Consider the following 72,089-nt stretch of genomic DNA (forward strand, 5'->3'; position numbering starts at 1 on the left):
AATAATTACATGAAATGTTTTTTCAAAGGCTTTATTAGGAACATTTTTCATTCAGAGTTATATTTTTTGGAACTTTCAGAACATCTCTGGCGATTTTTGAATGAAAAATTGTGTTTTCCCATACAAATTTCCATACAAACTTAAAACTCGTTGCGCCAATTCAGGACTGGATAGATCGCTTCCAAAATTTTTATTGCTTTTTCTGGCAGCAAAAACAACCAAAATAAGTTATGGGAGGTGTACAAATTTAAGAATTTGAAATTCCCATACAAAGCTTGCAGCGGTCTACTGTACAGTGATTGATAAACTGTCAGCAATCATAAAAACTTTTTTGAATACAAGACTACATGCCCTAACCTCACTTCAGCTTAAGAAACTTATTTGCAGGTGCAAATACCTATAGTCATTAAGTTTTGAAATGGAGATACATGCTCTAGGCTGGATTTTCAAAAGCACAAAATGCGACTATCATAGTACTGAAAGTACTGGAGTTACATTTTCAACGCTTGCGCTCATTCGCTCTTTATGCCTCTTTAAGACAAAAAAGTATTGAAATTTAACATATTTATTCAAATTAGAAACATTTTTAAAAGTTACCTAATATAGAGGCAAAAGTTGCTTTATATTGGGTTACGTTATATCGAGGTTGCTTTAAAAAGAGGTTACTTTATATCGAGGTATTACTGTACTTTGGGTATGCTAACTGATGTTAATAAATAAAAATGGAATCGGAAATGAAGGGAATAGTTCTCCCATGTGATCATAATCATTTTTCTTGGTCTATTTCTATTCCCATCATTTCATCTTAGGGTAGTTGGAATCAAGTTTGGACATCACATGGGAGAACTATTCCCTTCATTTCCGATAGACATCGACACTCAACCAGTATAATATTCATACGCCAGGTTGGTCTCCTGTAGTAGAATGTTAATACATGGGCCCCGGAGAGGCGCAAGATGTGGGTTCAAGTCTCACCGGGAGACAAGGCGAATTTTTTTCGCATGTTTTTCAATATCGATTTTCTCTTATCTAGTCCCTGAAATTTCATCTAAGTTGGATTCATTTCTCTACAAAAAAAGTTTCGCTGACTGAATGTTTGAGTCAAGACCCATCTCTGGGTCGCAGTTTAAAAAAAAATATATATTTTTTTTTCATAAAAAAAACACGCAATTGAGATTGAAAGTGAGAGTCAATTTTTGCAAAAACCTATCCGTCTATAAAATTTTAAATCTTCAACATATTAAGGACCGCGAAGAAATGTATGCCAAGAAACATCAAAGTTCGGCATTCTTTATCTCGAAAAGCCCTGGACCAAATTCTACCAAATTTATCAACTTTGAGTTACGGCAAATTTGGTCAAATTATGATTAGCAATCAAATACAGAACATTTGAGTTATGCTTCAAAGTGTAGCTCAATGTTGACGGGCGAAAAAAAAAACTACATATCTCGTATTTGGTTTGCAATGTGTTAAGATGTTCTAGCTAAAAAATGGAGTTCGAGTAGGCATTGACTCGCGTGGACGTCAAATATTTTTGCTCCGTGAAGAATTCGTTTTAACAGAGGAAGAAAAAAAAGTTAAAATAATGGAGAACCAGTATCAAATCCAATTTAAAATAACCGCAATGGTGTACAAAATTGTGAAGTGTGTTGTAGCAGGAACAAATGCAGGATTTGAGAAGAAACAAATCAACTTCAGAAACTTCCGTTGCAGTAGGTTTGGCCATCAAAACAGCATCAGCCTGGCTTCGGCCAACATTAGATGTACGGTTCCGAATCGGCGAAGAATGTGTCCTGTCGACGATAACTTATTTGATAATATCCAACCTTTTTTTTAAGATTTTAGTCTTTTGCCTTACATGATGGCCGTAGTATTAATTGCAATGCCATGCAAATGTAACAGATTACGTTGAAAAGAAAAATGAAGGACGTAAGTGTTTCATTTTCCAGGATGCTGATATGTTTTGGATATGTCGGTAGAAGAAAAAGAAGTAGAAAATACTTAAGTTGTTCTTACTAAAAAGGACATCACTTTTCATCGATAAGGTCAACAGATCAAGTAACAAACAGAAACTCCGATGTTTAGACTCTCCTTAAAATTTTTAAAAACTGTAGCTGAATTCTTAACCTGGGATTAGTTTTCGAGGTTTTGACATCAGTTTTGGGTCAAGATCGTTGATAACCTTACACAATCATCAAAATTTAATTATAAATTAAAAACTTTGAATGTAAATTCGACTACCTCGTTTGCTTTTCCTGAACCCTCATAGGGAGTTTAACAATCCAATTTTGTTTGTCATTTTCATCACCTTTGTCAATTTGTTTATTTTGTCATTTTTGTCGTTTTAGTCGTTTCCGTTATTTTTGTGTATTTTGTTGTTGTTCCTTTTAAAATAAAATTATTATTTTTCAAATGTTTGTATTTAATCATTTACAGAATTACAAGCATGAAAAAACAGTTCTAATCCGTTTTCTTAGGATTCATCAATTTACTCAAGTTATCAAATAACGATACACGCCAATGCCTACTACCTAGTTAGCAAAATAACTGTACTCCCCTGTTGGTGTTGTTTAGATATTATCGCACGATGACACATGTCAAACAACAGAATGATCTCATTCTCGCGCAAATTTGTAGAAAATTAGGGTGGCTCATTTACCAAGTGAAAGCCCACACCAAACACGCACACCTACCCAAATTAGATTTTCCTTTTGCGTGAGATGACAAGACAAGTGTCCCCCTCTTGTAAGAGAGTGAGAGCGCGGACTTTTCCACATCAACACTGAGCGAACGGTGGGTTGTTGGTCGGAAAACACGGAAAAACGGTCTCTCGTTGCTCTCGTCCTGTGGGGTGGTTTGCGTTTGTGTGGGTTAACTCTCTCCCGTTGGGCTCTCACATTGGGCTGGAAATTGGTCCGATCCTTCTGGCGAACGTCGACGTCGTCGTCGGTGGAATATGTCAATACTAGTCATTTCCACTGCTGGTGGATAACGCCATTGTAACTTTGCTGCGCCGTAATCCCGTGTGTGCTGCTGCTGCTGAGTATGCAGAAGAAAAAGAAAGATATTTTCGGATAATTTGATTTGAAGTGCAATTACTTTTGTGGCTGAAGAAAGTGATTTTTCCTGGGGTTTTTCGGGAAGCGTTATTGATCGGTGGCTCCAGAAAGTGGTTTTCTGTGCTGGGTTTCGAGTGTGGGCACCTTGAAGATTGGATGCGATTTCGTCTCGCCTCTCGTCGACATTCGGAAATTTCTCCTTTCGCTTATACACGTAGGAATATTGATTTTTCAAACAAGGTGGAGAATTCAGGCGATTGAATACGGCAGCGGATTCCGGAAAAGTCGGGATTTAAAGTCGGAATAGAGAATCGAGGCGATGATGGAAGGGTTTTCCTGTGGAAAGTGTTGTCATCATCGACAGTGTGGCAAAGTTCGAAAGTGATGAAAAGTGATGGTTTGATAAGTGCATTTTTCTCTCCACTCTACTGAATGTTCCCCGGGGTGGATTTTCGTCGAATCGGTACTGGGGCGGTGATACGAGCACGAAACATCGAGCTTCAGAAGCGAATTGTGTGATATTACTAGAGTTACTGGGGTTTCAAAACACTTTTCCTACTGCTGCAGAAGCGGAAAATCTTGGTTGTACAGGGATTCCGAATTTGTGGGTTTAAACATCAACAAACAACGTCCATTAGCATATCCTTGTTGAAGAAAAAATGAGCCGCGAAGTGCAGAAAGAAAACAACACACCTTCATCCAATGAGGCCCACCAATATGTGGGACCTTATCGTCTGGAACGAACGCTGGGGAAAGGTCAAACTGGTAAGAGGACCATGTGCCAGAAGAATTCCTCCTACTCGCCCTTCGAATCGGATCCATCCATCAAGTGCAATTCTCCGTTTTTCCCTTTTTCCAGGTCTCGTCAAGTTGGGAGTTCATTGTGTCACCGCTAAAAAGGTGGCAATTAAAATTATCAATCGGGAAAAGCTCAGTGAATCAGTGCTTATGAAAGTAAATATCGTGATACCTTCTCGATTTTTTTTTTCAGTTGTTCCCCCAAACACATTCTAATTAATTTACTTATTATCCTTTCTGCTTCTTTATTCACGCTCTCCGTCTTTGCATTCTTCATAAATTCCAATCTCTTTCTTCTCTTGAATTAACATCAACAACTACATCAACAATTCCACCACCTTCAACACAACAACAACAACAATTTACCTTCGAATAACACACCACCAACTTCAACAACAACTTATCGCTGGCCAGGTGGAAAGAGAAATAGCTATAATGAAACTAATTGACCACCCACACGTCCTTGGCCTGACGGATGTTTATGAAAATCGGAAATATTTGTAAGTTTTTTTTTTCATCAACTGTTCCAATCGTGTGTTCCCCAAAAACTTTGCTTCCTGTATCACTTTGTTGTCAAAAGACCAAAAACCAAAAAAAAAAACAAACAAGCATGATGAGGCGAGTGCTTTTAGTTACATAGATCCTAGTTGGCCTTTGATGCCTGTATAGCGACGATGAATGTCGCCGTCAGCATAACAATAACATTGACGATAATTGATTTTGCAAGGCAACTGCTGCATGCACTATCAAAATCATGGCACACTAGTCAGCCAAACCAGAGCCCGATGTCGATGGATAATCTGCCATCGCACAAAAGCGAAAACACGGAAAACACCGACAAATTAAACCATTGGAAAGTCAATCGATAATGCAGCAAAGGCAGGAAAAAAAGTAGCAGCAGCAGTGTGCCCTCTGTCAGTGTAACCTTCCACCGAAACCGTTTTCCCGCTTTCCCTTCCCTCGAAAAACCGCTTATAAAGTGAATATGTAGCGCTTGCTTTACAGCCGGGGATGTTGTGTGTGCTTCGGTGGGGAAAATTTGGTGACCCCGTGATGAAAACCGTGAGCATTTCAAGGAACAAAGGGCCACCAAAAAACCCCCCGAAACTATTGCCCGAGCTTTGTGTTGTGCTTGTGAGAACCGTCATCATGCTTATCCTCTAAACGTGAAAAATCAAAAACAAAAAGTTGGGCTGCCCGCTTGAAGACAAACAAACAACAACAAATGAAACGAAACTCCACGTACCAATAATAACACAACAACTTTCCTCTGTTCATCGCACGCAGATACTTGGTGCTGGAGCACGTTTCCGGTGGGGAGCTGTTCGATTATCTGGTGAAAAAGGGCCGCCTAACGCCCAAGGAGGCACGCAAGTTTTTCCGGCAAATCATCTCGGCGCTGGATTTCTGTCATTCGCATTCAATATGGTAAGTTTCGCTTGCGGCTGCCGAGTGCGCCATCTCGTGTGGCCTTGTACCCTTTCCCTGTTTTTTTTCCTTTCCAAGTCCTAGTTGTTTTATTTTTCGGGAACGACGAAGAAACGACGACGAATGATGACACGCACCGTACCTACCAGATGTCGAGATAAGCGGGCCAGCCAGTCACTAACGGGACTGGACAAGCTTTCGTAAGCTTTCGGCCAAGGAGGAGTATAAAACACTCCATTATTTTCCGAGCTGCAAGTTTTGCAGATGACTTTGAAATATCAAGATAGGGTTTGAAAAAGTAGCAATCTTACTATACTTAAGCTTTGATTAGCACCCGTCAGTTATTTGGTTGAAGGTTATTAACTTTACACGTACATACCTGCCTTCCAAGCAGACTTACCTCTGTAGGACTAAGAAAAACTATAAAACTTCTCAAGGCAACGTGCCGTGTTTTACTCATCTATGCAATGGAGTAACATCCTCATCACAATTCAGGGGAGCTGATTTCCACACCTATAAAAGAGGTTGCGAAAATTCAATGCCTAGGTTTAGCAAAACTCCGTGCCGAAAATGGACTGAAAAGTGTAAGTACACTGTGTACTGTGCCAAAGATGATATGATTGAATAAGCACTACTGGTATAAAGACTCGAGCTCCCGTGCAAAATGACGCTCCGCTACATTCATGCGAAACAAGAAAAACATTTTAAGGAACTTTCATCCTATCGGATAATGCATCCCAGAAACAAGAAAATTAAAAAAAAACGAAGTGCCGTAGGGATGTGAGAATCGAACTCACAACACAACACCATGTTTAAATCGTCTTGCAAAGGCGACATCTTCACCAGTGTGTTACCTGAGCATGATGGAGGACGCAGGATAATTGTAATTGAATGGGAATTGAAAACGACAAACTGTGTGTTTGATTTTCTACTGTTTGCCTTACATACACACGCACAGCTGCTAAAAGCCGGCAGCTTAGCCGCTGGATTGAAATAAGAAAATGCTTTGCCTTTCTTCCAGAAAGGTATAGCTATCGGTCGATTTGGGATTTATGGGTCTTAGACATACCTTTATAGGTACCTATCGAATCAGCTCGACGAGTAATTCTCAGTCTATGAAATTCAAAGACATTTTTATAAAAATTGACAGATTTTAAAAATGACAAATAAGCTTGTGAAAATGTACAAAATAGACTAAATACAATACAAATAAAATACAACAATTTTCTCAAAAATGACAAAATCGAAAAAACTGACAAATTTGACGAAATTTACTAAATTGACAATATAAAAAATTGAAAACAATGGATAAATTGACAAAAATGATAAAATTTGACTAAATCGACAACATTGCCAAATGAATATGCTTATGCTTATGCTTAAGCTTATGATACATAGTATGTATTACATACACAGCCAGATCTTTTCAGCATCTTGCTGAGTAGTAAAAGTACATTTATTACTCATCTTTACTCGGCCGGGCCCACTGTACAGTATTGGACGCAAAGACAACTGGAACACAAGGAGGAAGAAATGTAGACAACCATACCATACGTTTCCATAGTTATAATGAAATGTTTACTTTGGAAGCACATGTGCTTAATGTATTGGGCTCCTAGACAGTGGTTCTTAAGAATTTCGTTGTTCTGTGGATGAAAATGATTTTTTTTTGCACAGAAATCCAAAACGTTATGGTCTAAAAAAAATTGAAAAAGAAAAGAAAAATTTTGAAAATTGCTCTAATTAACATGACATCATACCTGGTCTTTGACCTTGGATATAGCGCCTTTGCTCGCTCTTGAAAAGAAACATTAAAAGAACGAAAAAAATAGTGCCCTCACGAACCCATCTGAAAATTACTTTTTCAAAAGATTTCGTGGTGTAACCTTCGAAGTTTTAGCGCCGATATAGAGCTTGGCTTAGTTTTATTGACTACTCATATCCACTCGCAAACTCGAGATGGTTCATTAACAGGTTTTTTTGATTAAAATAGATTCTAGAAAACTTCGCATTTTTTCATATGATTTCAAACTATTCATTTCGAATTCCATGATCGCTGGCGTGGCTAAGCAGAACAAGTTCCACGTCGCCAATGGTTGCTACTCCGTGATTAATCAAGGCCATCAATTTTGCACAAAGTCCAAAAGAATGGTGCTTGGGATTAGCAGCCATTCTCATTGTACAAAACTGATGCTCTCCCTTTTTTATATGATTTATATGATTAATAACGGCGCCGGCCACGTCCTAGTAGTGTATGGGGAAAAGGGAGGATTGTTAGTAAGATACTCTTTAAGTTTAATTAGCAACCTCTCGCTCCTGCATACTCACAAAAATTATATAATAAGAACCAGAGATAAGCTAGTATCACCAACTATGGAAACCGTCTATACGTCTGCGAATCCATATTCAAGTATCCAAGGAAGGAGTTGTGTTAGTTTGTTAAAGGTAGAGATCAGGATCCATTTTTAAATGGTGCGATCATGATTTTCCTACACCTCCTATGCTCCTAGACATTTCCTAAGGAAACTCCTATAACTAGAGGCATAAGATAAAATGTCAAGTAAAAATGGATCGAGTAAAATTTTGAAGCCAAATCAATTATCCCTGGTGATCCCTGGTGAAGCAAAGAGTTGGAAAAGTGCTTATATGGTTGAAGACGGAATGCAACTTAAAATAAAAATGAACTATATTATAATATTTGAAACAAATGTTTATAAATTGTTTTTCTATGATTATTGCCTTTTTGAAAACTCTTTGAATTACTTTGCCTCACATTTTAAAAATCTTTAGAGCTTTAATATTTAAAGATCACAAAGTGATTTTTTGACGAAACAATACTTTTAAATACATTTTAGATTTTTTTCTTTTTCCGAGCTTCATTTAAATAGTATTAAATAGCAAAGTTGGAATTTTCCAAAGGCCTTGATTATTTTTTTTTGCTTTTTAATTAAATGATTCCAGTGTTTAACTTCACAAAGCATTAAATCTCTAAGTGGTTTTTCTTGAAATCCGTTTACAAAGCAACAGATGTATCCTTTGGGATTTAGACATCAAAATCAGTCCTTACTGTGGCTTTTATATTTTACCGATAATATTATGGCATTAGCCCTTCATGTTTATTCAGAAAGAAAGGAACGATAAACCTTAAATCTAATCTGGAAGAAAATATTCAAACTTAATAGGGATGTAACATTAGACTGAGTCGATTTGGGGTCATTTTCGAATTTCTCAAACCCTGGGGTCTCAAAAGCTTCGTTTTGGTCCAAAACTCATCCATGATTTTTTGCAGAATTTTTCAGTAATGTTTACGTGAGTAAATTTGGACTTTTAGGTTTGTATGGGAAAATTGAATATTTTGTACTGAAAAATTAACATCATTTTTGTTTCTTCTGTGCAACCGAACCAGCTGGTGGTTTTTGTGCCAATTTATAAAATTCCTAATGGAAATTTTCCGCTGAACAACTTTGTCCAAGACCGTAAATTCGTATCTTATTAGACAAAAGACACCACTGTTATGTGCCTTGCGAGGTATTGCATGACTACTTTTCATGCAATACTTCGCGGGGCACAAGCAGTGGTGTCAATTAAACTTATTGTTTATCAATGCCAAAAGACATACCCCTGTTGAACAGCTCATAACTTTTTTGTCTAATAAGATACGAATTTACGGTCTTGGACAAAGTTGTTCAGCGGAAAATTTCCATTAGGAATTTTATAAATTGGCACAAAAACCACCAGCTGGTTCGGTTGCACAGAAGAAACAAAAATGATGTTGATTTTTCAGTACAAAATATTCAATTTTCCCATACAAACCTAAAAGTCCAAATTTACTCATGTAAACATTACTTAAAAATTCTGCAAAAAATCATGGATGAGTTTTGGACCAAAACGAAGCTTTTGAGACCCCAGGGTTTGAGAAATTCGAAAATGACCCCAAATCGACTCAGTCTAATGTAACATTGAAATTGTTTTACAAGGATATGGGTACAAGTTATTTGATTTAAAAGCCGTTTTTTCGTTTTTTTAATCGTTATGGATTGAACCTTTGATGTTTGAATTGATTTTCAACACCAATGAATTTAAAATAACTTTTTTTTTTATATGTTCAGAATAATCCATTCATGTCAAATTTCTGAAAAAGTACATTTACATAAATCTAGGAGTTTTGTACAGAAACGCCAAAAAGATATTTTTCGAAAACACGTGAAACAAATTAAATAAAACGAAAACAATAAGAAACACTTATCTGAATTTAATTCTGGGGTTCTCCTTCGACGATCCTTCTGGATTCAAATACGTTGATCGATTCGCTGGGCATATCACCAGTCCCTTCGACTAACTGCACTGAATCACTTATTTGTAGAATAAGACCTAACAAATCGGCATAATAACGATACATTAACTTTATTTTTATGAATTTTCCTCTCTTTTCAAATTACCCGAAGAAAAATTAACAGCTTGAAAAATGACACGTCATATTCCTGTCGTTGACTACTTTGATCTCCCCTAAGTTGTTCACGTTTATTCAGTCTGTAAAGTCTTAATCGGCTAAGGGACCATTTAAATATTATGTAACGCATTGAGGGACAGATGAGGGTATAACAAATTGTTACGTTTTGCGGATTTTGGATAGCAAATGTAAAACGAATGTGTTACGCAGGGGGGAGGGGGTTCGAAAATAATCGAAAATTGCGTTACCTATTATTTGGGCCCTTCAAGGACGGTGTATGTTTTTACAAAAGAAACACAGGTTTTCTTGCAAAAAAACTATTCATAAAACATTTATAGGTAGCAAAAACAGAGACGGATGTCTTTAATTTCAAACGCATAAAATGTTTAAAATTTTTAAACCTTTCCTTGAAAATAACTTGATACTGTTTTGTGACGCACTTACATGTTTGAATTTTGCTCTCTCATTACATTTTATTTTCTCATTTCATTCAAATGTATTGTTTACTGAAAATAGTGCTATTGATTTTCTTCTCTAATCAAATTTCAAAGTTGGTAGAATATTTCCCGCACGTATCCGAGTCAGGAAAATCTGGGCTATATTATCTAAAAACTTGGAAAAATAAGGCACTTGAATCCAAAATTTTCAGGATTGTGGCATAACTCAAAGGTTATCAAAAAAAAAAAAAAAAATAGAAAGAAAAACACTCTAATATGTATTGAATAATTCTACTGAATCAAAGCAATCGAAAAATTCCCTTCAATTCAACCACGATATACCGTGGTAAGTAATCTTTCGGTTGTTTTGATAAAAAAAAAACACTTAAAACATTGCGTTTTTATCGAAACATATCAGCAGATTTCTAATCGCATCGCTTCTTTAATATTTATTTTGATAAGACATGCTGGTTCAAAAATAATAGTTTACGGCTGCATTTCCTTCTTTTAACGACGAAAATGTTATATCGCCAGTTAAAGCTCATTTGGTTAGCTTCGGACCTTTGAAAAAGAATTTCTCAGTGGCTATTTGATCAGGTCTCATTGGTTAGAACCATTTAAGAATACCTACTGAAATCGGAATTAAAACAAAGGCGACCAACTCAATGAAGGCAAGGAATGTTAGGGTACAATGGCAAAATTATTGGCGAAATATAGAGAAAGAAAGCCTCCGAAAGCATCAGCGCTGCCCTTTCAAAGATTTAACGAAGTTTACACTCTGTTTTAGTTAAATCTAACATCATGCCTTTAACGCCACTTTTTCAACAAATTTTTCCACATGTAAATATTACATTAAAATCAAGCTTTTCAACCATGTAAAACAAACAAAAACCATGTTATTCGTCGTTTAATTTTGGGCTCGAACTCATGAACATCGGCTTAGGAGTCAACTACTGTGCCAACTGAGGTATATCACAAGCCGCACAAAATGGAAATACTGTTTTCGCAGTATTTCTGGAAAAATGAATTGGATGAATGTGAAAATTTTATCAAGGGAATTTGATGGAACGATTTATTGAATTTTTAAGCCAATGCCTTTCTTCTTCTCTGTGACGACCGTAGAACACACGTAAGAATTTCCTGGAGAATCAAGCCGTTCTATATACAATTGATAGATGATCGATAAAAAATATTTATTTTAGCGTGAAATTTGTCAAATTTTTCGCAATATTCATGACTTTATTTATTTTTGTCGTTAATGATGAAATCCTGACTTTGCAGTTTGAGCTATACACGTATCGACGATTATCTGGTCAGTCATAAATTTATCAGAAAGAGATCTAAGATTGTAAAGTATTTGAATAATTTAATTTTCTTTTTCTCATCACCATGACCGAAACATGTAGGCATCCTGGAAAACAGAAGACTTGCGTCCGCTGCTTCTCCCATTTTTTCCGGGTTCCAGTCATCTTAAAATTGGTTGCATTTAATTTCACTCAATTTTAACCGCCTAATATCAACCGCAAATTGATTGTTTCGGTTACCTTAGAACGTAATGAGTAGGCTCTGCCAAGAACTAAAAAAAAGCAAAGACCTGCGACTAGTCGAAAGAAAATGTTGCTCGACTTCCAGTTTTTTTTTTCGTTCTTCTACCAGGAGAAATCTACATGAGCAATATTCGAACTGAAATTTTAACGGCAAAACATTCATCGATTGAGGCACAATCATAAAATCATTAATAACCCTCCAACCGAAACTTCACTTATTTGATTTCAAACATGAAAATCACGACGACCAAAAATAGAATTCATTTTTCTATCACTGGCGATTGATTCCCCTCTCGCACGATTCGCCAAGCACAACAAAACACCAAATTTAGAAATGAAAAGCATCTATTTCATTTCACAGCAAGTAATTAGGATGCATTTCAATCACTTGTATTGAAATATGTATCTATCTAAACAGAAATCTCAAAACTCTCAAAGTTCACCAAAATTCATATTCAAAGAAATATAAACGAGAAAACACGAAGTTGAAGAAAAAAACACGTTCGTTCTCAAGCACGGCTTGCTGCGACTTCTTAAATAATTTGAATAATTTAGTCTGAAGAAATAAGCTTTATGAAGAGTCGCACTTATTTCATTCCTTTCGCGTCTCTAACCAGGATATCGATATTAAATTATACAGCAGTACACACTCATGAAATTTCGATTCTCACTAAAAGGCAAAAAACTGTTACTGTTCAACAAAAGTTAAACAAAATACGGCGCTAATAATTAGATTTTTGACCCCCTCCTCCCCCTCCGTGGACAAGCGTGGACATTTGGCAAACCCTACCCCCTCCCCGGATGTCTACGTGGACAGATTTGAAATAGTTTTTTTTAACATCTATAATTTGACAGTTAGAAAACACCACTTTTTGCCGTTTTTTTATTGAAAAGAAAAATGAAAATTTTAAATTTCTAAAGTATCATATTTATCATTTGCTTTCAAGTAGCTACTAATTGGTTAAACTTAAACTGAAAGCTTTGGCATTTTAAGATTTTTATTTAAACATTAATATTTATTTACCTTTAGAAAATATTTTGAAATGTATTTCAGTATGTCCACGTGGACATGACCCAAACCCCTACCCCCCTCTCCGTAGACTAGCGTGGACATTTCCATACCCCCCCCCCCCCCCTAAGTTGTCCACGTGGTATGTGAATGGCCCCATGGCTCATTAATGGAGATGATTTTGTACGTTAATCCTAAGTTCTACATAATATTGATAAGGTTTTACTAAATTTTTTAGCATCTTTATCACGGACATCATTTTTAAGGTTTCATTATTTTGGTTTATAGCCGTCTTTTTTTATTTATTTAAAAAGTGGCTTATGCCGGCAGAACCGAAACTTGTAATCTTCGACTGATATCTATTATGCTTGAAGAATAAGATATGTAATGCAATATCTTTATAAAACGTTCTTTTCCATAATTTTTTGAGTAATCTATGAGCTCTGAAGATTTGAAAGGAATTTTCCTTTTTTCCACGTCGATCCGGGGGTATTTTTGAGGAAGCTTCTTACCATACAATCCTACATGTCCTGCATCAAGTAATTGCTTAGAAGAGTTATTGCTTAGAAGAGTTATTGCTTTCTATACTTTTTAATTAGAATAGTGTTATGACAGATATCTATTGTTAGCGATTTGAGCAAACAAAAACACGTTTTGTACGGAATTTTTGAAATTTTTAAATTAGAATTATTCGTAATGGATTAACAGAATAATTATGTTTATCAAAATTGAATAACAGGTTTGTTCACTCCACAGATTGTTCATTTATACAATCTCCAAGCGTTGACATTGTTACTTGATTTTGTAAATTTCCTCGAGAAACACATAGGATAAATTCAGAACGAAACTTGCAACAATACATAATTTTTGGATAGTGTTGTAATCTTCACCCAATAGCAAGAAGCAGCAAGAAAACTACCCAGCAATTGTGAAACTTATGCACAAACAAGCAGTTAGCTTTTAAGGGTCGGCACGTGAATCGGCTTCGTCAGTAGTGGTGGTGGTTAAAAGTTGCAAATAATTCCCGACATTCCCACACATTCTGTGAACGCCCGACCAAGCATTTGCAAGCTGTTTATCCGGGAGGTGAAGGAAAGTTTTGCAGCCAAGCACTAGCTACTTATAGGGTGTTCCATTATGTCTAAGCACGATTTAAGAGATAATCAAATTTTTATTTCGTTTTTATGATCTTAACAGTCTTTTTTTACAGTGATTAATTACAAAATTAGATTCCAGCCAATTGTAGACCAGTGATCGAATTCTCGATCGGAGTTCTCATTAGCTCCAATACTAATACAGACTGATTTGCGATGATTTTTCTACTTTTTTTTCCAGATTTTTGCGATGTTTTCGATAGAATCTGCATGCTTCACATGTTTTCTCAAAAACGATTTTTTGAAGGCCCAAAAAATTTCATTAGGGGTCGATTGAGGACAATTTGGCGGATTCATCTTCAGTACAATCAGTACAATCTGGACTGCTTAATCTGACCAAAACAGATTTGGTTGACCATGCTTATTGGATGGGCGGAGCTTAGAGGGGATCCCACTTTTTTTGATCATATCCCATACTGAGGCAGTCTTCCAACTGGCGTAAGCACGCATGACTTTCCGGTCTAAAACCCGGTGTTCGCCCAGATGTGGACAAAACACAAATATGCATTCTTCATCATACATCCGAATCGCATTTCGAAACGCTCCAACGCCTACTTCTTCATTTTCGCCAACTTACTCAGCGAAATGTTAGGGATAGTACCAAATCAGCTGTTCTAACGTCATCCGGAAAGAGCAGGATTGTATCAAAATTGTTCTTAGACATGATGAAACACCCTATCACGGTACTAGACTGGAGAGAAAACGTCCTCGTCAACGTCCCATTCGTGATGAGAGCTCATTATGTAACGTTGCCGTGGCGTGGAATGGGGGACTGGGTGGTTTTTGAGAACAACAAGGGCCCAGCCAGAATGCCACCGAAAAGGTTCCGAGGCCAGGGCAAGCAGGTGGTTGTGGGAAGCGCACATTTGTTTGGCAAAACGACCTATCCTTCTTTCTAATGCTGCTGCTGGAGCTTTCTAACTGGGTATGATCCCCGTACTATTCAGAACACAACATGGCCATAGATAGATGGATATGTACAATAAGCGACCAGCATGATAGCTCCATCTCTGTATACATACATACATACCTACACAACGATCAACAGAGAGCTACTAGCTATACTATGAAGCTTTCGATTAGATGAGAAGGGGGGGGGGGGGGGACTAGAGAAGTTTCCTACCCCTTGCGCCTCGGGGGAAGACCAAGTTTTGCGATCTTGAGCGGAAGCAGTTGAACAAAAGTCATGTGGCAGCGAAAGGAAATGAATAAAATTGCCTATTTGGTTTTGGTTTTCTGGTTTGATATTTCCTTGTTTGAACATCAATTAGACACACAGTAGGTAGGTACATGTATGGATGTGGAGCGATTGGGGTTGGTGGGTGGAAAATAATTGAAGTTTAACATTGACTATGCAATGAAGCATTGATAAATGGTTACGTCAAGACGTATCTATTGTAGAGTTTACAATATTTTGGATAAATAAAGCTCCACAACAGATGTGACTATATTTAACACTACGTTTCGCATCATTCACGAACACGTGAATTTGTTGGTGGAGAAAAAAGCTTAAAAAAAGACCTTTCTAAGGCTTCAACGAGAGAAAGGCCACACGTCATGTGCAAAGCTTAAGCCGGCATTATGCCACTTCTAGAAGAACGAACCAATATCTAGAAGGATAAAAATATGATTGGGTAGGGTATCTACATAAATGTGACCGTTTGATGATGTAGAATTTTTCACCAATCTTAAACAACAAACATTAAATTATGTTTCACAATGAAATTTACCGGCTTCAAAATCGAATTTAAGAATTGGAACGAGCTTACCAACTAAGCCAATGATCAACGCAACCACCCTCGACCCAACATCATGTTGCGATTTCCATTTTCCCTGTCTTGGCCAGGTGCTAACGCAAAATGACGCGCTTTCGAAGCACCTTTTTTTCGCACGAACTTGTTCTAGCAACGATGACGTCCGTTTTGTTTCGTGAAAAAAAAAATCGCCCAATCAATTTGTGCCGAAACAATTCGGAGAGAAGATGCTTCCGATTTGGAAGAAGCTTTCTTCTGAGAAGAATTTTTTCATTTTGAGTACAGAAATAGTAAATTTTATAGCTTCATTTCGCTTCAGGGTTCTATACTGTATAGGATAATTTCGAGTTAATTTCCTTTGTTGTGATCAATAAACAAAGTAGGTACATCTGAGTATCAGTAGTAACAAAAACGGACAAAACCATTCCAAACACCTGTGCTATGTTTTGCTCCTTTTTCATTCGGTATCAGTCTTCGTCCATAGCTTTTGACCGTATCATCTCGCCTCAGTGGCCAAGGTTTGGTTTAATGCTCATTAATCTTTCATACAATCCAAGCATGGAAGGTCACGGTAGGACTTTTATGCTTCTTTCTCATCATTAGGTACACTTCTGTGTACGTATTTATATTGTTGTATCTATAGATAGAGCTGTGATATAATACCTCCATAATGCAGCTATAGGAATGCTGAATGTTATTCGAGATACAAATGTATGCATATCAAAGAACCGAAAAATGTATAAGTCAGTGTTTGAAGATTATATTGAAGTCTATCGGGAACGAATTTTCTTTGAACGATGCATGATGAACAAAACTTAGAAAAAAAGACTTACCTAATATTGCGTAAAGGCGTAGTAAACATCTGAAATGAAGAAGAAAATAATTATTGATTATATAATAAATGACGCAAAATCTCACAATATGAAAAGAAGACATATAAATTAAAGACAAATGATAAGTTACTCAGTAATCGTTATTCTCTTGGAGGATGCGCTTTGAGAATGCAAATGTCGATCGATTCGAGGCAAATTGTTTTGGAGAACTAAGAGGATGGAGTGTGATTGATTTGAAAATTGGGAAACGTTTTTATTTTCTTGGATCACCGAAATCGAAACCGCCTTTCTAGAGTCATCATTGCTTCGCCAGCGGAAGCACGTATTGGCTCGGCTTGCAGAGGTTTACTGAGAAGATTTAAAGGCCACCCACTGTCTAGCATCCGGAGAAGACATTACATCACAATTTCTAAGAAGCTTAAGTCACAATCTTTGACCAATTGGTTGAAGATACTCCAAAGCTCCATCATGGTATACATTCAAATGTTATTTTGAAGAGGAAGGAAGAATGAGTTACCTGAATTCGGTGAAGTTGTATAATTTATAGGAATTTATGGTACACACTAGTCCTACTTGCCATGTAGGATCGCCGATATTTAAAACCCTCCCCAATCCTATCTAGAACAGCATAATAGGTCATATGAGTTCTTTGCACCGAAAGAATTAATTTCCATGTTTTAGAACTTCCCTATCATACCTAGCAACATTTCAGGTTTTATAACCGGCTACAAGACCAAATTTGAGTTTCCCCAAGTAACCAAAAGTTCCATAGTACGGTCTCTTAGAAGCTTACTCAGCCCTGTTTTAGGGCTGTATAGCCTTCTACTCAGCTTAAAATTTAAGTTCTTATCGATACTTTAAAGTTCCATAATCAAAGCTGAGTAGAAGGCTATTCAGCCATTGCATGAGACTTTGAATAAAAAGGATTTTTTTCAAAAAGTATTGTAGGTATTTACTTTACCCACTCTCCCATTGAAATTCTATTCATTTCATTTTTATTATACCTACTATTCCTGTTACTCTTAATGAATTTTATACATACTTGAACAATTTTCATGAAGATTTGAACCTGGACCTTTTTGGTGGAAACTGAACATGCTACCTCTGTACCATAGCCAATACTTAGATTGATGTTATCTAAAACTTCTATTCAAAGTTAACTCGGGTTTATCACCTTTTCTGAGTAGGCATAGTATTTAAAATGTAAACATTTGCATCCATCAAATAATGCATCATTTATTTTCAAAGCGGACTCGCATGTTCGTGATTAAATGTAAGTTTTTAAATGTTTGATTTTTCTTTTTGTTGAATGTGTGCCTTACTTTTTTGTTTCAAGTTCTAGTTTAAAAAAGAAGAACCAATAATGAAGTGCTGCGAGATCTCTTTCAAGTTGAAATTTTCTGCAACAGCTAATGGAAAGCCAAATTAAGCTCTTGAATTAGTATGGTTTTTTAAATGAGTTTTATTTGTTCTGTGCCACTAACGATATTTTTTTTAATTTTAGATTCTTGTTGGATGAAATCAAAAAACAAAGTTCTTCAAAATGGGCCTGAATAGAAAAAATCAGAAGTCGCATAGTTTTCAGTTTTCTCATTTGAGGGCTTCTCCCGGTACCAACCAGTGGAGACCTTGCTTAAGGCCGCTCCGCTTCTTCTGTTAAAGCTGCACCTCCATGAACAAAAGTGAGGAGAATGAGGAAGCATAGAAATGTAAATGATTCGGTGTGAATATATACTATCATTGAAAATAAGTTGAAAACAAAATTTGAATAAAAATTTGATTTTTTTGTTTGTTTGGCTCAAAAACTAAACTGTTGATTATTAATGTTCCAAAAGTATAGAATTTGTGGAAAGCTTGTGCAGAAACTTATTTTGGATTTAGTAAAGTATTTCCTTGGTATCATTTACTTATGAACCTGGACTTTTCCAATCGCCGACGGAGACAGTAAAACAAACCATTCTTTTATTTTTTGTAAATAATTTATACGTTTGCAATGAAGTTCTTAAGAAGTTCCTCATGGAACCAAAACGTTCGTAACAAGTTCTGCATGGAACCGAAAAGTTCGTAAGAAGTTCTTCATGGAACCAACAAATTCGTAAGAAGTTCGTAACGAAGCACGATAGTCCAAATTGAATCCTGGATTTTTAAAGGTACTTGGAACGCACAAAAATTATCTATGCTACTTTTTTAGACTTTTTATGTTCGTTCAGAAGTCCGATTCAAGCACTTGTATTCAATTCTCTCAAGGACCTTTTACTCAGCCAAATGTGAACTTTTAATGTACAGGATTAAGTATCTATGAGACTTTTGGTTACTTGGGTCATAAGAAGCCTGAAGAGCATTCTTGTCCGACACCCCGCAAACAGAACAGAGCAGAGAACGAATTACACTTTTATCATTTCGGTTTCCGAGTGCACTGCTCAGCCGATCAACGTTCACAAATCTTTTTGCCGAGTGCGCCCGATTGCGGTTGCTCTGACGGTCGGGTGGACGTCGCTCGCTCTAAAGAAAAGAGAAGGAGCTGGCTAGAAAATTGTGCTCTAGCGACGCTGCTGTGTCGCTCAGTGTATCAAGCCAGAAAGATTTCAATGCAGGAATGATTTCTTTAAAAAAGCCGCTATGCATTGCGGAACAGTGCATCAGTCGAAGAGGTCCAATGTAGGTTTATGTATAAAATATTTTTGTACGTAGCCGGGCCAGGCACTTCCTGGCAAATTATTTGAAAAACATTGTGAAAACCGGGTAACTAATCTGAAATTTTCCATTCCAAAAACCGAGCAATATCCGGCGAAATCTGAGGAAATTCCAGACATTTATCTAGTGAAGAAAAACGGATTACATTTTTTTGTTGCAACACATCAGCAGTGTTATATTTATGTTTAAAGCATACGAAAGAAAGTTTTGGTTTGATTTTTGATGAAACAAACTTCCACAAATCCAATTTTCGACAAAAAATTTTAAACTGAATTCGATTTTCTTGTTTTATTTTCCAAACAATGTGGATAAAACTGGGCAAAATCCAAGTAGTTTTTTCACAATATCCGGGCATCCGCAAATTGCTGTATACTTAGGTTTATGTACTTTAAATATCGTACGTGGGTAGTGTACGGACGCAGGATTCCGTTGTTAGTGTCCCACGAATTGGGTCCCAAACGGCTATCGAATTTCGGGTGAGCAGCAAACAATTTCGGTCATCAATCGACCAGCGATGGCGGAGCGAACAATAGGCCGAATCGAAACGAACTTTCGGGTGGTAAACAACACGTCCGTTGCGCGCGAGTAGGTTTGAAAAGTGATCTTTATTGTTGCAAATAAATAATTTACATGTCACTTACAGCTAGACTTTGATTTCACTTATCACTTTTTCGTCTCACTCTTAAAACTATAGTGTGAGTGTACAGTGTTGGCAATTCAATGTTTGTGTTGTGTGAAATTGTGTTCGGAGAAATTCATGTTTTGTGTGTAATAATAACATTTCATTTCTTCTCTTAGGGCTATTCCATTTTACAGTCGTAGTCGATTTGGAGTTTTTGTAATCTCGATTGTTTTTCTTTGACTGCTGTGACTGCGTCGGAACAGGTAGCATTAATTTACAAAAGCAGCAATTCGCAAAGTAACATTTACTAAAATTATCCAAAAATCTTTGTCTATTAAACAAACCGTGAAAATTACGCAGGGATCTGGGACAAATTTTAGTAATAAAACTGCAAAACTTTCACAAATCACAAATCACAAAATTTAGGATTTATCTTCCTTTACCGCTATGCTTTTGATATTTTTTGACCGAAGAAAGCTTTCGTAGCTAATCATTGGTCATGGTGCAGAACATCAATCTAGAGGAACTCGCTCAGGAATGACCAGATAGGTGTTTTGGGCAAAGTTGTTAATTCGCATATTTTGATATAAAATTTAAAGTGGAGAGATTAAAAAATAGCGCGATAATAACAATAACTTTTTGTAAAGTTTTTTTTTTATTTAACCGTATCTCCTTGGGTTAAGATTGTAGAACTTTGACATGTTAAGCAAAGTTGTATGAGATAAATAACTTTGTAGAAAAAACTCTAAAATGCTAAACAAGAAAGTTATGATTTATATCTCGCTATTGGTGGACCTCTAAACTTTATATTTCATATCAAAATATGCGCTTTATTATACAGAGCAATATTGTCGAAGACACCAGCATTCTATCTTAACTACCTTTGGCGTTATTAATTTAGTTCCGTTAGATTTTTGTTCTGCATTGTAAATTCTGACGCACTTCGAAACATCGATCCAGACGCAACCGATGAAGACAAACCGAGTTTTCTGTAAAGTTACTCTTTCGCCCGAGTGCGAACGAATTTATCTGCACCGAGAACGCACTTCATCAGTTTGCTTGCTTCTCTTGCCCTCACTTGGGTGGACGCTTGGTCGCTCTGGAGGTAACTGAGCATTTTTTAAAGATTCTCCGTTTGGGAAGAGCACAGCGAAAAAAATACACGCTCTTACTCTGAACGGGCAAATCTGAGGAGCGATGCCAAGCATGCTGAAGAGTCTTTTAAATCAAACAGTGTTACTTGGGATGATTTCATTGACTTGCCGCGGTGTGCATTATAGCACCTCATTGAATATAAAAGCGGCACTTGAAATAAGTGTTGAATCCAGTATCTGGATTCCAGATACTTATTTTGGCATCTCGTGTTGGCTCTGATTAACAGTTGTGTATAGTCACCCTATGCTATGCTATGCTATGATAAGTTACTCAGTAATCGTAATCAATTACCATATATAGCTGAAACAGCCATTACTGAAGAAACCTACAGGTTGTTGTGCTTGAGCTTAAGCTTGTTACCAACAACGGTCGACCTGTGGCCCCTCCTGGCCAATGGCATGATGCACAATTAACATACGACGTATTACAGGACACGACACATACAAACGGAAAAAGGATACAAAATGTCGATCGGTTTCGGGCTCGATGTTGCCCATCTACAGGACGATGATCTCTTACAAACAATTACTGGCAGGATCGTACTGCGAGTATCGTAGTGTTCGTCGGAAGATGGTTCGTTTACGAAATTTTGCTTTTGTCGAAGGTGAAAAGCGGTGGAATAATTGGTGGGTCATCTTCATTCATTAGTGGTTTCTTGGAGGTACTTATGAACATCGTTGCGTTCAAACGTAAAACTTTTCTCACACATTTCTTGAAGATCACTTTTTCCAAGTTTATAGAGCGATTCATTTCCGTTGCGTGGACGGCTACACTGGATTCATTGATCCTGTTTTCGTCTACAGCATTACTGTGTTCTTTAAGTCTAACTTTGTATTTGCGACGCGTTTGGCCAATGTAAACAGCTGGGCAACTCTCACAGGGAATTTCAAAGATTCCAGATCTCTCTTCTTGCGGAATCTTATCCTTCAGGGAGCCCGATCCATAAGGGTGTACGCTGTTTTCAAACCGTGTTGAGAAAGGATTTTATCCCATGAGTTAGTTTAGGGTGGAACGGCAGGCAAACTCTATAAGGTTCTTCCTTCTCTGGCCTGAAAGTGGTTGCATCCTTCGGTACTTTTTTCGGGCGTGTTTTCGGAGTATTTTTAGGACAAATTCGTTGTCGAAACCGTTAAAAAAATCGGCCTCAAGGATTTAATATTTTTCCTCTTAGAATTCTGCCTTTTCCATGGGAATATTGCACAAGCCGTCAGCCATGGAATGGAAGGCCTCTTGTTTTTGCTCACCAAAGTGATCTTCTGTTAATACATAACAGGTCAGTTAAGGTTGGTTTCCGATATATTCCGAATTTGGTGGTGTTGTTCTCTTTTCTCGAGATTAAGAGGTCAAGGAAAGAGAGTTTTCCCTCAACTTCCTTTTCCATTGTAAATTTTATCGACTTGTGTTTTGAGCTTAGAAGCTCTAATGTCTGCGTGAGGTTTCTGCGTTGTAAGAACGTTAATTGTCGTGTCCTATAATACGTCGTGTGTTAGTTGTGTACTGAAGTTCTCAAATCCGCTTAAAAATGAATAGCATAATGGTTGCTCTACGTGATTGGTACGAGGTAATCAACATTGCACAACGAACCAAATGAAAGGTTCTAGGAACAAGTAAAACAATCTCACTGCGCAATTTTGAGAATTTCACCCTCCGGAACCAATAAACCAATAACGACGCCGGCCAGGTCCGTGTAACGTTTGCATTAAAAAAGGACTTTTTTCGAATTGTGATTCAAAAAAAAATTTAAACATAAGTTGAGTTCTGCGAATTTACATTAGAGACTGTATGATGATATGAGTTAAGACAAAAAAGTTATGGTTAGAAGAAAGACAAACTCAAGGCCAAACTCATTGTGCATTTTTAAAAGCACGCATGTTTTTGGCCATAATTTTGAATGTTCCGGTGAACTATCGGAAGATCACTCGCAGAGAGGGTAGATCGACCGGATCGTAACGAGCAAGTTCTGCTTACAAAATGTAGAATCGGGCATAGCAGACTCACACAATAACATCTTGTTGAACGAAACTTTTCCAATTTGTGCAATGTATGTAACACGGAATTTACAATTGAACACTTATTTACCAGCTGCAGAAAATTTGAAATGCTTCGACGACAGAACGGGATTGTAGGAGATCTTCCAGTTATATTGGCCAATAATCGAGAAAAGGAAAGAAAAGTGATAATGTTTCTTAAGAAATCTAAATTGTTTGAAGAGTTGTAACTTTACTAGAAACCCAGAGGAAGAATGACCCTGCGTGGTTAAACTCCTCCTTAAATAAACAAACATTTCATTTCATTTCACTCGCAGAGTCGCCATTTTTCTTTGCAAGTAAGCGTATATTACCTTCCATAAAAAATTTACAGAACTTGTTTATCTATCTTAGTTTTTTTATACAATCGAAAAAGGCAGAAGATAGTAAGTTGCTATCGAAGTACCGATATTTGAACTTTTCTTACACCGTAGTTGAATTAAAAAGAGTCTTTCGATTGCCTTGATTTAGTTGAATTATTCAACCAAGTAGACTCATATTAAAGATCTTTTTTTGTGTGGTTTTAGATTTTTTTTTTACTTTTTTAACGTATTTTTTTTGGTCATGTTGTTCATTTTCAAGACATTAATGATATTTATCATTTTCATCAATTATGTCTTATTGTTTATTTTTTATCTTTTTGTAATTATTTTTTTGTCATTTTTGTCATTTATGTTATTTTTTCTTTCTTTTCATTTTTGTCGTTTTCTTGACATTTTTTAAATTTCTGTCATCTCTGTCAATTCTGTTTTTTTTTTCATTTTTGGTGTTATTTTCATTTTTTTTTTCATTTTTGTAATTTATGCCAATTTTCCAGTTTTTTCATTTTTGTAATATTTATAAATTTTGTCATAATTTATTTAATTTTTTTCATTTCTGTCAATCTTTTTTTTCCTAATCTAGCTCATTGGTTTTCATAATCTTTCCATTTTAGTTATTTTGAAAAAAAATGTCATTTCTATCGTTTTTGTTATATCTGTCACTTTACCATTTTCGTCAGTTGTTACGGCCACGATTCCCTCTGGAAGTGAAACTAAAACAAACCATGGCACGGGGAGCTTGACGAAGAAGGAGGGAAACGTCAACAGCTATACTTGTTTAATTGAAAACTAAGGCACTAAATTGTAAACTAATTTTAAAGCTATCGATAAAACCTAAACAAAGTAAATTCTCTAGCTTTAAAGCTGTTCACACTGCTACGGGAAAGTGTTTTTAGTCCGATTGAATCACACATATACTCTGTAACGAAGTCGAGCCGTGACATTAGTTGAGAAATGTTTGTAATTTTTATCATTTCTGAAATTTATGTCATTTTTATCATATTTGCCATTTTTGCCATTTTCCTTATTTTTGTTATTGTAATCAACTCTATTATTTTTATATTTTTTGTCAATTTTTCATTTTGGTATTTTTTTACATTTTTTTTTATATTATTATTATTTTATCATGTTGGTAATTCAGCCATTTTTGCGATTGATGCCATTTTTGGAATCTTTTTATTTTTATTATTTATGTTATTTTTAATATTTATGTTCTTTTTACCATATTTGTATATTTTTTCATTTTTGTTGTTTTTGTAATTTTTTTTTGTTTTTTTTATTTCGTAATTTTTATCATTTGTTATTTTTGCCATTTTCATATCGTTATAGTAATTTTTTAAATTTTCGTCATTTTTGACCCATTAAAAAAAATCATCCCTCTCTATTCTGATACTTTTAAGATATTTTGGATTTTTTTGTTATTTTTAGTCATTTTTTCCATTTATGATTTTTTTTTAAATTCTTGTCATTTCAGTTCCTTTTATCATTTTTTCAGTTGTTTAATTCTTGTTATTTTTGTAAATTTTTAATTTTTATCATTTTGGTCATTTCTGAGAATTCTATAATTTTTATGTTTTTTGAAATGAAGAGTTAATCACCGAAAATTTATTTTGTGAAATTATTTTATCGGCTATAATGGTGAAATTTTATATTCTTTGTGAAAGAATATTTAAGAATTGAAAGATTATAGACGGATAGAAGATTAGAATAAGATGAAAGATGTTGCCACGGATTAAACCATCGGTTGATTTTAGAAGCTAAGCGTGTAAGAGGTGAAATGAGTAAGAAGAGGAAGTAAAGGATAGAAAGGAAAATGTAAAGTAGATTGTCAGATATACAAGAAGGAAGTAGATAGTCAGAAGAGTTGAGAAGAAAACTGCTTTACTAAAAATCAACGTGGTTCAGCCGGAGTTTATATTCCTCGTAAATTGTAACAATTTAGTTAAGTTTAAAGTGGTGAATTGCCTTTAAAAACGATTTGTTTTCAACAGTTACAGCAACTGGAAAAAATCGTGAGTAACAAAATTTGGTTTCGTTGTGAAATTTGCCTAAATATTTTTCTATTCTAGGTTAGATTTTGTTGGCAATATCGCATTGTGAAATTATATGTGGAGAAGTAGGCGTGTGCTTGAACGGTGAAGTTTAGGAAAAATTGTGCTCCGCTGAAAATTTTCCCAAAAGTTTTGTTTTGTGAAGAAATTTCAATTTTTATATTTATTTGGACAACTATTTAAACAATGTTGAGTGTCTGTGTTAGAATAAAGTAAAAAAGTGTTATTGAAATTAGACTGAGAGATGGGAAATTGTGGAAGCCTGAAATGAACATAAGCAAAGCTGCCTCCGGTGAGATCAATCCAATTTTCTTAATATTTTAACCTTACAAAATGTGTTGCGTTATCTGCGAGCATTTTAATTTGATGAAATGAATTTTGACATTGTTCATACTTTGTTTTGTTGAGAATTTTTTGAAAGTCCGCCATGTATTTTTCGGACGGAAAATAAAAGATTTCCTAGTTGAAAAAAGCGAAATGATTTCTTGCTTTTGATTGGAGAATAAATTGATGAGTTAACAATTCAAATGTTTATACGCATTTTTCGATGTACATTCTCTAGATTGTTATCAAACAAAATGTTCGTTTGAGTTATTCTTGGAAGTCAATCAGTAGATGTGACACATAGGTTCCTTTTTTCAAAGATTGCTTAGATAAACACAAATGTCATAATAAATTCAGCGAAATATCTACAACTTGATGAAATCGTTCCATTAGTATTTTTTTTCTATTCTCGTAAATTTCATCGATCTTTTTCATTGATAACAAATTTAAAATATATTAACCCTTTTATTGGGGATGATTAGGGAGAGGAAGTAAGATGTTAAAAATGTGTAAATTTGTATTAAATTATACTAATATTTTCATGATGGCTTAACTCTATTATTGGGGATTCGTGGGGGGATTGGACAGGGCATCAAACGATCGGAAAACTGATATACAATGGATTGTGGGTTCAAGCCAGCCGGAGTATCTCGGCAAATATGAAATCATGTGTAAGGTACCGAGGTACCTTTCCAGGATTTTTTATTTGTTTCGAACAGTTTGAAGTGAGGGAGATGATTCAAACCTGTCCCAAGCCAGTGGTAACGGACCCCTTGGTTGTGCTGCAATTATTGTTGATGAGTTAAGCATGAACAATATTTGAATGTGCGATCGAGACTTCCCGTAACGACTCGGGTCGAAAGACCTATCAGCCACTGGTGGGCAGGGGTGTCATTCGCTCACACAATGAGCTCAATGTGCATTTTTTCCATAGCACATTGAGAGAGCAAAACCGAGCACTGACTGAGCTAGCTGTCCATCAATGTGCCACATCGAAGCAAATCACTGTGCTACGCAACGATAGCCCTCAGCACATTGAGCTGCACAATGTGTACCAGTATACCACCACAACGCTGAATTCAACAAACGAAAGCGAATTCTTTCCCAATAAACAAGCAACAGCAACAACAAAGCCGAAATTTGGGCAGGCTCGGCCTGCCGGCTGCCGAACACCGTTGCCACAAAAAAAATCTGTATCATAAATGAGTCTGATCTTCGTCCATACGTGTACAATTTAACAGAATTATAAACAGATTTTCGTGACATCGCTGCTCGGCAGCCGGCAGGCCGAGCCCAACCGAATTTCTTTTGTGTTGTTGCTGTTGCTTGTTTATGAGTTATTTTCTTCCTTGCAAGCAGGCGGTGTGTCTTCGTGCCGGACTGGACGAACGATGATCGTTTTTGTTTTCTACTGATGAGAAGAAAAAATAAAACGAAGAAGCGTGCTTGGCAAATTTCTAAAGCCAGAGATCACATTGAGCAGCACATTGAGCAGAGTGGATCAGCTCATTGTGTTTTTCAGCATTGTGAGAAACCTCTCAGAAAATCCGGTTATCGGCGCGCAGTAAGAGAGCGAGCAGTAGATGTTCTATCGCCGTGCGCGCAGTTCTAGAAAGCTTGCGTTCACATTGTGCTTTTAGAACACATTGTGCTGTTTTGAGGAGTATAACACCCCTGCTGGTGGGTTCTCATACATACATACATATACATACAATATCGCATTGTGAAATTATATGAAATTTGCAGAATTGTAATCGCTAAAGCAATTGTAAGTCACAACTTTATGAAAAAGGTATCACCCATTTGATAGAATATTCTTGCCTCCAGGTTTGCCAAAGCATAAACTCAACCACGTTGATGTTTCGAGTTTGATTGTTGTGCGCCAAGAATTTATATTCTCGCCACTGATAATTGTGAGTATTTTTTCTTTCAAAACCTAAAATGTGTCCCAATCCAAAAACTAAATATTATCTACAGTTTTGTAGCCTAAATAAACCATTTTCGCTGACGGAACGGTGGTGTATTTTCTCGCGGCAACAACAAAAGATGTTGAAATTGAGCGGAAGGGTAATTTTAATTTGAAAAACTTTTCATCACATTTCATCGTTTTGTTCCTCACGGGCCTACTACCTTGCAGTCAAACATATTATAATATTATTATATTTGTTGCAGTGGTTGATACAGATAGAATTGTAACAACCACCATACAATAGTAGGCCTAGCGTGGTTTGTCCCACAAGCGGAAGCTTGTAGTACGAACGAACAAAAAGATGGAATGAGACCCTTGGAGCCAAAGGGGTATAAGTTCATAAAAACTGATTTCGAGAAAAAAAAGCACTTAAAGTTCGTTATGTTCCAATAAATTCCATAGATATTTCTTATGAAATTTTTCAATAAATTTCATCTTCTAAAAGAAAAAGGAATCATTTGACATAATTTTTGAGAAAAACAACGTCTATTTGACGTTAATTGAGACGACACATGATTTTTGATTTTTGCACTTATACCCCTTTGCCACCAAATAAATTTACTCATACCTCTTTGCCACCAACAAATTTCCATTTTCAGGTGATTTTGTCTTGATGATATGATTTAGAAAACATAGGGATTTAATTAGGTGAAAGTCGAATTATTTATTAATAATTTATGTTGGGAAATGTACCCTGGTACAGTTGATCGAGAGATTTCATGTCTTAAAATCAAGCTTGTCTTGTCAGTTGGAGTCAATCTCTCCAAACAACAATTTTTCATCAGAATAATTATAAGAATAATTCGTGAAAGGGTTTTCTCTATGAATTTTCAATCATTGTATGTTTCTTGTGCCTTTTCGTGATAAATTGGACATTGAAAATGGACTTCAGCTCATTATGAGTTGATGTTTAACAGTTCATTTACGACTAGCGCTTCACCGTTAACCCAATCATCTCATACAAATAAATATTGAGCCTAGCCCGAAATTTGTGACATACTCCTTATAATTATGAAGAGAAATCAGGAATTCGGAATTCTTTTATTGGGGCTAGAATAGAAAAAATACATAATTTGTGTTATTTTGTTCACTAGAATTATCGCTAAATGCAAAGAAATAATCAACTGTTGATGGTAAATTTTTAAACATGATTTACTGTTCAAATGCCAAATAAACTTCAATTTTTTTTTTAAGTTTTTGGTCCCGATGAAAAAAAACCCTTCCTATTGGAAATGATATTTGGGTTGGTGGCAAATGGGTATAAGTAAATTTCTTGGTGGCAAAGGGGATAAGTGCTGCACTTATACCCCTTTGGCTCCACACAAAAAGTAATTTTCAGTTATTCAGGATTTTTTCATTGAGATCAAAACAAGAAAATAGTGAAGTAAAATTATGATTTAAATAGCATATGATGTTTGACAGTCAAGGATTCGTTCCAGACGGTTATCTAGATTTTTCCCTTTTTGTCACTTATACCCCTTTGCCTCCAAGGCCTCAAATGTGATCGCTCAGAAAAGCTCCAAATACGACCGAGACACATTTATCGATAGATGCGGTTCTCGGTATTGTATCATTATGTGCTGTTTTTATGATATTTGTTATTTACCATTTTCGTAATTTTTGTTATTGTAGTCAACTCTGTCATTCTTGTCATTTACGTCATTTTATCATTTTTGTGAATTTTTCGTTTTGATTTTTATTTAATTTTTTTGTTTTTTATGTTGTTTTATCATTTTTCGATGAACCAGCTGGAAGCTGAAAATCTCTACAGTGAGCGAAATAAGAATAGCACCACTATTTGTTTTGGTTGTTAAAGTATGAATGATTGAAAATTACGAAAATTTTCTTCCACAGTTTGTTCTGAATTGCTTAACGGATAAATCAAGCATAAGTTAGGCGTTGAGGACCAAAAATGTGAAAAAAGGGTGCGAAATAAGAATACCACCACTTGAGTTTTTCAACAAAAAAAATATTATTTTTGAAAATTTACTGTGTTAAAGTGAATAATAATGCTTCTACGAATTATTTGAAAAGATAACTGCATTTTAAGAAGTTTTCCAGAATTCCAAAGGTTTTCAAAGGTATTAAAAGGGGGTGTTAAGAGATGCTCCTCTAGCGTTAAGGAATTTGATATGGCCAATTGCTATGCCCAAAAAAAGTAAACTTATGCTTTTTTTTTTTTGTAGCGGCCCACCACACTCCCCCACACCAAAAGGCTCAATTGAGCCCCCTGGTAATGGACGCTACTGTTCTCAGCATGTCTGGCAGCAAAATGATAATAAGAGTAAACGCGAGCAAATTTTAATCATGCTGAGAACACAAATATTTATAATGTCGTGCGAGGAAATGTATTATTTAACTAAATTGACTACAATATGAAATCTCAATGGAAAATAATTTCCTTTGAAGAGATTCATTATTCGATATTTACTAATATACTATTTATGTATTGCTAATTTTATTATGTTATGTTCAATAATTTTATAAGGTAAAATACAAACTACAAGATTTTTAAGAAAAATAATATTAGATATTAACGCTACAAAAGTACAAAAGGTAAACAAAACAAAGACTGGTTGATGATCGACTGTTTTAATGGTTCAATTTTTCTTTCAAAAGCTGTAGCACTTTGGTTTTGAACATGGAACGATTGGTTATGTTTTTAATATCCGTTGGTAAGGTGTTGTATTTAGTAGGTCCAATAAATGAAATTCTTTTTTGCCCTAATGATGTTGTGGATCGGCTTCGTTGCAAGAAATCTGACTGGCGAGTGTTATGAGTTCGCAACCCCGTAGTAAAATGGAGGTTTTGAATATTTTCAATTGAGTGTAGATTATCATAGACATATACAACAGTTTGCAAATCACAGAGTTCAGATATTGGAAGAACGTTATGCGTTCTTAAAGAGTAAAGCTGAAGGGTAGGGAATAACAAAGGGAGCTTTAAGATGTTTTTCAAGCATCTATTCTGGAGCGTTTGAAGTTTCTGTAAGTGGGACAAGGAGGCTCTTCCCCATATCATAATAAGGTGCTTGATTTATCCGTTAAGCAATTCAGAACGAACTGTGGAAGAAAATTTTCATAATTTTCAAGCATTCATATTTTAACAAGAAAAAAACATAGTGGTGCTATTCTTATTTCGCTCACTGTATAATAAGGATAATGAAAAAAAAAAACAAAAATCGCCTACACCAGGAATTAAGGAGTTTTCTTCATGCCCCTAAACTGACTGATTTTCAGCTTTCGGCAAAAAATTCTAAAATGCATTTTTAAACGTTTTTATCTCCTTTTTCAGGTTTCGGCAAGTTAGGAAATATAATTATTTGTGTGTCTGAATACGAAACAACGATGTATTCGATTATGATTGTCTTCGTACATTTGATTCAATCCTATTTAAATTAAAATTATTCATCCGTTTTGTGAGAGTTGCTGTTTTCGTAAAATTATTATTTTGTTTTATTAAATGAATAGTGTCAATTTAGTTGATTTTTCCTGCATTGTCGATAGAAATTTAATCCAAAGAACTTTGTCATATTTTAATGCTGAGGAACTCATCTTTACAAATGGAAGTACAATCAAATCAAATCAATAAGTGTAACCGCACCAAACAGTATATCGTTTGGTCCATCGGCTCCGAACAACGAAAATAATCCTAGAACGATTAAATCCAATTATTGTCTATCCGTTCTAAATATTCACTAAGCTGTGCTACGCTATGCTACATCGAAGCCACAAGACATAACCATAGTCAGGCTGGTTCGGATGGCATTGTCCAAAAATTCCACAGAAACAACCAGAAGCGATGCCGCCAGATAGGCACCAAGCTATGAAGCAACGACATCGCACCACATCCTTAATACATAGGGATGAATGAAATGAAGAAAATTTGCCAAAGCACCAACAAAACCGGAAGCCGGAAACGAAAGCCGCCCATTCATTCGTTCACTACTTTCTGTATAAAATAACCTTCTGGCCTGACCTTTTCCCAACAATTTTCAGTCGGCCAAATCAATCGTTCGTCGTCGTTCGTAACATAAGTCCAAATCGATTAAAATTCAATTTCCAAATCCAGATGTCTTAATTGGATATCCTTTGATTACACATTTTCTTTATCCTGTGCCTTTGTCGACTTCAACTTTCTTGTTTCTATTTCTGTTTATCTTTAAATGAATAAAAACTTTTCTATTTCTTTTTATCCAAAAAAACAGCCACAGGGATCTGAAGCCGGAAAACCTGCTGCTGGATGACAAGAACAACATCAAAATCGCCGACTTCGGGATGGCTTCGCTCCAGCCGGCCGGATCGATGCTAGAAACGTCCTGCGGTTCACCTCACTATGCCTGTCCGGAAGTGATTCGGGTGAGATTTGATTTCGACCATCAATCATTTTGCTTTGAGGGGTACGGTGGGGAAATTGGGGAGCCATTTCATTCAGTGGCTGGTTGGATGACTGACTGGCTGACTGAGTGGGGAAGGTTTTATTCCGATTTGCATTAAATCCTATCGGAAAAGTTGTTGGCAGCACTCAAAATAGCTTCGGGTGAGTGGGTGGATGAAATCTTGATCGGAAGCGGATTTCCGACACTGTGAGAAAATAACGAGAAGACTGAACCGTCTTGCGAATTTGATTTATTCAAATGCGAAGATTAACTGTTAGGATTTTTTTTATAGATTTTTCAATAATGTGTATCATTGTTTTGAAATTCCTTCCGTTTTAAAAAACTGCTTATGACAAAACTTAGAATTTTAAATTTGGTTAAAAGTTGTTTGAAATCAGCTGAAACTACTATTTTTAAAATATGTATTGGAAATGAGTCCATCAGGGAAGGTTAGATCGACAGAGAAGTTAAAGGAATTAAAAACTTTTAAGAAAATTACCTTGTTAATGCAGCACATTCGAAAAGTAGAATCTTTTTCATACATAATTTCATTTATAAGAAAACCATCCTATGATAACATTTCATATGTTTCCAAATGAGGCCTTCGAAGCCAAAAGGGTATAAGTGCATGAAAACTAATTTCGACAAAACACGCTTTTAACCCTCATCCGTCCCTGAAATTTTCATCCATTACAGTCCCAGGAGGCTGGTAAACGGTGGATAATGTGCAACACGAGACCCCATAGTGGTCATATCACCTCTTATTCACAACTCCTATCTCTACCTCCCCGCGGTGCCGGCTGGGGTGCGAGTAACCTAAGCGGAGATCGGGTACCCAACCCCGGTGGATGCTTTGGTCGCATGCAGACTGAGAAGGTGGCCGCACGCGTCTGTTCCCCAGGTCAGGGGCGGCGTGCAACAACAACCGAGCGTCTGTTCTCCAGGTCAGGGGCGGCTCAAACAGCGTCTGTCTTGTAGCAAGCGGCTGAATTTATGAAATGCGGCTCCCGCCAGCTATGTCCAAGATGGCAGCCCCATCGCGGGATAGGGACTTTAGGCTAACAACCTACTGCTCCCGATTTGAAATTGTTACGGAATCCGAAAGAAATGACCGACCTGGAACTTTGGCGACGACTTTTAGCATGAAAACACGGACACGAATTGGAACTTGGAATGTTTTAACCCTTGCCCAACAAGGCAAACTGGAACAACTTGCTAGAGAGGCTAGCCGCCTCAAGCTTGAAATTCTGGGACTGAGCGAAGTCCGTTGGCCTAATACTGGAGAACACAAGACACAATCCGGGCAAGTCCTGCTTTACTCTGGCATACGAGGAGAACATGCTACTCGGGAACGAGGAGTTGGTTTCCTGTTAAGCCCGCAGGCCTACGCGGCCCTCATTAGATGGGAACCGATAAACGAAAGAATAATCGTAGCCAGATTTAGAACACGGGTTAGAAACCTTACAATGGTCCAGTGTTATGCGCCAACTGACGTTGCCGACTTGCAGGAGAAAGAGCAGTTTTACAGTCAACTGAACAGCGTGGTTGAGAGAATTCCGAAGGGTGACATTCAAATCCATTTGGGCGACTTCAACGCAAAGATTGGCTCCGACAATCAGGACCTTGAGCGCATCATGGGGCGCCATGGCCTAGGACAGATGAGCGAAAACGGAGAGCTGTTTGTAGAATTTTGTGGCAACAACAACATGGTGATCGGTGGATCGCTCTTCCCCCATCGACCAGCACATAAGGTCACTTGGGTATCCCGAGATGGCCGAACAGAAAATCAAATTGACCACATCTGCATCAGCCGAAAATGGAGAAGGAGCCTTCTTGATGTCCGCAACAAGCGAAGCGCAGACATTGCATCTGACCATCACCTCGTCCTTGGCGAGATACGACTGAGAGTTGCACGTGTCCAACGGCGCGAGGAGAAAGTCGGGTGTCGTTACGACGTCCGCCGGTTGGAGAATCCAGAGGTGAAAAGGGCATACGTTGAACAGCTAGAATCCCGAGCCTCGGAGCTGCCGACAGACGGAACAGTCGAAGAACAGTGGTGTGGAATCAAGAATGCCTTTATCACGACGAGCCATGGTACTCTCGGTAAAGTTTGTGGAAGACGAAGTGAATGGATGTCGGATGAAACCTGGAGGATGATCGATGATCGGAGAAAGGCGAAAGTCGGAATTGAGCAGGCATGTACCGGGTCAGCCAAAGCAGCCGCCCGCTTACGATATGCGGAGCTGGAAAAGGCAGTTAAACGAGCTTGTAGACGAGACAAGAGAGCCTGGACAAACTCCCTAGCCGAAGAGGGAGAAAGAGCCGCCGCCAATGGAGATATCCGATTACTTTATGACATTTCTCGCCGCCTCAGTGGTGCAAGGACTAATGCAAGAATGCCGCTAAAAGACCGAGCAGGTCAGTTATTGACCGATCGAACAGATCAGCTCAAACGATGGACTGAGCACTTCGAACAACTCTTCCGAGTCACGAATAGCGATGGCCAACAGAATCTGCAGCTCGAAGCGCCAACAGTAAGTCGCATAAATGGCGTCAACTCGGAAGCGCCTTCGCTGGCTGAAATAGAAGCGGCAATCAAAAACATGAAATCCAACAAAGCACCTGGGATCGATTGCATCCCTGCTGAAATGCTGAAAGCCGACCCTGCCCTATCAGCACAAATGTTGCACCGTCTTTTCGCTGACATCTGGGATACTGCAACATTCCCGGCCGACTGGATGCAGGGTATCCTCGTAAAGGTCCCGAAGAAAGGAGACCTGACAGAGTGCGGTAACTGGCGAGGCATAACGTTGATCTGTACAACCCTCAAAGTACTCTGCAAAGTGATTCTGAACAGGATCCAGGAGAAAATAGACGCCACACTCCGACGGCAACAAGCTGGATTCCGATCTCGACGATCATGTGTGGACCACATCACAACGCTCCGAATCATACTGGAACAAATCAACGAATTCCAGGACTCTCTTCTGCTGGTGTTCGTTGATTTCGAAAAAGCATTTGACCGACTTAACCATGAAAACATCTGGGCGGCTCTAAGGCGACGAGGGGTCCCAGAGAAACTAGTCCATCTCATCGAAGCACAGTATGAGGCATTTTCGTGCAAGGTCTTGCACGACGGTGTCTTGTCCGAACCAATCCCGGTAACTGCTGGAGTGAGACAAGGATGTATTCTATCACCGCTACTTTTTCTAATCGTAATGGATGAGATTCTGATTGGATCGATTGACTGTGCACCGAACCGAGGATTGCCGTGGAATCCTTCAACAATGGAGCAACTGAACGACCTTGACCTGGCTGACGATATTGTTTTGCTCGCCCAAACACAACCAGATATGCAGAGCAAACTCGACGACCTCACCGAAAGTTCCAAGGCAGCAGGTCTCAAAGTCAATGTCGGAAAGACCAAGTCGATGGAGATCAACACAGGAGATCCCTCCTGTTTCCTGGTAGCTGGGCAACAAGTTGAGAAAGTGGAATGCTTCCAGTATCTTGGTAGCCAGATTACGCCTGATGGTGGTACCAGAAAAGACATCGAAACACGGATCAGAAAGGCCCGATTTGCGTTTGCGAGTCTCCGAAACATCTGGCGGTCACGCCAGATCTCTCTACGAACAAAAATCCGAATCTTCAACTCAAACGTCAAATCCGTATTGCTGTACGGGTGCGAAACTTGGTGCACATATGCGGTAACGACGCGAAAACTGCAAGTATTTGTAAACCGCTGCCTGCGGAATATCATCCGCGCTTGGTGGCCTGGCAACTGGATCTCGAATGAGGAACTACATCGCCGGTGTCATCAAAAGGCGCTAGAAATCGAGATTCGGGAACGTAAGTGGAGATGGATTGGGCACACGCTGCGAAGAGATGAAAACGAGATTTGCAGAGAGGCGCTAGATTGGAATCCAGAAGGTCATCGAAGAAGAGGCAGACCCAGAAATTCGTGGCGGCGAAGTCTAGCCGCTGAAATCCGAACTGTCGACGAGAATCTTGACTGGGACCAGGTGAAGACGCTGGCTCCGGATCGTCAACAGTGGAGGTCTTTTACCACGGCCCTATGCACCGGAGGATCGGCGCGGGATCATTAAGTAAGTAAGTAAGACAGTCCCAGGAGTGTTAATTTGACACTCTTTACTAAAACCAATATATCTAAATTGTTTCTCAACCGAACCGATTTTTACAAAATTTATAGTTTTGGAAACCTCGTAATGTAACTCGAATATCTTTCTCAGACAATATTCACCTCCAGCACTTCAGTTTTCTGTTATTCAAAGTCTAAGAAAAAAAATCCTAAAAAACATGCTTCGGAAAAAAGATTGTATGTCAGTAACGGAACGCTCAAAAAAAATTTCACATAGTGTCCAAGAAAGCTGAAACTATATGTTAAGTATATATTTTTTTGTAATTTTTTAAGATCATGACCACTGTATGAACTTTTTGTCAACTTGCAATTTCTCAGATTTTCTGGCACTTAAATTTAAATATGCACGTGAACCTTAGTATATAAACGCAAGATTTCCGTTATAAATTTATATTCAATAGAAAGGTAATTTTATACCGATTCTAGTGGTGTAATTACATTGGCGCTTTGTAAAATTCTGTAAAAATCGGTTTTTTTCCTGGGCTTTCAGGGTGCATCCATAAAAAAAGTAATTATGCAAAATTAAAGATTCCGGGAATTCATTAAGGGTCCTCGAAGAAATTGTACGATAACCTTTCCTCGGTTTCTCGGCGACAACCCCCGTCATCGCTCTTTTTGCGGCTTAACGATATTTAATCTGGTGATCGATTATTTCCCAGTCGCTCCGGTTCGACAACCTTCTATTCTACGCCCTATGACCTTTTAGTAAACTAATGTTCTGACGACCTTCCAAGATTTCTTGTTCGAGATCCTTCACGTGTTCCGACGAGTTCCAGCTGTCTTTCGATCTCGATGTCCTTCCTAAGACACTACGCTTTTTCTGCACCTTGTTTTCTGTAACGCCTTTCCTGAAGGCGCCTAACGGCCCGACGACCGGCTTGACTACCTTTCTTGGTTTCCGGGTCGTAAATCATCCAGTGGGTCTGGGACCGACGACCACCACCTGGTTCTCGAATTGACGAACCTTCATAATACCGGTCCGCCAACTTTTCATGGCTTCCGGTCTGACGACATTCCCGAAGTTCCGGTTCAACAACCTTCCATGGAATCGGTATGACGACCTTCCAGTAGCTCTGGCTCGACGCCTCACCAATTGCAAGACGAACGTCAATGTAACTTCCGGATCGACGATCTTTCAATTGGCTCGACACAATGACCTTCCTGTGGCCCTGCACAGACGTCTTTCCAATGACTCTGATTCCTGGCTCCATGACCTTCCAATGATTCCTGTATCGTTAACCTTCCGTGACTTCGACTTCGGCGTTGTCCTCCCCATTGGGTTTGGCTGGTTAACATTCCACTGCTGATTTTTTTTCTCCTCCTTTTCCTAGTGCTGAGCCTGTAACCTGTTGATGCAACACTTGCTCTTGTGTTAAGGAGAAACTCTTGATAACTTGAGTGTAGAATTTTTTACAACCTTATTTGTAACTTATCATTCTATTTGTAGGAAAACCACTTCCATGGTTAAAATTCATTTGTAAAGTCTATAATGCGTGTGGTATTATTTGTCTCATCGATTGCTGCGATGAGATGAATCTCAACTACATAAGACTAACTACGTAATTATTACGTGAAAATGCGCAGAAATATTTGCCACCATACTTCTAACATTCAATCCAACTGAATTTCACATTGTCTTGGCAGTGGACTGTATATGTGACAAGCAAACCAATCAAATTCGAAATTACGGATGCGCTGCTGAAGAACAAATGCTTATCTTACACTAAAACGAGAGGCCCAACACACTTCCGTTTTTAAGTGGGTCGTTTAAGCGCCACTTCCGGATGGAAGACCACCTATCCTGTCTCAGTTTGCCCAACTGATGGAACTCGGTCGCGAGTTCTTTTCGATTCCCTATTTTGGGAAAAAAAAGCGGAAGGGTCTCCAAAAAGGGATTCGTACTTCGGCCCTTTTTAAGGCCGCCCAGGAGATGGGACGGAACCTTGCAAAAATCCTGGAAAGGGGAATTAGTTGTTGTTCAGCCCAAAGATAAACTACCAGGGTGTTAAGCCGTCGTACAAGACTCTGCCCTCTAACCCGGTTCAGCGAAAAATGGTTGTGACTGGATTCGCGGCCAGCCTCCGCAGTAAAAAATCTGAATTGAAAAAATGCGAAACAAAAAAGTTTATTGTACAATGCAGATCAATTCGAAGTTCACCTTCATTGAGCCACAGTGTTTACAGGCATGTGCGGGTGATAAATGCAACTGATAGGGCTACTTTAACACGTTCGTCGCCATGGCACCCATATTCGGGTGACGGGTGTATTTCCTAGGAGGCCCCGTCGCATCAAAAAGCATGTGCTCTTTCACTCAAGTTAGCCGCTCAGTTTAGCCACCCGTTACAAATAGTGGAGTTCTCCCTGGTAGCTTTCTTGCTCCGAGATTTTCTTTGGGCCCGGCAAGTTAAACAACCAAAATGAGCGTGGCGACGAACGTGTTAAGTGACTCGTCAGTGCGTCTATTCAACTGATTCAATGGTGCGACTAAAGTTTCGTGCTAGTACCACATAAATTTAGCAAGAGTTGCAACCGAACAATTTAAAGCGATCGCTGGAGCAACATGTTGATTGTGTATGGAGTATTCGATGAATTTATGAGGTGTTTTTTTTGGGCAACCCTTACCTCACCAGTTTGGTTGTCCTGCGGTGGACTACTGCGGCTCTTCCGGCTTTCCAAACTAGTTGACGCCTGACGGGCATATGGCGGTAGCTTTGCTGCGGTGACTGATGCGATATGCTTTGTGGTCGGCGGATTACGACGCAGCTAGAGGAAATGTTCTCTAGCTAGCCATCACGGTCTGCTGTTGGTTGAAAACGACGATGATCCCGCGGTTCTCGTATTCGCAAGAAGATCGCAGCGCGGTTTTTCTGAAGGTGGTATCACTGTTTGGCTAGGGTGATGGTGTTTGCTAGCCGGCAGCAACGAAGAATGCCCACCTTGACTGGTGTACCCAGCCGTGCGCCGCCTGGTGCGTTGCGGGGATCGGCGTAGGGCGACTTCCTCTGAAGTGTCCAAAATTACCAAGTCTGACTGTACCGGGAATAGATGGGTCGGAAGATCTTTCCGTCATCTGGCTTACTGAATTAGTTTAACTTCGTGACCGGAACTACCCGATTCAACTTTGTCAAATCGCGAAGTAAGCAATTAAATCCTCTCTCGCGAATTCTCGGATAGCCCTTGTCTTCCAAATCCGAGATTAGAAACCAATCTTTTTCTTCCTCAAATCTAGGTTCATAAACGCGGAGGTCATTCACATGATGCAATAAAATTCTGTGGTTGGTGGTCTACGGAGTACGGCGTCTCAAGCTACATGTTTAAGGTCGGAAGTGTGTTTCAACAGCGTGTTAATGGTTTTGATGATTGTCCGTCGAGGGTGGCGCTTGAAATATGAATGTCAAAACGTTTTCGCTTTAGAAACAAATTAATTTAATAAAGGGGATTTTTTTTATTATCTGACAATTTGCGCCGGGGGTCTTCAGATTTTCCCCAAAATTGAAAATTTGGTTCATTTATGCGACTTAAAAACACATGTATTTTTTCAGATTTCTAACATTTTTTTTTTGAGTTAGCTTCGGTTAGATTTTTTTGTCAATAAAAAATAACCATTTTTCAAAGCTACATAACTCTGTTATTTTTCAACCGAAATTCTAACATAGCACATCAAAATGCATAGAAATTTTATCAGCTTTCCAAATAAAATAGTCGAAAATAAATGAATAAAGACCTTCAGCATGAAAAGTTGTAAATAAACTTTAAATGGCGTCTAAAAGTACAAAAAATACCATTGAATAGCTCAATTTATGATGCAACTTTCATCTGAAGACACCAAAGTGGGCCATCAACTCCTTGAAGAGTTATGAAAGCAATAATGACGATAAATCTCTTTTTTTGCGATGAAAACAAACAATGGTCAAACAACTGCACTCACATATGGAGGTAGCGCGCACTTCTAACAACATGGAAACAAAAGAACTTACCAAAGCAGGTAAAAAACACTACTTTTTCGTGCTTTGTAGAGTGTTTGCAGCATAACTGACTTTAAATTTTAACCAAAATTCTTAGTATCGCATTGTTAATTGTTAATAACAAATAATGGAAAAGTTGCTTTTACAACCTGGTCATATGCTATAACTTATTAACTTTTCGATCAAAGATCATTGTGAAGCATAATCAATGCCAATAGTAGAAGGTTCAGTCCCTGTGTTTGGGATCACAGAAATGTGATTAAAAAATGAAATATAGACGTGCTTTACATAGTTTTTATATCGGGAGCTAAGCACTGGACACCAAAATCCTTTCCCATTGATCAAAAACAAAGAGTGTGGCACAAATGTAGAAATAATCGAAGAGCCCAGTATGACCAGCCCAGGCTGTAAAAAGCATCATTCCCATTGTAGGTAATATGACATTGAAAATATGATACTTTTACCGTATTCGTTTTCTCCATTCACCCAGTTTTGCTGTTTACCATACTAGAACGAACATAATTCATCGTCAGTGTTTTGCTACCTCGATCGCTCACACACGAATCTTCAGTGTTCCAGCGTCCATTTTAAATCAAATCTGGAGAATTACGGATGCAAAACTGAGCGCATAAACTTCTAAAAATGACAGCATAATTTGCAAACTTGTTGTGACCTGGTTCAAAACTGGGTATAAACTAATACTTTATTATATTTTTGGATATAACATAAAGTCAGTTTAGCTACAACACTCTACCGCCCCTACTTTCATAACAGTCCCATATGCAAAAACAAGCAAGCGAGAAAATCAGCTTTCCGGTTTTGGAATACATTCTTAAATTATGATCACCACTTTCGGCATAAACGAAAATCGTTTCTAGGTTGTCAAAATAAGACCTGAAATTTTCGAAATTGGGTTATTGGTAAGGTCGAGAGCACCATTTTTATTCATTATGGGACTGTTAATCGACTATATTTGAAACCTTTTTCTAATCTACTCGCATAACAGTCCCATACAGAATATTTGTTTCTCACCAAGCTACTTTCTAAGACTTAAATTTGATCATTTTTTAACTTCTAAATGCAATTTTCAGAAAAAGAAACATACAAAATATCGTAAATTCCACATTGCAAGTTGAATCTTTTTACGATTTTTGATTGCGTCCGATAGTTTTTCGCTCAGGAAGTCATTCCTAAGGAAGTCAGACCTGCCTTCGAAAAATCGTGAGCATCATTCGAAATCAAGTGAGTTAAATTTTTTTTAATGATTCAAAGCAATAAATCAAAGACTATTTCGCCGAAAGAAGCATTGAAAAGCAACCAAATCCGTGGTTCATATATGGAACTGTTATTCGAGTATATTTCATATAGGACAGCCATAAATTGATATTTTTTTCGAAATTTGTAGAACAAAACCTCTTTTTTAGTGTTTTATTTTGAATCCCTATGTTGACCTAAAATGACGAAAATTCATATGGGACTGTTATGCGAGTAGGGGCAGTCTACAAAACACAAAAAATAGTGTTTTTTAACCTGCTTTGATAAGTTCTTTTGTTTCCATGTTGTTAGAAGGGCGCGCTATCTTCATATGTGAGTGCAATTGTTCGACCATTGTTTGTTTCCGATGCAAAAAAAAAGAGATTTGTTATCATTATTTCTTTCATAACTCTTCAAGGAGTTGATGGCCCACTTTGGTGTCTTCAGATGAAAGTTGCATCATAAATTGAGCTATTCAATGGTATTTTTTGTACTTTTAGACGCCATTTAAAGTTTATTTACAACTTTTCATGCTGGAGGTCTTTATTTATTTTTTTTCGACTATTTTATTTGGAAAGCTGATAAAATTTCTATGCATTTTGATGTGCTATGTTAGAATTTCGGTTGAAAAATAACAGAGTTATGTAGCTTTGAAAAATGGTTAGTTTTTATTGACAAAAAAAATCTAACCGAAGCTAACTCAAAAAAAAAATTTTAGAAATCTGAAAAAAAATCTGTGTTTTTAAGTCGCAAAAATGAACTAAATTTTCAATTTTGGGGAAAATCTGAAGACCCCCGGCGCAAACCCGTCAGATAATAAAAAAAATCCCCAAACGCTTATTTATTTTGGTTAAATTATTAAGGTTATAATTATGTGAATATATTTTTTTTTTCACGAAATATACGAAATATGTGTGGTATTTTTAAATTTTTTAAGTAGTGTATTGATAAACTATTTCAATTTCTCACCTACCTAACCTACCTAAGGGTCCAGCGCCGATTGACCGGCGCATAGGGCTGAGATAAAAGATCTCCACTGCTGGCGATCCGGAGCCAGCGTCTTCACTTGCTGCCAGCCGAGGTTCTCGTAAACTGTGCGGATTTCAGCGGCTAGACTTCGCCGCCACGAGCTTTTGGGCCTGCCTCTTCTTCGATGCCCATCTGGATTCCAGTCAAGCGCCTCTCTGCAAATCTCGTTTTCATCTCTTCGCAGCGTGTGCCCAATCCATCTCCACTTACGTTCCCGAATCTCGATTTCTAGCGCCTTTTGATGACACCGGCGATGAAGTTCAACGTTTGAGATCCAGTTGCCAGGCCACCAAGCGCGGATGATGTTCCGCAGGCAGCGATTCACAAAAACTTGCAGTTTCCGCGTCGTCACCGCATATGTGCACCAAGTTTCACACCCGTACAGCAATACGGATTTGACGTTTGAGTTGAAGATTCGGATCTTAGTTCGTAGAGAGATCTGGCGTGACCAGATGTTTCGGAGACTCGCAAACGCAAATCGGGCTTTTCTGATCCGGGTCTCGATGTCCTTCTTGGTCCCACCATCAGGCGTTATCTGGCTACCAAGATACTGGAAGCACTCCACTGTCTCAACCTGTTGTCCAGCTACCACGAAATTGGAACGATTTTCTGTATTGATTTCCATCGACTTGGTCTTTCCGACATTGATTTTGAGACCTGCTGCCTTGGAGCTTTCGGTGAGGTCAGAAATCGAAAATCCAAAAATAATCTTCACAATGTTATAATTTTTTAAATATTCAAAATAAAACGTCATTTTGCATAAATTTCTTAACAAAGTTTTTTCCACCGAAATTGCTTGGATTTGCTTGGAAAACGTTCCGCTATTAAGTCTGAAAACGGAATTCTAACTGATGAGTGATGACTGATGAGTGATGACTGATGAGTGATGACTGATGAGTGATGGAAAATAGAACATTCCAGTTCATCTTACAGCGCTTCTTTATTTTTTTATTGTTAAACAGATTCTTTGTCGTTTTTCACTTTTACATTGAGTTTTGGAACGAAAAAAAAAACATTCTCAGGAAGAAAAATGTTTGAGTGTAAGCCATATATCAAGGTAGAACAATATTTTTTTTGTTGAATCTGATGCATTTTTTTTAATTTTAGGTCGTGTAAAAATTTAGTAATTAAGCTCTTTTAAGAAATTCCCGGGAATTGTCAGCGTTTCCCGGGATTCGAGAATTCTCGAACACTCGGGAATTTCTGATCAACGGGAAATCCCAGGATTGGAGACTCCATTGCATTCAATAAGCGTTGTGAACAAATAAAAACGGAACCATTCGTTCGTTTTTTTGTTCGTACGGCAACGAATGGCAAAAGAATCGCTAGTGACTGTAGTTATACATTCATGATTCAATCAGTTGGCTCAGGGGAAAACACGAACTAAGCTCATAAAGAGAAGAACATAACCACATACTGCTGTTAATCTCTCTCTAATGCGTGTGCTCGAAAACAAAATATTCCATACTCCAAGGCTCACTCGTTATACCAGTTGGAAAATTCTAATTGCCCCAAAACCACTTGAAATTTCTTCTGCATGTTAAAACCGCCTTATAATACCATTTCAATTTTCCCAATCCTAAACCAGGGCGAAAAGTACGACGGGCGACGGGCGGACGTGTGGTCCTGCGGTGTCATCCTGTACGCGCTGCTCGTCGGAGCGCTTCCCTTCGACGACGACAACCTCCGGCAGCTCCTTGAGAAGGTGAAACGGGGCGTGTTTCACATTCCTCACTTCGTGCCACCCGACTGCCAGAGCCTACTGAAGGGCATGATCGAGGTCAATCCCGAGAAGCGACTAACGGTGGGTTTATTCTACTTATCTATGGACCCAATGTTAACATGACTGTATTTTTGTTTTGCAGCTTTCGGAAATCAACAAACACCCCTGGGTTACCGCTGGCGGAAAGGGGGAACTAGAGCTCGAGCTGCCAATGATGGAAGTTGTCCAAACGCATGTGATTCCTACCGTTTCGGCCGTCGATACGGACGTCCTCAATGCAATATGCTCGCTTGGTTGTTTCAAGGAGAAGGATAAACTCATCCAGGAGTTGCTGAGTCCAAAGTTAGTTTGAACGCAACATCGTTTTTTCATCACAATAGAACTAATTTTTCTATCTATGTTTCAGCCACAATACAGAGAAGGTGATCTACTTCCTTTTACTGGAGCGAAAGCGAAGAAGACCGGCAGTGGAAGACGATGAAGATGTGCTCAGACCTCGGAACGATATCATCGAGATAGCTGATCCACCCCGGAAACGACTCGATACTTGTAGAATTAATGGCAGCAGTAGTCTTTCATACGGCCAGATCAGCGAAGGATCGCCGCTAACCTCCCGAAGACAGACGTTCAACAATGGCCGAAGCCACAGTAGCAGCAGAAGATCTCCGTCGTCCGTTCCCCTGTCTCGAAGCTCATATCAAAGTCCGACCCGTAGTATTGTGGTGAACTCCAATCAACCGCTCAGTAAGTTTCGTAAGATCACTCGATCGGTAGATTTGGATATGTGTGACTAATAGAAGCAATATTTACAGCTCAACTGCATCCACCTTCCTCACCAAATTCAGTAGTGAACCGACACGCAAACTATGCCAGCCGTGATCGGAAGTCTCAGATCGTGGATCCCTCTTCTCCGGTGCATCATCGAGCAAATTCCGGACCAGCGGTTACCGTTGGTCTGTTTTCGGAAACCGATTCTAATAACAGTATGTCTTTACAGAATTTCCTCATCGGTCGATTGTGATTTGACAAATGTTTTCTTTTTAGTGACCTCTTCGATAAACGCGATCCCTGGATCGCCTATTTTGGGAAGCCCAGGACAACTTTCAGCCGTCAACACCGGTAGCCAACTGTGGAAGACAAGGCTAACAAACATAAAGAACAGTTTTCTTGGAAGTCCCAAATTCCATCGAAGGAAACTTCAAAGTAAGACTAATTCTACTTAAAAAAAAAAGTTGGTCACACTTATATCTTACTATTATTTCATCAATAGTTTCAACCGAAGAAGTGCATCTTACGCCGGAGTCATCGCCGGAGCTGACAAAAAAGTCCTGGTTTGGAAACCTTATGACCACGGAAAAGGACGAAACATTTACGGTGCTAGTCAAGGGCAAACCACTAGCTACGGTGAAAGCTCATCTAATACATGCCTTCTTATCGGTATCTCCCCTCATAATCTATGATCTTGAAACACAATTTGACTAACACACACTTCTATCCTTCAGATGACCGAACTGTCGCACAGCGTCCTGTCGCCGATGTCGTTCCGGGTGGAGTACAAGCGGGGTGGTACTGGGCCTACGATGTTCCAGCGGCACGTCCGGATACAGGTGGACATCAACACGATCTGCAAGCAGGGCGACGTGAACGATATGCTGTTCGCGATCACGTTTACGCTGATTTCGGGCAACATACGGCGCTTCCGGCGTATTTGCGAGCACATTCAGGCACAGGTTTGTTCGAAGCGGTATCCGGCGGCGCTGGCCAGTCCCACGAACCAGCACAACAACAAGGTTTCGACGACTTCGGTGGCCGAGAGCATATCGTGCGGGTCCGATTCGAGCGATCGGGTCAACTACAATAAGCATGTGAGTTTTTGAGGTGGTTGGGTCTTAGGATTAAACTTTCGAGTATAAATACCTATCAATTTTTCGTTTCTGCATTTTATCAGTTGGTCGGTCGAAGAATTTAACCTTAGCGAAAAGGATTGTTATTGAAATCTTCATTGTTCAGATTATCGGATCTGAAGTCAGCATCTCATCTTTTTTTCACGGATTTTCATCCGTTTGGATGATTTATCCCGAGAGCATCTCATTTTCTATCTCTCGTATTTTTCACGTATAATGTGTACTCACTGATAAAGTGTACTCTCCACATACTTCATCGCATTTGGCGAAGACAAAAGTGCTTACTTCTCGATCTCTTCTAATTTCAAAACATGTTAACACTTTAAGGACCACGAAGAAATCTAAACCAAGAAACATCGAAATTCGGCATTCTGTATTTCAGAACTCGTTGGACCAAATTTTCCAAATCAAGTAGCTTTGAGTTACCGAAAGTGTTGTGTTCAATTTTGAAGAAAACAGTTTCATTATTGAATTTATACCATTTAAGTTATGTACTTCTAAAAGTAGCACATTTGCGGCAAGTGAAAAAACGAAAATTCTCGTATTTGGTCCGCAACATGCACACCATGGCATGTTCAGCATCGATAGATCTATAGAGTCTTAAAAAATTTATCTCGGACATCGAGATCCACCAGCAACTGAGGCTCGACCTCTTGAAAGGTGTAACCGTCTACACCAGGTGGGTGATAAACTGATATGAAGAGGTAATTCTGAGCGAAAATCTGTGAATGATTGCTGTTAAAATCGGATCCTCTGAATCTTCAGATTTCATTCCGACTTCAATAGTACCGCAAGGAAGTAATTTGGGGCCTTTGTTGTTCACCCTGTTTTGCAATGATATTAACAGGCTGCTTTTTGGATACGGAATACTAATGTAGGCGGACGATTTGAATTTTTTTCTGAACGATAACAGTTTGGCAGATTGTCAGATACTACAGCAATTCCTCGATACAGTTGTGAACTGGTGTGCTGTCAACCTACTGGCCTTAAGCGTTTCTAAGTGCTGTATTATAACATTTGGACGCGAGAAACTTTCATTTTTGTACGAATATAATATCCAATGCGAACTTCTACATCGTGTTAATCAAATGAAGGACCTTGATGTCGTTTTGCATAGTCATATAACATTTGAGCAAGACTAATGTGCTACACTTGAAAAGGCCAACCGAATGCTGGGATTTGCCATACGTGTGAGTAAAGAATTTACAGATCCTCTTTGCCTACGGGCGCTATATAGACAGGTCCGTTCAATATTAGAATTTGCAAATCTGGTGTGTTGGCTTTTTTGAAACTACATGTGTAGCTCGTTTTGAAGCGGTTCAACGAAAATTCGTGTGTTATGCTCTGCGTGATCTACCGTTGGATAATCCTCGAAATCTGCCACCTTATTCACAACGCTGCGCTATGCTTGGCCTCCACACGCTTTCGCATCGCCATGCTATTGGCAAATCATTTTTCAAAAAACGAAATCGATTGTTCATATTTTATGCATACAAATGAAATTATGGGCCCTATCGAGTCATTTTACTCGAGTGAGCCATTTTGGTATTACAGCATGCAGCAGTCGAGTCTGTTGAGTATTGCAAACCCTATCAATGTGCCCCCATCTATTCGTACCCGCCTGAGAATTCTTCTCGAAGAACACGATTTGTTGGAGTGTATCGAGACAGAAGCGGATGATGTTCCGGAACTGAAGGAGGAAACAGAAGATTCGGCGGAAGAGATCCGCGAAAAAGCGACGAAACAGGAACGGCGTTTAAAACAGGACCGAAAGTGCAAATCGCTCCTGGTGTCCCGTATACATGACTCCCAGTTGGAGTACGTGCAGGAGAAGGACACGCCGAAGGAGATTTGGGACGCTCTCGTCCGGGTGTTTGAGCGAAAAAGCATAGCGAGCCGTATGCATTTGAAGCGGCTGATGCTGTCGTTGCGTTTTAAGTCGGGTTCGTTGCAGGAACATTTTCTGCATTTTGACCGGTTGGTCAGGCAGTACCGCAACACAGGAGCAAATATCGATGAGCTGGATGTTATTTGTCAGCTGCTCCTAACCCTTGGACCGAAATTCTCCACGTCGTGACGGCGATTGAGACAATGCCCGAAGATAAACTGACACTTGATTTCGTGCGCTGTCGTCTCCTAGACGAGGAGATCAAACAGAAGGGGTCAGATGTCGAGTTGTTTCCCCCGAAAGCTGACGTCACAGCTTTTGCTGGAGCGCGGCAGAAAAACAGGAAGAAGAAGAAGTTTAAGTGTTTTGACTGCCAGCAAGAGGGGCATAAAATGTTGGATTGCTCGAAAGTGTCGCAAAAAGGAAAACAACAAGTGATGGCCAATTTGGCCACCAGAAAAGGAGTGTCGTTTGTGGCGTTGAATTGTGCACGGCAAGAAAAGTCAACCGAACCGCATCGTGTGCAGTGGTTCATTGACTCCGGATGCTCTGATCATCTCGTTAAGGATCGGGAGCTTTTCGAGGATTTGCGCCCACTGGCAGAGCCGGTGACCATTGCAGTGGCGAAGGATGGCGATTCAATCGTGGCTCAACATTCTGGTACGGTGAGACTGTTCTCCCGCGTAAAAGGTGAGAGCATTCCATGAACAATTACGGATGTGCTGTTTGTGCCAGCGCTACGCTTCAACCTATTTTCTGTGCTGAAGGTTGATGAAAGCAAGGGAATGCGAGTCGTTTTTAATAAAGGCGAAGTGAAAATCTATAGTGGTTCCGAAACTGTTGCTACCGGTTCGCGTCGCGGAAAACTTTACGAGCTTGATTTATACACAAGTGAAATTCTCGGAAGCGAGTCGTTGTTCGCGTGTGGTCGAATCGCGCGAGAATTGCAGTTGTGGCACCGCAGATTCGGACATCTAAACGAAAAACAGTTAGATCTGCTGGTAAACAAGAACTTAGTGGACGGATTGTCGCCAGTGAAGCGAAGTTCGAGCAACGAAAAGATCGTGTGCGAATCGGGTGTTATCGTTAAGAAACGCGTAAGCTCTTTCCGACGCGAGAAGGGGAACGGTCGTTGCGAGTGCTAGAAGTTGTCCACTCGGACGTTTGTGGACCAGTTACGCCTACCGGACTGAACGGTGAAAGATATTTCGTTTCGTTCGTGGATGATTGGAGCCATTTAACGATGGTTTTTCCAATGAAGAAAAAGACTGAAGTGCTTGATTGTTTTGAATACTACAAGGCGTTGGTTACGGCCAAATTCGGGAATCGAATCTCTCGAATTAAGTGCGATAATGGCGGTGAGTACCAGAACAAGAGCTTTATCGGGTAAGGGCGTGAGGGGATCCAAATTGAATGGACCGTCCCTTACACACCCGAACAGAATTGAACCAGCGAAAGAATGAACCAAACTGTAGTTGAGCGAGCTCGAGCCATGATAGACGATGCGAGGATAGCCAAAGGATTCTGGGTGCAAGCCGTCGAGACTGCCGTGTTTTTGACGAACAGATGCCCCACCAGTGCAAATAAATTGAATGCGACTCCCTTCGATGTTTGGGAGGGACGACGCCCGTAAGCTTAGTAAGCTGCGGACGTTTGGTTGCACTGCGTACGTCCACGTTCCGAAAGAGACCCGCCGGAAGTTGGACGCACAGGCCTGGAGAGGCATTTTTCAAGGCTACGCACCGAATGGGTACCGTGTGTGGAACCCGCAAACGAGGCAGATCGTCGTGGCGCACGACGTTGCCTTCGTGGAGATTCCGGAGGAGTTGCAGTCATCGGAGGAAGTGAAGAACAAGAAGGAAAGTCTTCCCATCATCTGTGTGCAACCTGAAATAGAAGAACAAACAGTGAATCGTGAAAATCACGAAAGACAAAAAGTGCATCGTGTAGAACACGAAAAAGAAGTGAGTGATTTTGAAGAGTCCGACGGCGCGCAAGAAGAGGACGAAGAGTTTGCCAGTTTTAATGAAGAGTGGTATCCCGAAGAACAGACGGAGAGTGTATCTGAAAATCGTCCGGTCCGCGCGAAGTCTGCGCCGGCTTGGCACAAGGATTATGAAGTGGATTATGCCGCTTTTGCCCTGAATGCCGTGTCGTATGTCGAGAACTTGCCGGATTCACTGAAGGAGATGAAGAAACGTGACGACTGGGTTCGGTGGTAGCGGGCGATGCAGGAGGAGATGGACGCGTTGGCAAGAAACGGTACATGGACCTTAGCAGAGCTGCCAGAAGGAAGAACCGCAATATCCTGCAAGTGGATATTCAAGCTTAAGCCGTCTAAAGATGACCAGCCGCCGCGCTACAAGGCCCGCTTAGTAGCGAAGGGCTTCAGCCAGAAATTGGGGTTTGACTACTCGGAAACTTACTCCTCGGTAGCGCGCATGGACACGCTGAGAGCTGTCCTGGCTTTGGCGAACGAGGAAGGAATGGTCGTCAATCAAATGGATGTGAAAACGGCATTCCTCAACGGCGAACTTTCCGAAGAGATGTACATGCTTCAGCTAGAGGGCTTCGAGCAGCAGAGCGGACTTGTTTGTCGATTGAATAAGTCGCTCTATGGTTTAAAACAGGCGACCAGGTCTTGGAACATCCGGTTCCACAAGTTCGTCGAGCGGCTAGGGTTCAAAAGGAGCCCAAACGATTTGTGTCTTTACTATCGAGGCACAGGGAAGCAGCAGGTGATTATCGTCTTGTACGTGGACGATATACTTATCGTGAGTCCGTCGGAAAAGTTGGTGATCACGATCAAGCAGTGTTTGGCTCGAGAATTCGAGATGAGCGATCAAGGTGCCGTGAAGAATTTTTTTGGGTATGCGGATTGATCGTGACACGGAAAAGAAAGTGATGCGAATTCGCCAGCGGCGATATTTGGAAAGTCTGTTGACACGTTTTCAAATGCAGTATTGCCGCCCCGTGTCCACTCCGATGGAGAATAAGTTGAAGCTTCCGAAAGGAGAAGAGTCGAAAAGGATCTCGGAACCGTATCGAGAATTGGTCGGATGCATCATGTCTGTTTCGTTGACATCCCGACCGGACTTGGCTGTGGCTGCGAATTACTTTAGCCAATTCCAAGTGTGCCTGAATCAAGAACATTGGGTTCATCTTCGACGAGTTCTCCGATACATTAAAGGATCGTTGCAACTGGGGCTAACCTATCGAAGCAGCGGTGACAGCCCACTTCTCGAGGTGTACACCGATGCTGATTGGGCGAGTGACATCACCGATCGTCGTTCCGTGTCGGGAGCGGTGTTCAAAGTGTATGGTGCTGTGGTTAGCGGGTTTTCGAAGAAACAGGCAACGGTATCCTTGTCGTCAACCGAAGCGGAGCTGGTAGCTCTGTGCGTGACTGCATGCCACAGTCAGTGGTTGGTTCGTATGTTGCGAGACCTTGGACGCTGTCCAGAAGGTCCCATCCAGTTCCACGAGGACAACCAATCAACCATCAAGATAGCTTCAAATCCGAAGGATTCGTCTCGTCTGAAGCACATGTATTTCTACGTTCATGAGCTACTCGAGGGGAACATCATCAAGATCGACTACATACCGACGTCGATGCAGCAGGCGGACATTTTGACTAAGGGTCACCTGCACCAGCGTTTAGAAAGCTACGGGACAGCCTTGGAATGGCAGATTGCTGCGTTTGAGCGGGCGTGTTGAGTATTGCAAACCCTATCAATGTGCCCCCATCTTTTCGTACCCGCCTATGTGGTAACGCTGTCATTATTTGCGTTCACAGTGGTCCGCTTGCTTTCAATCAGTGTAAAACTACCAGAGAATAAACCACGTTTTTGTTATCGTCTCCGAAGTAGTTTTTATTCAACCGCGTGTGTTCCTTCCTGCACCATATCACTTCAGAGTCGAGTCGAACTTTAGTCGAGTAGCTCGACTGAGTCGACTACGAAAAATTTCAACATGATAGCCGCCATTCGAGCACTTAAACTAATTCTATCAGTGTCACTCGACTAGCGTAATACGACATTTCGCTTGACTCTACAGTGACTGGAGTCGAGTCGAGCTCTAATTATCCCATAAGAAAATACTGATTATTTTTTATTCATACAGGAATCGGACATCGAACCGGAAACGTTCTACGACAACAGTAGCGTAGGCAAGGCGCGACGCTCTTCGGCCACATCTTCAAATAAAAATTCCGTCTCGTCGGATGAGATCGAAATCAAAACCGTTCGTTCAAGGTATGCTGTTATTAAAGGGTTTCTTGAGGGAGGTGTTCTGATTTTCGTTCCTACTTCCAGCTCCGAATCCACGGAACGAGAACGCGAACGCAGCGCTGAACGGACGGCGGCAATGTCCGGTAGTGCGCTCGTATGAGAGTTATTTCTCTGATAGGATTTACCGAACACCTTTCCCATCGACGGTGACGATTCGGTCGAGTCCAAGTCAGAACAAAGTGTACTCCAACAACCCCAACAATCCCCCGAACAACTCTCGTCATCAACGCTGGTGGCGCCAGATGCAGAACCAGCTGACGAAACTCTTACACTATCCGTATCTTCTGCTAGTACTCATCCTATTCCTGCTACTATCGGCGATTCCACGCGCACTTTCCAATTTGAGGTTGCGACTGATGAAGGCGCCACTTCTTCGGCGATCCCGAGTACGGCGTACGGCGTCCCCTCGATCATCTCATCAGCCAACTACTAGTTCACAAACAGGTGGTGTCAGCAGAATGCAAACTAAACGATCGAAAGCAAAAAACCTAGCAATTTAAGCTTTGTGTAAAGCCAAAAACTACTATAAATATTAAGCTTTTGATAGGTACTTCATCAGACAATTTTTCTCCGTGATTCACTTACCCATAAAATGACGCGATCTCTTGTGGTTGTAGATACATCCATGACACTTCATCAGAGCAACCATGTGGAAATTGACTGCAAACACAACACGTTGATCTCTTCTCTAAGGTAACCTATAAGAAAAAAAACACAAGAAAACGAAAAAGCAGGACTTTTAGTCAATTTGGCTCAACGCGCATCGAGACAACAAACATCACTTTATCAATCAGTCTGTTTAATAATAATTGTTGGATAAATTTGATGGTAAGGTAATAAGATTCAAAACAAAAGTTTCGAAGGCGGTGGATCAAAATGTGTATCGAATCAAGGGAAGAACAAATGATCAGCAGAAGGTTCGAAAGGCTGCGCAAAATAAAGACATCAACAACAACCAAAAATAAAAACAGGAACAGGGTTTGGTAAGGATCAGAGACTAATAAATGGTAAATACGGAGCAGTGTAAGTGACACATAAGTACATATGCTACGTAAAATTTATCTCTTACAAATTATATGCAGTATGCACACAAACAGAATGGCGACGGCTTGGATGAACAACTTTTATATTAGAACACCTAATTTACCTAATTAAAAGATCTACTAGCCAATTTTACCTTTACGGAAGATCATCTTAAAAATGAAGAGGTAAGAAAAAAAACGGAAAACTAAATACACCTAAAAGACACACATAGTAAGCTTTGAAATCGTACATGCTACTACGCACACTCATCTACAGCAGCAAAATAAACACTAGACAGACAGAGCATATACAGTCACACATTTCTAAACTCATACACCCAGCAGGTATAAATAATGGCTTAAAGGGCGGATCAGGATTCGTGGAAAAAGGAAAATGGCGACCGAGAAGTGACGGAAGTGTCGCTTTTCTGGGTAAAAATTTACTCACGAACCTAGAGAGCGCGTCGTTGTATATAAAAGCACACCGAAAGCAGATAGTCTATATATTCGAGAAACAATATCTTCATATTTCATGGGAATCGTTGTAGAGCCATTTGGAATAGGAATAAATGAAATATTGCATCACTAAAACGCAGCTTACGCATAACAGCAACAACACATCTAGGGATAGATAACAACAAAGAATAATCTCAAATACGAGTGGTTACAAAAGAAACCTCTTCAATATTTATCAAACAAAGTAAACAAAAAAAAACAAAGAGTGGAATTGCTGTTTTACCTGAATTAATTTCTTTTGTACATTTGCTTGTGAGACAAAATACTCAAAAATGTTTGATACCATTTATTTTCTCGCTTGTTTATTTCGTATCGATATTCGTAGATAAATATGAAATCCTTTTTGTATGAGGGAAAATCAAACAACTAAACGCTTATTAGTTTTTATGGCTACAATAAATGACACACTACAAAACCAATTAATACAATGTCGGCTTATGTAGACTAAAAACTTATCGAAAAATGAGGAAGAATAAAAAAAAAACTCATGAAAAAACCTTTAAAAAAATTAATCAAACATCGCTTAGTTAGTATCATCAGCCTCAACAAAAAAAAATACCGCGGGAGGGAAAAAACAAATAAAGCAAAATGTATGAGCAAAATATACACACCAGCCGCATATTAATAAAAAGCAGTGAAATTAGGACAAAATTGGTCACTTCTTTATAAACGTGTCGCCATATATGAGCGACATTTTTATTGAATTCGAAATTACATCGGCTACGTGCAAAAGTCTGGGCAATGTGCAAAAGAAGAAATGCGAAATGTTAAGGCTTCAGACGGCTGCTTCAGAAAGGTTCATTATATATTTTTAAACAACTTCAAATCGAATAATTGTAAAAAAAGAAAACAGAAGCCAAAGCGACGCTAAAATGAAAACCGCACTGTGTGCTAGTTTCGGTTAACGAACAACAACAAATAAGCAGAAATAATGAAAACATACGAACGATCTAATTCTGAGAGTAAAAATTACCCCATACAAAGCGCACTTGTAAATTTGTACTATGAGAGGGTATCAACAGAAAGAAGTAATACCTACACAATACACATCTACCAGCAAATAAACACGTAAAACAAGGAAAAGTTCACACCGTACGTAAGTAACACACAAACACACACGCAACAGACAATGTAATAATAAATACCGGATGATATTAGGAAAAGCACTTGTTTGAAAAACCCAACTCAATAAAAACACGATCGTCGTCGTTGTGTGCAAGGGAGAGAGAGAAAGAAAGAGAGCGAAAAGCAGAAAGAAGTTGTGTACAGCAAATAACAAAAGCATTCCATGACAAAGAGCATTATGTACAGAGCAAAACGAAACAATAGTTGAAACAGCAACAACAACAATAAGCGAGAATAGTGCTGTAAAATAGAGACACATGTGAATAAGAAAGGATACGAATGGGTCAGCGCAACCGAAAATAAAACGGAAAAAGGAATGACAACAACAACAACAACAACCAAAACAAACAGCAACAACAACAACGGTGTAAAATGGAATACCATATGTTTTGTAAAGATAAGTATTATTGTTCTTCAATGAAAAAAAAAAAAACAAAGACAGAAAAAATATACATTTGAAATACAGACGCCATGAAACAGTCGAATAAATGTGAGCGGTTGGAGTTTTATTTAGCGTGAGAGTGAGAAAACCCCGGGATGCATGTTGTTTAATCCTCATTTTTCTCTAAAATCATCTATCACCTTGAAAATTTTTTTAAATAAAAGAGAGAATGAGAAGAGAGATAAAAGAGAAATAGAAAAGAAAATTACTATTATAGGACAGAAGAGAGAACAAAGAGGTACAGGTACAGAGAACAAAGGGAACGTTGGAATTTAGAAGGAGGTATAATGAAAAAGATGAAAAATTAACAAATAGGATGTATAGAGAACAAGTAAATAGAGACATAGAAAGAAATACTACAATAAACTAGAAGAATAACCGGGTAGGCTGAGGCAGGGCCGTAGGAAGAACCGGCTCATGGGGGGGGTTTTTATGACAATTTTTTTCCTATAATATTTTTGCTTGAACAATGCATACACAAGTCAAAAAAATGTACATGTAATAAGTACAAATGATTCAAGTTAGGGTTATTTTGCATTAAAAGTTATTTAATTTTGAAAATTAGTCCAAGGAGAGGCCATTTTTTGAATGAAGCTTTAAAAAATATAGGTACTTGTGATATAGTTCAATTGGTAAATCAGTTGCCTTCTGAGCTGATGTCCGTGAGTTTGAGCCCAAGATCATAGTTGTTCCAGATAAGTGATAAAAGTCGCGAGTGGAACAATGATGTAGAAACGACTATCATAATCGAAACAAACAAAAAATGGATCTTGAACGCTTCATTTAGAAAAAAAAACTTTTTCCTTACTTACAATAGAGAGTTAATTCTTTTGATTCACAAGCATAAGGGCAGCATGGGTGAAAATGTATCAAATATTAAGCAATAAAAGTAAAAAGTAAGGTTTCTTTTCAAATAAGGTTTATTTTCAACTTTTGTAAACTCGATTTAAATTTAAGATTTTATTTAAATCCTGTGATTTTGAAGAATGAAGAATCTACAATAAATGTAAATAATAATAAATGAAATTTCCACCTGAATTTTTACCTGAGGATAAAAAACAAGTTAAAAAATTATTATTAATTTCATTATATTTCATAATTACAATCCTGTGATTCCTTAAAAATTTAAATCTAGATATTTGGAAAAAAACAGATTCTTTGAAATGAATCCAGATCTAATTTTTTATGTGTGATTTTCATCAAGTTTATGTTTCCAAACTGACTTTGATTGAATTTTATTTTTTTTAAACCAAGAAACAAAGTTATGAAACTGCGATCTCCTCCAATTTGAATACTTAATGAAATTTAAAAATTGATATTTTAATATTGATTATAAAACTTATTATAAACTGAGCTAAATCTGGATTCAAGCCTGGAATATTATTTCCTAGTCTGAATTCTGCATTTTGAACCAAAAATCAAACCCTTAATCTAAATTCCAGATAACAAATCCTATGAATTTGAAACCAAAAAGCGAAATTTGTATCAGAACCCTTAACCAGAAATCTTTTATTTGATTCCGAATTGATGGTTTTCAATATGATTTTTTCAATAATTTATTCGTAATTGAACTTGCAAATTTAAATAACATATTGAATGATAAAATTGTTTCACATTTTTCAATTCTGAACTTTTCTATGTTTCAACTTTGCATAAAAATTAAAGATAAAAATTTCAAACCCTAACCCAAACCCCATATTCCGAAATTTGAAAATTCATCATATTTTAGATTGAAATGCATCACCAAGGTTCGAAGCAGAACTTTATACCAAAGATGATGCAAACTGAAAATCAAGAAAAATAAACTGAATACTTACTAGCTTTTTTCCGCAAGTATCCGGGCTGGGCAAATCCATGGCATGGAAATGATGGCATATTGTTTCAAAAATTTTCCCAAAAATACGGCCAATATGCAGGCAAATTTCGGAATTATTTCTTTCAAATACAAAAAAAAACACGTGGAAAACTGTTTTTATTTAATTGAAACACATCAGCCGATTCAAAATCATCTTAAAGGTTTGCAAAAAATCGTTTATGTTTATTTTGACAAAATTTGTTTGAAAAAAAAAATTTTTACGCAAAATACATAACTCTTATGACTTAAGTGAATTTTCGTTTGATTTTGCAAATAGAGTGAGCTATTCTGGGCAAAATCCGGAAAATCTGGTAAGCTTAGCCTAACTTCATTGGGATTCAATATTTGGGACTGAATTACTATCAACAATTGAGAAATTTTTTGAAAAATAGAAGTAGACTTGTGGTCCTGGAATGAGATTTTGAGGTTTTGTAGTCGAGATTATTACACTTTAGTTACTCATGAATCATTTAATTTGTTCATCAAAATTTGATTAGAAATTTCAAATTTGTCTTGGAATTTTTAGACCTTCATGGGGGGGGGGGGTTAACCCCCAAAACCCCCCCCGTTCCTACGGCCATGGGCTGAGGATGAGTGAGAAAAATTTTAAAACATGTGAGAGTTATTAAACGGAGGAAAAGATACAAGAAAATGGATTGTGAGTTGTGGGATTCGTCAAGAATACAGAAAAAGAGATTGAATGAAAGGGAAGACGGTAGAAAGAGAAATAATTGAGAATTAACTTTAGCATTTCAGATTGCCTAGTTTCAACCAGGCTTACCCGAACTTTCATGAAAAAGAAAAGTCTCTGCCTTAGTTGCTTGGATGTCATGAACATTGCCCGGATTGATGAACATTATTCCAAAGTTTCAACAAAAAACTTAAGTAAATTCTATTATCATCATTGATTGTTGCATCCAGCATTGATATTTCGTGAACTTTTTCATTAAAATAAACATTTAAAAAAATGTTTGGTATTCAAATGTACGATTTGAACTTTGTTGATATGCTGCTCTTCTTCTTCTTTTGCCAACATAGGAGAAGGGCTGATGATCTTTCCGGTGTATGAAATACCCACGGGATTCTCCCTTGAGCTATAGCTCCATTCGCTGTTCGATTAACCAATATTACACTATTTTCTTACTTCTAGAAAAACTTTGTTCATGGAGCGAAAATTTTGACATCCTTGCAAGGCAACGCCTACTTAAACTAAGGTTGCCAGAATTTTTTCCACTCCCATCCGGGCCTAACAATTCCGGGCATTTTTTCTAAAAAACCTGGCAAAATCCGGGCATGGATTTCATTTTTTCAAATCCAAAAACCGGGAAAAATTTAGATGTAATTATACATAAAAGCAAAGAAAAAAGGCAAAAAAAATGAAATTAATATTTTATTAATGTAATTGCAGACTTCCAAAAACTTGTTGGAACACTAAAATATTTAAAGGATTATAAAAGTAAAACAGCGAAATTATTTGAAACAACCGTTGAAAATTTCTATACCGTTAATCGATTTTGCCGAAACTTACTCAAAAACTTTGATTTTTGTTTTGGTTTCTTTGTGAAAATTGTGAAAAAATCCGGGCAATATCCGGACTTTTTCACGATATCCGGGCAACCGGGCCGGACCGGACTTTATCGAAATTTTGCATCAAATATCCGGGCAAACCCGGATAAAACCGGGCAATCTGGCAAGCTTAACTTAAACTCTTCTTGAACTTTGTTGATGTACTGCTCATACATTTAGTACAGAGTTGTACATTTTTTGAGTTGACATTTTTAAAACCAATGCCCGGGTTCTGCCAGGTTTTTATAGAAAAATTCCAAATATTCCCGGTCCGAATACTTACACAAAAAAATAGTGCGTGTTTACGTACGGGCTGGGACAGCAGGCCGAACAGGATGTAAGGAGGAAGGTTATGGCTGAATGAACTAAAGACGGAATAGCACAATGGTGCAAAAAGTTATTTGGCCGAGCTTTGGATTAAGATTTTGTGTATCACCTTTAGTTTTGGCGATATGCTGTGCGGAAACTTTAGAATTGCTCAGTTTTGGGTTAAAATCGATCTTTGATAACAGGTAACAGAAAATAATAAAAAGGTAAAATTTCCGAGATAGCAAGGCGAACGCTCGTGAAAACCAAAAAGTTGTAGGTATGTATGTATTAATCTGACTGAGTTGGCCGAGAGTATGATACTCTATATCACCAAACCAAAAAGTTAACTTCTACCTCATCGAAGTGAAACGCACCTCACAGCGAGGAAAAATTTACCTGAATCGAGCAGAAAAATGGTACAACTGACCTAGAAAAAAAGGAGAAGTATTGCCAGGTACCTTATACCTAATGTTGAGTTGAAAGGTACAATTCACCTAGAAAAAAGGTACCTTCTACCTAGTATCGACGCTGAATAGAAAAAATATAAATCCAAAAAGGTACCTTTTTGAGACGCGGTTAATGAGGTGGGCCAACTGAAACAAACGTTTTCCTTTTTGCAAGGTGAATAAGAAAAAGGTACAATTTACCATTTTGCTAGGTGAATAAGAAAAGTGTAGAATCTACCTTTTTCAGAGTAAAATTCAAAAAGGTAATATTTACCTTTTTTTCTATGTAATTTTTTTTTTATGTGAATGAAAAAAAGGTAAAATTTAACGTTTATGCATCCCTTCTTTCACCAAAATCATCATGGAAGCCGGAACAAAAAACATTCCGCGTACCAGCGGTGTCCCAGGCAAACAAAGAAGCAAAGCGTTAAACAAAAAAGGAAAGCCTAGAGATCACTTAGAAGAATGCCCAACGATGACCCCAGAAAGCCCGTAAGCCCTCACCGAATTTAAAACTGCACGCTCCCGAGCCAGAGCAGCAGTCCGTACAGCCAAATCCAACTGTTGGCTAAAGTTCACCGAGGAAGTCCACCCCACCACCTCCGCCGAAGTTCTGTGGAACAAGCTAAAAGTCCTGAACGGAGAAAATCGCAAAAACTCCTTTCGCCTCCTCCTGAAACAACATTATACAAAAGATCCCTTTGCCCTTGCCGACGCCTTCTGCAATAACTTTACATCTTTGTCCCCTCACTCCAACTCATCCCACAACCATAGAGACTACAACAGGAATTTCGCAATCGATGAGCTGGAGTGCGTACTTAGAAAGATCAAAGGCCTCTCTACCGGTTCCGACGAAATTGGAAATCCTCTTCTCGAAAACCTGTCCGTTGCCGGGAAGGAAACCCTACTGCAGATCCACATACAACCAAATTTGGTCTCACGGCAAGCTTCCTCAATGTTGGAAACTGGGACTGGTCATCCCCATCACAAAACCCAAAAAAAATAATCATCAGCTCACCTCTATAACCTTACTTGACTGTGTTGGAAAAATTCTTGAACGGATGGTTAATCGTCGACTGCACGCCGTCCTCGAAAAAGAGCAGCTGCTCGACAACCGATAGTTCGCCTTTCGAACCGGAAGCTCTACAGCCGACTACTTTGAGGAGCTAGAATCATCCCTCAACCTACCGACCCAAAACCATCATCACACAGAATGCCTTTCTCTAGACTTATCTAAGGATTACGACCGTGTAGATAGGGTGGCAATCATCAATCAACTCAATAACTGGGGTATTGGTGACTGGATGCTAAACTACATAGTAGACTTCCTCTACGATATTTAGCAGAGTCCAAGTGCTTGTAAACGGAACACGATCTCACTCAAGATCTATTCATGGCGGTGTACCCCAAGGCTCAGTAATTGCGCCAACCCTATTTCTCGTAGCAGTCAATTCTTACTTCGAGAAGGTCCCGAACAACATCCAAACGCTGGTCTACGCGGATGACATCCTTTAAAAACTCTCCTTACTCTAAAACTACTAGGCAGAGACTCCAGACAGCGCTGGATGAGATAGCAAACTGGGCCCCTACGGTCGGCTTTTAGTTTTCCCCAAGCAAATCCCATCTCATTCACATTGGCCCAAACCGAAGAAGGCGTGGCAAGCTCTCCAAACTAATTCTCAACAACCAAACAATCTCAATAACCCGCCAAACCCGTTTGGTGAACTATGGTTGGATGACCATCTCAACTTCAAGTATCACCTGGATCAAACAACAAAAAATGCCATTAGGCAAAATGTCAATTCTGCAAATTCTAGCCAACAAAACCAGCTTCGCTCACAGATACTCCCACTTTCGTTTCCTTCATGGCTGGTTCTTACCATCGATTCTCCATGGCATAGGCCTACTAAGTCGTGCCGATATAGAGGTAGTCATCAACAAAATGGAACCTCTGTATAACCGCTGCGTCCGAATAATAAGCTCAGCTTTCTGCATCAGCCCTACCCCCTCTCTGAGGGCTGAAAGTTTTTTTTTGTTTCGATATAGTCGTTTTAACATTTTTATGTCATTCGCGACTTACAGTTGCGTTCAAAAAAGAATGAAATCGCATGAAGCTGCGCACCCACTTCCAACTTTGACAAGCTACCATTTCTCTCTCGGTTTATATTTTTTAATGAAAATTTCACACAATCTAGTTCAATTATGCAACTAACACTCCACAGAATTTGAAGTAATTACAATGAGGGGAAACAAAGATACAGTTATTCCCGTAAAAAAGGGAAATTTGGAATTGCTTCACTAAATTTGCTGTATCTTTGACAATTTTTATTTAAAAATCTTGAAATTTGGCCCAAAGATGTAAAAATGTTTGATCTTATACCACGCCAAGTTTCGTCAAAATCGATGAACGTGATAAAAAATAGTGCTGTGTTGAAGATGAGGTTCATTATCGCCCAGCAGACGATTTCATTCTTTTTTGGACGGATGTTTGTATGGAAACATCGTTATCTATGTATTCTTGGTATTTTCTTTCACAAATCCAACATTTATTACAAAGAACGTTGTAAATTGATAAAAACATCATTCTTGCTTTGTTTAGAAATAGAAATTGTTTCAACAGAGCTGGTATTGGAACAAAATAGCGAATAGAATATTCGCTTTATTCGTTGATTAAATTTGTATATCAGTATAATTAGCAGGTCATTTCTGAAACTCTCTTCTTCTTATTTTGAACCCTGTTGAAACATTTTCTCTTTTGAAACAAAGTACAAATGAAGTTTTTAGCAATTTACAACATTCTTTGTGAAATTTTTTGGTTTTGTTAAAGAAAATACCAAGAATACATTGATTACGATGCTTTCCATACAAACATCCGTTCAAAAAAGAATGAAATCGTCTGCTGGGCGATAATGAACCTCATCTTCAACCCAGCACCATTTTTGATCACGTCCATCGATTTTGACGAAACTTGGCCTGGTATTAGATCAAACATTTTTACATCTTTGGACCAAATTTCAAGATTTTTCAATGAAAATTGTCAAAGATACAGCGAATTTAGTGAAGCAATTCCAAATTTCTCTTTTTTACGGGAAAAGCTGTATCTTTGGTTTCCCTCATTGTAAAGACTTCAAATTTTGTGGAGTGTTAGTTGGATAGTTGAACTAGATTGTGTGAAATTTTCATGACAAAATATAAACCGAGAGAGAAATGGCAGCTTATCAAAGTTGGAAGTGGGTGCGCAGCTTCACGCGATTTCATTCTTTTTTGAACGCAACTGTATATCAACGATGCAGTTGGCGGACAGTCATTGAAAAACTTATCCGGAACAACTGTGATCGATGTTTATTCTTCGGCTCGAACTCACGGACATCGGCTCAGAAAGCAACTGACTTGCCAACTGAGCTATATCACAAGCCGAATGGCTAAAAGTGGCCAAATACCGTTCAGATACATCATCGCAAAACAATTATCCTTCAAAGCCCTCGGATGGCTAGTCAATATGGTGGTTCCAGAGATTCACTTATGGTTACCAGAACGAACCAGCTTTTCTCCGAAATAACAGGAAACCAAATTTCACCAATCTGCTGTCTCAAACTGCCACAGGAGGAGACCAACATATTGGATTTCCTTTGTAAAGCAGGTTTATATCACAGAATATGAAACCGAGAAGAATGACCCAAATGATTTAAACACCGTACAAATCGAGGAATAATGACCTTAATTGGTTAAATTCCTATAAAAAAGGAAAAAAAAAAGTAAAATTCACCGAGAAAGAGGGGTGGAAACAATCACCTCTGCTTCTTGGTAAATTTTACCTTTTTTAATTTTCCGTGTATAAAAATAGATGTAAAATAAAACTGATTTTGAACCATTTTCGATTCAACGAATGATTCAGCAGCCGAATTCGGGGCAAAAAATGTCGTAAAAGAAAAGAAATTTTTGAAGACATTTTTAAAATTTTCTTATCTTGGAATTCCGGTGTATTCAAAGTAGACATTTTTTGACGTTTAAAAAAGAAAACATGATTTTCAATCTCTTCGGATTTTTTTCGTTGTGAAATTTTCTTAGATTGACATTCCGGTCAATTCAAAGAAGAAATTTTTTTGACGTTTGAAATAGAAAACGAGATTCGGCATTTTTGCTTCGGAAATTTAAAAAGACATTTCTTTTCAGTAAAGTTTTTTTTTGGTTAAATTAAACGTTAATACCCATTAAAACTTGAAAATAATGGAGCAAATGATTGTATCATATTACCACTGACCACACTGACATGACACTTAGAACAAAAATTCAACCATTTTCTGTCTAATTTTTTGTTGTCAGATTTTGCAGGTTCGCAATACCGACAGCAAGTGGCGAACCTGAAAAATTTGACAAAAAATACCCTGTAGGAAAAATGGTCCTGTTTAGCCCGATTTTATTGTAGAAATTGCGTGTTTTATTTTTAAAGTTGGGTGGCATTTCCTAACTGGGATAGCATTTCTTCAAATCGATCGATGCGCACTCTGGATTCGACATTGCGTACTGTTGGAAAAATTATCCAGAAAACGAAATCGAGTGTCCAGTCAGTATGGTCAGTGATATTACTATGCAAAAAAAAGTGGTATAAACGCCAAGAAAAAATCGAACTACTTCGGCATCGTCGTTATTTGAGAGATATTAGTAATCCATTTGATATTTCGGATGGAAATTTCGAAAAACTCCTTCGAATGCCAAAATGTTTGGCTGAGAAGTTTATTAACTAATTGGATCAACCATTGAACGTTATCCCATTGAATGATGAAAGAACCACAACAATTCCGGTACATTTACAAGTCCAACAACATTGCGATATCTTGGCTCAGGTAATCGAGTAAACCTAATTAATTGTACTTCGTCAAATTCTGTGGTCAAATTATTAACATCGTCGCCGTTCAACACATCCGATTGTTTACAAACACGTAACTTTCTAGCCTCATTTTTCAAAATGTTCAATTATGTCTTCTACACTCAACGATATGTTTTTTTTTCATATTTAATTGCATGTACGGTTGTGAGCAAGATTTGAAGTATTTTATCTAGCAATATTGAACATTGCTGTTATAAATAGTTTTCATCATTACAAATATAATTTTAATCTAATTACCATGCTCAATATCGGGAAACAAACTAACATGGGAGAAAGACGGTGCCAACAATAAGTCGTTTTGAAAAGTCTCACCGACAACAAACGTTAAAGACGTCTAGCGGTGAATAGGTTAACTTAGAGTGCCTATAGGAAGAGTGACGCCAACTGTCGAAATTGGAATAGCGATGAACTGTCAGTGTCATTCCAAACGAACAAATGACCTGTCAAATTCAGCCTTCTCAGCCTGAATTTGACCGAATTTGACAGGTCATTTGTACGTTTGGAATGACACTGACAGCTCATCGCTATTCCAATTTTGACAGTTGGCGTCACTCTTCTTATAGGCACTCTAGGTTAACTATACTTTTTTCTTTTATTACATTTGTTTTTTTTTTCTTTCTCTTTACTTTTTCGGAATCAGCCAAGAAGAAAAGACATTTTTATGAAGAGAACGACAATTTTAGAATTTCTTTTCTGGATGAGATTTTTGTGTGATTTTCTTCAAATACCGGAATTCGGCTGCAGATCTTGCCAAATATTCTTATTTCAGAGATAGAATGTTTAAAAAAATCTATAATTTTAAGAAATTGTAAATAATAAGATTACAAATTTGTTCTGACATCATTCCACGAAGTCATTGTGTATTTGATATTAAAGATTTTAACTCATTAAACAACTTTGTTGAAGACTGTGAAACAATTTGACTTATGGGTTTTGAAATATGAAAGATTCAATTAATTCTTTTTTTTATTTTCTCATTTCATTTTCACAAGCTATCTCGAAAGCAAGAAAGATAGAAAATAAAGAATATGTATTTAGAATCAGCGCTCCAAAATTAGCTTTTAAATTCTTTGAACTTTGGAAAATGTGAATTTTGTTGCCGTGTGTTGTCGAACTTTCCATAAAGCAATCACATAAAGTAAAGAGGCATCATGGCAACTATGATGTGTTGAAAAAGGTCAAACGTCAAACCCCTCAATGTGATTATTCGAAACGCACGTGGTCGTTACAAAACGTTAATTTAGTCGGAAAGTATTCGAAATGAATTTCATCAGAAACCGAATCGATCATCCACCAGATCCACCACCTGTGCCTCAGATTTATCGCCACATCGACTTGCGGCTAAAATCCAGCCGAACGGCCAGCAGAAGGTAAGTCAACACAGAACATCCGGTAGTTTTCTAGCTTAAATATTCAATTTATCAGTTTGAACGAGACCCACGCCGGGAATGAACCGTACGTGATATGTACGATTGCCGAGGGTCGTGGCTACGCCAATCTGGAAATCGGAGTAGCCGCAATTGATATATCGGCACCGGTTCTGCAAATGTCACAATTTAGCGATAACTTTTGGTATTCGAACATTCTAACCTCACTCGAAGCTTTCCAGCCGCACGTGGTAAGTTACAATGAGGTGCTCCTGCACTCATGTGAGTTGCTTTATTTATGTTTTTCTTTTTTATTGGTTGCTAGATTTACTTCAGTGATCACTCACTCAATACGAGAGCTTCGAATCTTCCAACCATGATCCGAAACCAGCTGCCCAATGTTCAGATAAGTGGGGTTCCGAGGGCATTCTTCAACGATCGTTGTGCCGAGCGATACATGAGCAACTATTGCAGTTCGAGCTACGATACGATCAAGGACGCGATACGGTGCAAATACTATGGATTGTCCGCCGTAGGGGCACTTTTGCGGATCTGCTTCGAAAACAACATCCTGCAGGTTGCGGCTAAAGCTTTGCAGTTTATGTATCTCGCGAAAATTGATACGCTGATGATCGACGGCGAGTGTGTTGGACACTTGGAATTGATACGCTCGCTGCAAGATAAGGATGGGAAAAATTCGCTTTTCAATTTTCTCAATCACTGCATAACTGGAGTGGGAAAAAGGCATTTGCGGGCAAACTTATTAGAACCATGCTGTCGGCGAGATCTGCTGGAATCGAGATTGAACACTATTGATGAACTTATCGGCCGATCTGATTTGCTTCAAGGGATTCAGCGTATTCTCCGTCAGCTTGTTGACATCGGTGGATTAACCAAACTAGCAATCGATGTAGATAAGTTGGTACGTTGAAAAATTAACCCACCATAAACAGCGGATTTTTTACGCCTTTTTTTATTTTTTTCAGAATACTACTAAACAAAATACAATTCACGTGTTGAATCAGGCGGTTACTTTGAAGAACGCGCTGGCATTCATTCCCGAATTGAATGACTTATTTCAAACTGTGAGCTCAAGCATTTTGCAAGATATGAAACAAAGTTTTTCCAACGAAAGGTATCAAGAACTCAGAGAAAAGATCACTTCCGTAATTGGATCGGATAGCGAAGGCGTGCAGCAAACATCAGACTACAGTAGACTATTTTTGGTTAAGCAAAAAGTTTCAACCGCCCTGGACATTCTCCGTGGGCTGTATTCCGAGGTCATTGATGAAATTCGAGGTACGATTTGAAAGATTTTTCATTAAATGTTGTATCAATACCTATTATTTCTCTCCAGAATATGTCGCCACATTAACTCAAACGCACCGGCTTCCGTTTAAAATGTCCTCCCGGAAGTCTTGGGGGTTTTATATTCAGGTCACCATCAACGAGGGCAATTCCGCATTTCCCTCGCTGTTTAAGGTGCTCAATCGATCGGGTTCACGATTTTCCCTAAGCACCAGTTGGTTGCAGGCTTGTAACGAGCGGATCAACGGCATTACTCGAGAAATTGAACTCGTTAGCTATGGGGTAATTCGGCAGTTGATGGACAACATTCGAGAGGACATTGAGATGGTATACGTATTGGTGGCTCATATCACAAATCTAGATGTGCTTCAGTCGCTAGCCGTCGTGAGTCAGGAAAAGGATTTCTGCCGACCCAAGTTTGGTAGATGTACGAAAATCGTGGGAGCGCGTCACCCTTTACTCGAATTGTACGGCGAAGGGGTTAAAGTTGTTAAAAATAACATTGTAAGTTCAAATGACATTAACTGTATAACTCACGGAACTACATATCATTACTCCACAGATATCGACTCCGGAATACAACGTATTCATAGTCACCGGACCGAATATGAGTGGTAAGACGGTTTACATCAAAACTATTTGTTTGCTGCAGATCATGGCCCAAATGGGTTGCTATGTACCTGCGTTAAGGGCCGAATTTCGCATAGCAGACCGTTTGATGGCCATCTTTGGCGCAGCGGAAAACATTGAACAAGACGTGTCCCATTCTACTAGGATGTCACGAAAACTGGAGGCAATCGCACAAAGTGTAACAGTCAATTCACTGGTGGTAATTGATGAGATTTTCAGCGATACTCAACATCCAGATAGCAGCGGACCACGATGGAAACTGTTGGAAAATTTGGTCAACTTTGTCGGTTTTCCAGAGAACGAAGCTTGTCAGAGTCTTTCGGCTGTATCCAGACCTTTTATCTATCTCACCACCCATTGTCATAATATGTTAAGGCCGCTTCAGCACCTAAACAACGTTTCTCAGCTCTGTCTTCAGACAGAAACTCGAACTGTGGATGGTGTAGATCGACTTCACTACAAATACACCGTATCCGAGGGTAGAACCAGTGTCCGGAACTACGGTATTGCCCTAGCAAGAGGTCTCCAAATCCCAGACAGCGTTATCAAGCGAGCTGAAGAAATCAACGAGCAACTCAAGGCCCAAGAAAACGGAAATGTGACCGGTCGTTTCAGAAATAACACCACAACCATGGAAGGGTCTTTTTCAACCCAATCAAATATGCGTCACTTCAACAAACGGCTCTACGACCTGTACGCCCAAATAGCTTGCGTACTGTCAGATTCCAGTATTGCAAACAGTCCCAACACTATACAGAGTCATCTCAACACTGTTCTTCAGGAATTCGTCGGGCAGCTTCCGGCAGATGTTGTGCAGTATTTGAACGATACATCGCTAGATACTTTGTTGCAGGAGAGCTTGGAAGGGCTTCCCAGGAACACGTTCATTATGACTAGCTTGAGTCAATTCGTATCAGGAACAATGAACTCCAGTTCGAAGAATGAGTCGAGCCAAGGACAGACGATCCATTTAAGTGATGATGGTGATGATGATGAAGATATAATCTAAAATTTTGCCATCAGGAATAGATTATTGTTTCGTTACAATTAGAATAAAAATAAACCCTTACGTTTTTTTTTAATTTCTAAAAACGTTTAAAGCTTCTATACATCAGATTCTGGCAAAACCTTATAATTCTGAGAACATACGTTAAAAAAGATTTTCCCTATTCAACTTCCTCAATGAACAATGAACAATGAAAGATCATCTGAAATTATATGTACATCTAAATGTCTGAAAAAGTCAAATAATGCAAATTAAAATTGACATTTTTCGTAGTTTATTTAAAGTTTCAAATAACAGTAATCCGTTGCAAGGTCAACCAAGCACGGAAAGCAGCATTCGTTCTACTGTAAGTCATAGTAGAACATCTCAATTACTCTTCCTGAGGCAAACTACATAGAAAGATCTTGCATTGCACAAAAATAAAGATTTCAGTCATTGTAAGCATGTTCGAGAGCTGAGCAACTAAAAATGTTCGGATCAAAAAGCGATCAGCTTTAATTCGACATATTTTTTTCTAATCGTTCATATTTATTTTATTTTATTTTATTTACATAGTATTCCGTCTTACGACATAACTTGACGAACATAATTCCTAAAATTCCATCGGTCCATGGCAACTGTTCTCCAATTTCTCGGGCACCCCACGTTCGCCAGATCACGCTCCACTTAGTCTAACCACCTCGCTCGTTGCGCCCCCGCTCGTCTTGTTTCTACCGGATTCGTAGCGAACACCTGTTTTGCAGGACAGTCGTCCGGCATTCTCGCAACATGTCCCGCCCAGCGTATCCGGCCAGCTTTCACCACCTTCTGGATACTGGGTTCGCCGTAGAGTCGCGCGAGCTCTCCACACTCCGATCTCCTGTACGCCGCCAAAGATGATTCTTAACACTCGTCGCTCGAATACTGCGAGTGTACGCAGGTCCTCCTCGAGCAATATCCATGTCTCGTGTCCGTAGCGAACAACCGGTCTAATGAGCGTCATATACAGGTAACATTTCGTGCGAGGGCTAAGTCTTCTCGACCGCAGTTGCTTGTGGAGTCTATAGTAGGCACGACTTCCGCTGATAATTCGCCTCCGGATCTCACGGCTGGTGTCATTGTCTGCGGTCACCAGTGAGCCGAGATAGACAAAGTCTTCGACTATCTCCAGCTCGTCGCCGTCGATCGTGACCTTGTTATTACTAAACAAGCGGGTTCGGTCGGTCTCGGATCCGCAGGCCAGCATGTACTTCGTCTTGGACGTATTAATCATCAACCAAATCCTTCCTGTTTCGCGTTTCAGTTTGCGGTAGATGTCTTCCACTGTCTGCCGACTATATCAATGTCATCGGCAAAGCAGATAAGATGACTGGATCTGTTGAAAATCGTACCCCCGCATTTCGCCCACCGCTCGTCGAATAACACCTTCTAGCGCCACGTTGAACATCATGCAGGATAGACCATCACCTTGTCGAAGCACCCTGCGCGATTCGAATGAACTCGACAATTCACCCGAAACCCGCACACAGCACTGCGTTCCATCCATCGTCGCCTTGATCAGTCTGATCAGCTTCCCGGAAAAGCCGTTCTCGTCCATGATTTTCCATAGCTCGTTACGGTCGATCGTGTCGTATGCGGCTTTGAAGTCGATGAACAGATGGTGCGTAGGGACTTGGTGTTCCCGGCATTTTTGGAGGATTTGCCTTAATGTGAATATCTGGTCCGTCGTTGACCGTCCCTCCATGAAGCCGGCCTGATGACTTCCCACAAATCTGTTTGCTCGTTGCGTTGGGCAGCGGAGTAGGATTCGGGACAACACTTTGTAGGCGGCATTGAGGACAGTGATCGCTCGGTAGTTCTCACAGTCCAATTTGTCGCCCTTCTTGTAGATGGGGCATACTACCTCTTCCTTCCACTCCTCCGGTAGCTGTTCTATGTCCCAGATCCGGACTATCAACCGGTGTAGGCAATCGGCCAACCTGTCCGGGCCCATTTTGATGAGTTCAATGGATAGATTCCTTAACTTCACTCATCGTTGGGAGTGGCTCCTCTACGTCGTTGGCTACGCCGGCGATGTACCTTCTCCCACCGTCTTGATCTCCTGCATGTGCGCCGTTCAGGTGTTCATCGAAGTGCTGCTTCCACCTTTTAATCACCTCACGATTGTCCGTCAGGATGCCCCCGTTCTTATCCCGGCACATTTCGGCTTGCGACACGAAGCCTTTGCGGGATGCGTTGAGTTTCTGATAGAACTTTCGTGTTTCTTTAGAACGATGCAGCTGCTCCTTGAGCTCCTCCTCCTCGAGGCGGCGCTTTTTCTCCTGGAAAATTCGGACTAGCTGCCTCTTCCGCTGTTGGTGATTTTCCACATTTCGACGGGTGCCTCTTTGCACTAATCATTCATATAAAAAACCTGAACACCCCTCATTTTGTAGGTGTATGTGTGTAAAATGATGCTTCTATTTGGATTTTGACATTAGACCTTTAGTTTTTAAAATGGCATCCAACCAAGAGGAGCTACGAATCAAAATGTTGTACATGTGTCGTGGAAATCCAAACTACACGCACGCAGATTTGGTTGAAATCGAAAACCGGGAGCATCAGTGACGAACAGAAGAGTGGCTAGTTGGAAATATCGTCTACATCCGTGCATGAAGCTAAGAAACAATCCGACTTAAAAGAAAGTAGTGACTCCAAATCGCACAATAAGCAAATCCTTGAGGCAAAACGCTGCATACGACATAGTTGACAAAGTTTGATTGCGTGGTAATGGACGACGAAACCTACGCCAAGGCACACTGAACCAAATTGGGCGATTACATTTATAAGGTCATTCTAAAAAATCTTTTTATTCCTAGTCAAATTTAAGGTACTAAATTATCCTTTCAAAGATATAGGAAAATCCAATAAATTGTAGCTGCCCAAGTAACCATAAGCACTAAAGTGTTGCCTTTTTATAGCTATATACCAGCATTCAAGTGCTAAATTAAACTATTGATATGCACATCAAGTGCCATTTTGCATCATAACAGCCCTTCGAGTGCTATGCTGCATCATATTAGAACTATACCACTGTTTTAAAAAGCAACTAGCATTTATCAGCTTTTCACGATGCTTTTGAAATGCACTATAGCTCTAAAGCAGAATGAAAAATGCTATATTTTCTAAGCATTGAATTTGCATCATTTAAGCTTGCTTTAATGCTTTTTAGCACTATGTAAGCACTACAGTGGCATTAGGCCAATGCACATTAGCATTGATTGATGCTGAAATAATGCAAATTTAGGGCACCGATTGCCAGAAATTTGATTCAAATGGGGCTTTTTTTTTCAAAGATTTAACGCGGACCTGATGAGTCCACTAGCAGAGTTACTGAAAAATGTCCGATCCATGGATGCCATAAGTTCTAT

The 72,089-nt window shown here is 38.9% G+C and overlaps 2 protein-coding genes across 3 annotated transcripts; both read left to right on the plus strand.

The window, feature by feature from the left end:
- The first annotated feature begins 2,945 nt into the window (after positions 1-2,945).
- Positions 2,946-55,372, plus strand: LOC129749861 (serine/threonine-protein kinase BRSK2). Of its 2 annotated transcripts, XR_008738196.1 has the most exons (15): positions 2,946-3,824; positions 3,919-4,013; positions 4,272-4,357; positions 5,145-5,285; positions 31,839-31,989; positions 44,005-44,220; positions 44,282-44,481; positions 44,546-44,883; positions 44,952-45,122; positions 45,184-45,342; positions 45,410-45,576; positions 45,642-46,004; positions 52,054-52,184; positions 52,245-52,767; positions 52,838-55,372. XR_008738196.1 is itself a non-coding variant. In XM_055744957.1 (14 exons), the coding sequence occupies exons 1-14, from the start codon at positions 3,719-3,721 to the stop codon at positions 52,318-52,320; spliced, it is 2,400 nt and encodes a 799-aa protein (XP_055600932.1). In that variant the 5' UTR covers positions 2,946-3,718; the 3' UTR covers positions 52,321-55,372. The 2 variants fall into 2 exon arrangements, 1 of the variants encoding a protein (XP_055600932.1); XM_055744957.1 differs by having other exon boundaries at positions 52,245-55,372.
- A 10,222-nt stretch (positions 55,373-65,594) lies between these two features.
- Positions 65,595-68,703, plus strand: LOC129743508 (mutS protein homolog 4-like). Its single transcript, XM_055735540.1, has 6 exons — positions 65,595-65,759; positions 65,815-66,007; positions 66,082-66,678; positions 66,743-67,055; positions 67,114-67,568; positions 67,627-68,703. The coding sequence occupies exons 1-6, from the start codon at positions 65,650-65,652 to the stop codon at positions 68,701-68,703; spliced, it is 2,745 nt and encodes a 914-aa protein (XP_055591515.1). The 5' UTR covers positions 65,595-65,649.
- The last annotated feature ends 3,386 nt before the right edge of the window (positions 68,704-72,089 follow it).

The sequence above is a fragment of the Uranotaenia lowii genome, chromosome 2, assembly GCF_029784155.1.
Source record: "Uranotaenia lowii strain MFRU-FL chromosome 2, ASM2978415v1, whole genome shotgun sequence".
In the NCBI taxonomy this organism is placed as follows: domain Eukaryota; kingdom Metazoa; phylum Arthropoda; class Insecta; order Diptera; family Culicidae; genus Uranotaenia; species Uranotaenia lowii.

Excerpts from the sequence above, each read along its gene's own strand:
- LOC129749861 (XM_055744957.1), top strand. The coding sequence starts at position 3,719 with ATGAGCCGCGAAGTGCAGAAAGAAAACAACACACCTTCATCCAATGAG. Across the intron at positions 5,286-31,838 it reads TGTCATTCGCATTCAATATG|CCACAGGGATCTGAAGCCGG; the intron begins GTAAGTTTCGCT and ends CCAAAAAAACAG. Across the intron at positions 46,005-52,053 it reads GGGTCAACTACAATAAGCAT|GAATCGGACATCGAACCGGA; the intron begins GTGAGTTTTTGA and ends TTATTCATACAG.
- LOC129743508 (XM_055735540.1), top strand. The coding sequence starts at position 65,650 with ATGAATTTCATCAGAAACCGAATCGATCATCCACCAGATCCACCACCT. Across the intron at positions 65,760-65,814 it reads AGCCGAACGGCCAGCAGAAG|TTTGAACGAGACCCACGCCG; the intron begins GTAAGTCAACAC and ends TCAATTTATCAG. Across the intron at positions 66,008-66,081 it reads AAGCTTTCCAGCCGCACGTG|ATTTACTTCAGTGATCACTC; the intron begins GTAAGTTACAAT and ends ATTGGTTGCTAG.